Here is a 72,089-nt window from a genome sequence, read left to right on the forward strand (position 1 = left end):
GAGGCCGACGTCCTCTGGCCCACTGGACCACAGAGAGTGAGGGAACTGTGAGATATCAAGAAGAGTGTGAGGTTGTATGGTCATCATCATGAGAGGGAAGGCTTTAAGAACACAGCGGTCTTCAGTCCCTTGTTCGGAATGAGGGTCCCGCAAAAGAAGCTCCATACCATGGTTTCCGAAGGTAATTGTTGCCTTCATCCGCTCTAAGAGATCGGCTCCCAACAGATTGACAGGGCAAGTTTCAGAGACCAAGAATCTTGTGAGTACTCCGGTGAACGGTCCTGCAGACACAGGGACTGTGAGTGGAGAGGAAATATGTTGGCCTTCCACCCCAACACAGGTGAGGGTATCCGGTGATAGGGATACAGAAGGAGGGAGCTGTGCAGAGGAAATGACAGATGTGGCCGCCCCAGTGTCCACCAGGAACTCCAGTGGTTGATGGTCCACCTGTAAAGTGACAGTCCCACAGGCGGCCGTGAGATGCGTAGCCGGGAAAGTGGACACTGGTTGACCGAGCCGTCATTGGCGTGGATGAGATGGTTCACGGGAAGGTCCATGGTTGTGTGGACCGTCACGGAACGACTGGTCATGGTACTGTCTGCGGGTTGGACAGTCTGTGAGGATGTGGTCAAGGCTACCACACTCCCAACACAACATTCGTCCTTCAGAATCACGAGATTGTCTTCTGTTTCTAGATGGTCCCTTGTCATCTCTTCTGTCTTGTTTTCTATATGTGGGAGGAGTATCATCACCTGTGCCTTTAACCATTACCCACTTGATTCCATGTTGGTTGCCAGGGGGTGGGTAGCTTTCATGAGCTTGATATACCATGGCAGGAGCGGTTTTCTTCTTTGGCTTAGTATCCTTTTCCATTTTTAGCATTGATTTTTGGAAAGCTTTAACGATGTCCACCGCGTCGTTGAAAGAAGAAGAACGAATCTCGGGCCGTACTCTCAGGACTTCATCTCTGAGAGCGTCTTGTAGGCCATCTACTAGGGCCTGAACCAACAGGGCGGCCTGCGTCTTGACATGAGGACTGTATCCGAGATCCTCAAAATACATGCTGAGTCTTGCAGCATATCTTTCCACAGAGTCATCAGGGTCTTGTTGAACATCTTGTACAGACCCAGCTTGATCTGACAAGCGATCCCGAGCCCAGGCCTTTAACTGTTTCATGTATTCTAGGCCGGATTCATACGTACTAAGGGATCCTGCTTTTGTGGAATCCATGGCCTTTTGAAAGCTCTCCGTTTTCGGCTAAGTGAGCCTGGAATTCTGCAGCCAGAGTGGAACCAGCAGCAAGGGCAATTTTACGAGCCAATCCTCCAGCATGGCTCATACGGGTGTTTGCAGGGTTGATTATGGCCCCCACCAGATGTGTAAGGATGTCACCATAGCCTATTGACAGAGTGACAGGGCGTCCTGATGGGTCTACTAGATTCCGGGAGCGGCAGGGGTCCCAGACTTCTGAGGGGCTGGGGGGTGGTGCTCTTTCAGCAGTTGCTTGGAGCAAGGGCCGGAGTACGGGTAATGGATGTGGGGTGAAGGATGCCATAGGAGACGTATGGGGTAAAGGAGGGGGGGGCTGGAGTATCTTGAGCCCATCCCTCATCTGGCTCCGCATCGTCTTGAGTAACAGTATGTTGGTGGAGGGAGAGCAGTCTGGCCTGAAATTCTGGGGAGTTGAGGAGGATATCCCCAGGGTTGTGGGTGACTCCCATAGGAAACAGGGGAAGCGTTGTCACATTAGTTTCAGATGGGTGCTCTGGGACTGCGGGCTTTTCCACCTGTGCTGGTGGCTGGTAATATGCACCGGACGGATCTAGTAGTGGATATAGGCCGGATTGGGGCTTTTCACAACAAGTAAGAGGTGTAGCAAGATGGCCATGGGAGGGAGGAGTTAGAGTGGAAGTGGGATTGTTCTTGGAGGCAGGAAAAGGTGTAGTAAGATGGCCGTTGGAGGGAGGAGGTGGAGTGGAAGTGGGATTGTTCTTGGAGACAGGCTGGGCATCGTGCCATGGGCGGCCCGCCCCACAGACACAGCAGAACTCCGCCCAGGGTGGGTTTTGCTCTCCACACACCCGACACGTCCACCCCTCCGGTGATTTGTTGTTGGTACCATTATAGGGCGGTGGCTGAGGGCTCGGTGTAGTGACAGGCATCAAAGGTGCAACGGCCATTTTGGGGGCACATAACAAATCACAGTCTGCAGCTTTCATGTATCCGAACAAAGGCTCGGCATTCTCTGTCCCCCCCACACCATCTACTTCTTTCCAGCCTTCAGACTTCAAATCACTCGCTACTCTAAGATGTGCTTGAGCCTGGTGCAGAAGTCCTCACCCAGCTTTCCCAATTTCTGTGTAACACATTCTTTCTACACTGAAAACTAAAGCCTGCCTGTACTGGATAAGCTTATCATGTTATACAAATTCCTAACATTCTTCTTGCCTTCCCGTAACTCCACTAATTGGCTTAACTCCCACAGCACCATTCCGCAACTTACGAGATCTTTCAAATTTGAATATACGCAACATTTTCTTATAGAATGCAATGATCTGTCGCGACTCAGATCACTGGTGCAGTCCACAGGTCGCCACTCCTCAGTGTAGAGCACACCTCAATACACTGATGAGATAGAGAGACACCTCAATCTAACTCCTTTCCTAGCCTTGAATGGCGACTTTACAGTGCGACTCACCACGGCACCCTGACTACAGGTCACCACCCTTCAGTGTAGAGACACCTCAATACACTGATGAGATAGAGAGACACCTCAATCTATCTCCTTTCCTACCACGGCACCACCCGACAGTGTAGAGACACCTCAATACACTGATGAGATAGAGAGACACCTCAATCTATCTCCTTTCCTACCACGGCACCACCCGACAGTGTAGAGACACCTCAATACACTGTTTCCTAACCTTGGCTTTACAGCAGTCTCTGTGTTAGACGAAGAGCACTCCTCAATTCGTCACAGATTCTGACAGCACAACACCTCCTTATGAGGTTTCTCTGTATAAGACGAAGAGTACACCTCAATTCGTCACAGATTCTTTCTCCCTTACACTACTTATGCTTTGAAACCTCGACTATCAGTTACGGGAGGCAGCTATCTAAAGAGAGTTCAGTGACCGGAGGAGGAGGAGATGGTGTTCACACGAGCACGCGCAGGCATGCAACGTCACTCGTTTTAACACTTGCTGGTTCAGGACGTGGTGCGGGACGCCTGAGGTCTCACCACTCGACCGATCACCCACCCAGATCCAACCTGACAACCCAACAGGAACCGCTGCGGCTGACACACACAGGCAAGTGAGACATATAAAATACATCTCAACTTACCGTGTTCGATGGAGGTTGATCAGGCCTCAAATTCAGCCACCGCGGTCACCACCAGGGAAATCAGTGATATGGGTCCGGGAGGGCGGCATACCGCTAGCCACGCCCCACGTTGGGCGCCATTTGTGAGGGTCGTGATGACATTCCACTCGTCCTCCAGTCACTCCAAATTCAAACTATGAGCATGGGTCAACCATTCAAAGAATGAGTCAGACAACAACCTGGTTCAAACTCAGAGCACGCTCAAAAGACTACTACAGACAACGTTCTCAGCAATGTTCTGTGTTTATTCCTACATACACAAACCTAAATACACTACATAATGGGGAGGGGAAAGGGGTTGTCCGGGGCGGGGTAAGCCATGAAAGTCCAGTGTCTGGCCACTCCTGATTGGTCCACATCTCCTTATCTCAGTCTCTGGGCAGATATTGCAGCCGTCAGCTTATAATCTTGTTTCGTTTCTCTGAAATAAGTCTTGGCAACACTGGAACTGTCTTAGTTTAAATTTCGATTTGAGTAATACGTAGCAAGGAAAGCTTATTGTTATAAGACACAAATGGTGGTTAGTACATTAGCAAAAAAACGTATAAAAGTTACAAAAGTATAAAAGTTACAAAAATATATATTCTCTTTTACCCCGACACTCATACCCCAAACCCTCGAGAGAAAGAGGAAATTCCGTCCACAAGCCATGTGACTGTCAGCATTTCTAAATTACTGGCGTTTGAAAAGCTGCAATTCTGGCTGGCGGATACCGCCAGTTTAAAAAAACTGATATTGGTGGCTGTCCCGCAGTACATTGTTCCCAGCCACCACTACTTTGCCAGGCGGGCTAACCGAGCCCTGCACACACACGTTTCTGATCAGATAAGATGTGCACTGCACAATGCCATCACTGGCAAGGTCCATGTTACAACAGATACATGGACCAGTAAGCACGGGCAGGGACGTTACATCTGCCCATTGGGTCAATGTAGTGGCGGCTGGGACAGAGGAAGGCGTTCCAGCAAATGTCCTACCACCACCGAGGTTTGCTGGGCGTTTCTCGGGACATGTTGCCTTCTCATCTGGTCACAGTGAGCTCTGCACCACCAATTTCAGCACAGGCACATAGAAAAGCCAGCAAGGCTGTTCTGCAACTCATTTGTTTGGAGGACAGATCCCACACTGCGCAGGAGCTGTGGACGGTGATCAATCAGCAGACAGATGAGAAGCTGGTGCCTGTGAACCTCAAGCCCAGCCTGGTGGTTTGCGATACCGGGCAAAATCTAGTAGCATCTCTGGGCCTAGCTGGTTTGACTCACATCCTTTGCCTGGTGCATGTGCAGAACTTGGTGGTGCAGATCTTCCTGAAGAACTGCCCAAATATGTACGATTTGCTGCTGAAAGTGTGTGCAATGTGTACGAGCTTTTGGGGTTCTCACCCTGCTGCTGCTCGCCTGTCTGCGCTGCAGCGTCACTTCTGCCGCCAGCTCACTGCTTCATATGTGACGTACCAATAAGGTGGAACTCCAACTTGCATATGCTGGAGAGACTGTGCGAGCAGCAGCAGCAGGCAATAGTGGAGTTTCAGCTGCAGCATGCATGAGTCGCTCAGCTGAACACCACTTCACCATAAATGAGTGGGCCTCCATGTGGGACATGTGTCCCTTGTTTGAATATTCCACCAACATGGCCTGCGCTGATGACGCCATCATCAGTGTTGCTATCCCAATTCCATGTCTGCTTAAAAAAACCCTTATAGAGATGATGGATGAGGCGGTGGCACAGGAGGAAGAGAAGCAGGAGGACCAAGCAACATTCACACCTTTATCAGGCCAGTCATCCACACATGGTTCGGAGGGTGGGTTCCTGTACCCACAGCGGCCTAGTATGCAAGTGTCCAGCCAAGGAACAGTTTTGGAGAATGAGGTTGAAGAACCGTGTTTCCAGCAGGGTGGCACTCCAAGCTGCTCACGGGCATCACTCGAGCGTGGCTGGGGGGATGCAGGGAAACCAGACTATACACCTCCCACCGAGGACAGCTTGTTATAGATTTTGGGCAGCCTTACACACATGAGCCAATACATACTGCTGTGCCTACACAACGACTGCAGAGTTGCCCGTGTTATTACCAGTTCTGATTACTGGGTGGCCATCCTGCTGGATCCCCACTACAAGGACAACGCACCATCCTTGGACTGGGATTGCAAAATGTGTGAATAGTAGCACACGCTGGTAGAGAAACTACTAATGGCTTTCCCACCTGACAGCAGGGGCTCAATGGAAGAACAAGGCAGAGATGGAGGAGCACACCTACGCAGCTGGGGCACCGCCAGAACCTCAGGAGGCAGGGTTAGCATGGCCAAAATGTGGAAACATTTCCTCCGCACACCACAACATCCGGCACCACCATCTGATACGGTCCATATCAGCAAGAGGCATTGTTTCCACAACATGGTGGTAAAGTACCTGTCCACATGTCTCCACATTATAACTGATTGGTCTGCCCCATTTAACTTTTGGGTCTCCAAATTTGACACATGCCCTGAGCTTGCACTTTACGCCTTGGAGGCGCTGGTCTGCCCTCTGGCAAGCATACTGTGTTTAGCATGGCAGGGGGTGTCCTCACAGACTGGCTGTGGACAAGCGGAAGCGCCTATGTGGGCAAGCTCAAATTCATTAAAATGAAACACGGAAATAAGTGTTGGCTACCTCCTACTTGGACTTTTATACCTACATCACAACGTGTACCTCATCCTCGACTTGGACCTTGGCCTCCTGGTTCAAGATAATTGTTTGGTTTTGTATGTTATTCTATGTTATTTCCATTAGTTCCCCTTAAAAATTTAAAAAAAAATACCACAAAAAGATGAAAAAAAAAACCCCAAAAACCTGTGTTGGGCTACCTCTTACTCCACCACTTACACAAGCATCAACACATTCACCTCCACCTGGTCTTCGGCCTCCTGATTCAAGATTATTTTTTCTTTCTTTTATTTGAAGTCATTGCCCTATTCCCATTTGTAGAGAAGTGCAAGAACCTTCGCCCACCCCCTCACAACAGACACCCTTTAAGTAATTTTCCTACCCCCATTTGTTTGCAGGGCAATCGTTCTGCTCTTACCCCCATTTTGCAGCACCTTACTCTTTACTACCACCATTTTACAGCACTAAATTTCAGGCACCCATTGCCTCTTGGAGTGAAATTTGAATCAGTGTCTGTGAAGGTACTGTGCCCCATGGTCTGGGGGTGAAGTCTGTAAGCTGCTTCTGTGGGGATATTCTTCCCCCATGCTCTGTGGGTGAAATTTTTAACTGGCGGTAGCAAACCTCAGTCTGTAGGGGCACTATTGAAATGTTTATGCTATTCATTTACTTCCTATTTTACCATGATTGCTATGGTGACATAACCCCTTTGAGTCATTTTCCTAACCACATTTGTTTTCAGGGCAATTGTCCTGCTTTTAACCCCATTTTGCAGCCCCTAGCTCTTACTACAACTATTTTACAGCACTGAAGTTCGGGTCCCCTTTGACTTATATGGTATTCGGGGTCAAGTTCACGACCCGAACCAGAATTTAAAAAAAAGTCCACCCGAACATCCACGAATTCACTCATCTCTACCTCTCTAGCAATCCTAAAAGCAGAGCTCACTGAAATTTGCAATCTTCTTATAGCCTTCTCCTGCATTGTTGTCTTCCACCATTTTTATTTTCAGAGTGTTAGGCAGCTGCTTAGAAGAACCTATGGCTGCTGTTTTTTCGCACAAGGGTAGAGGAGGCTGGGTTTTAAGAAAGCTGGGAAATATTTGCATCACCTGGCCTTTCCGAACGATGATAGTGAACAAGTCATAACACTAACAGGCTAATTAAGGTCTGAAACCTTGGTCAAAGTTATCTGAGACACAAATCTCCAAGGATGCCCAAACTTTTGCATCAGCTCATTTTCCTTTTTGTAATTTTTAAAATGAAAAACATGACTATATATTTTTTTTTGCCTGAAATACAAAGGAAATGTGTCATCTTTACCTTTAGGCCTTTTAGAGATCATTTCATCTTCAACTTGCTTAACTGTTCACAAGAACAGTACTTTTGACGAGGGGTGCTCAAACTTTTACATGCCACTGTAGTTGTGCAAAGATATATTCATGCTGTTACTTGGCAAAAGTAGCTGAAAACTATAGGTAAAACATGCAGACATCTATTGGTAGCACAGGTCCAGTAGTGGAGAAGGTGTTCAGATGGTCCATGCTTTGGTTTTTGGTCCGGGAAATACCATACATTACACTTGATGTAATCTGCTATAGAAATTAGATTTTCTCCCACCCACACCCATCATTTCACATGACGATCTGTCACCAGAACTAACAATATTGTCGGTATCAATCATGGAACACCTTACCAAGCCCTGATGAAGATGGTGCAGTACCCTAAGCAAATTCATCAAATTAAGTTCACATGTTCAAAAAAAAATAAATAAAATTGTCCAATTTTCCTCCAGAAAAAAACTATTAATTTTCATCTCAATTGTAATCTGTATGCAATTCGTCTGGCATTTGTTATTATGCATCAGCAGTGAATAATATTTTCAAGACCAAAATACAGTTTCCCATGTTAAGAATTGTAACATATCTGTAAAAATCGGATGCTGTAGGGTTGATTCGTCCGGGATGTTTTTTTTTTGCACACCCATGCACTTGAGTAGGCAAGCATCAGTTAAAAATTGATTTGCAGTGATTTTTTGTGGCACGCGAAGATTTTGTTTGTGAAAAGAAACATCCGAACAGCCCAATTCAACAACATTGGTCACCGACATTCACGTAATTTGATTGACAAGCTCTTTTTACCATCCTCCTCCCTGCAATCAGGCACATAGTCCGTCGAAGTTGCAGTCTTCATAGGTAAAAGTATGAAAAAAGCCTGTATCAGTGTGTAATCACCATGTTCACGAGGAGTAACTGCATATGTGCACATTATAGCTATGGTAGAGTAGCCCAGACTCCAAGAAGGTTTTGACTGACAATCAGTGTCGGGAGGGAGGAGCGGTAAGTGAATACTGATCAAAAACACGCCACCTGAACTACTCCCTCAAAAGCTTACTTATTTGTCAGGATGACTCGAAGATAGGTTTTGTTTTTTTGTAAAAAGGACAGCAATAGTCTAGAAACATTCCAGCAAGCGAGTGCTGTGACGAGTGTTTAACTAACTTAATACTTTGGTGACATTAATTATATACAGTACAGACCAAAAGTTTGGACACACCTCATTTAAAGATTTTTCTGTATTTTCATGACTATGAAAATTGTACATTCACACTGAAGGCATCAAAACTATGAATTAACACATGTGGAATTATATACTTAACAAAAAAGTGTGAAACAACTGAAAATATGTTTTATATTCTAGGTTCTAAAAAGTAGCCACCTTTTGCTTTGATGACTGCTTTGCACACTCTTGGCATTCTCTTGATAAGCTTCAAGAGGTAGTCACCGGAAATGGTTTTCACTTCACAGGTGTGCCCTGTCAGGTTTAATAAGTGGGATTTCTTGCCTTATAAATGGGGTTGGGACCATCAGTTGTGTTGTGCAGAAGTCAGGTGGATACACAGTTGATAGTCCTACTGAATAGACTGTTAGAATTTGTATTATGGCAAGGAAAAAGCAGCTAAGTAAAGAAAAACGAGTGGCCATCATTACTTTAAGAAATGAAGGTCAGTCAGTCAGTCCGAAAAATTGGGAAAACTTTGAAAGTGTCCCCAAGTGCAGTTGCAAAAACCCATCAAGCGCTACAAAGAAACTGGCTCACATGAGGACCGCCCCAGGAAAGGAAGACCAAGAGTCACCTCTGCTTCTGAGGATAAGTTTATCAGAGTCACCAGCCTCAGAAATCGCAGGTTAACAGCAGCACAGATTAGAGACCAGGTCAATGCCACACAGAGTTCTAGCAGCAGACACATCTCTACAACAACTGTTAAGAGGAGACTTTGTGCAGCAGGCCTTCATGGTAAAATAGCTGCTAGGAAACCACTGCTAAGGACAGGCAACAAGCAGAAGAGACTTGTTTGGGCTAAAGAACACAAGGAATGGTTCATTTGTTCATGTGACAAATCCTCAAAGAAAAAAAAAAAAGGGTGTCAGCACAAAATGACTTTTCAAACCAAGCACATTTGTACCCATGGTGTGGCCAAGCCATTCAGTACACCTTCCTACCTTCTTCATCCATTTGTGCTCCCCTCTTCATTGCTTGACAGGAGCCAGAGATAGATGGAAAACAAGTAGATGAGAAGGTGCACTGAACTGTTTGGCTGCACCTGGGGTGCACTGAGCGCACATGATTGGTCTGACCAGTTATTTTGTGCAGACAGTGAAAGTCAGATGTGTGGAATCAGAAAAAGGAGTCTGGGTTCTTACCACAATGAAGCTGTTGAGTTTGGGTGCAAAAACCTGTGATCGGTCCGGACAACGCAATCTGTACACACATTGTGAAAGTTGGAAGTGTAAAACCAGCCCAAGCATGGATGGTCACAATGATCACATTGGAAAGAGCTGTAGCATAGTGTTTGTATCGGTGTGATTTTACTTTATCTACATATTTCACTATTTTTTATTGTACAAATAAGCCCATATACTCATCTGGAATAAATTGGCTCAGACATAAATAATGAATTAAACAATCTTTATTTCATTATATTCAGTTCCATTAAAATTCAAAAAGTAACAAAAAAATAAAGTTTAGATTGCAGTGAACCGCCATACATCGCATCATAATAAGAAAATAAGAAAAAAAATGCAGGAAAAGGAGAGTCACTGTTTTTAGATAAAGTACTTGTATAGAAAATTGCATTGCTAGTTGTTGTGTAAAGCTGCAGTCAGTTCCAGGCCATCAGCTGAACCTTAACCACAACCAAAGTGTTGGCAACCTTGGTCTGACCAACAGAAAACTACTATCAGGCCTGGTCAAGAGCCGCCTGGGCAGTCAGAGGTTCCCGGCTTCTGGACTAAACCATTTTAGGGCAGCATTTAAAGTTGTGAAATAAAACCACCATGAATGTATCACCAATATTTAGGAGCAAGCCAAACTAACTGAAGAATACAGTGAAATCTCTACAGTGTGCACACACCACTTCCCTGCGTATTAAGGCAGATGTGTTTGGAAACGAGGACGCAACACAAGCAGATTGGTAAAATCGACAGTCAAAAGGTTGTTTTTTTTTTTAAAAAAAAGGTTGATAAAAAGATTCCTCGATATTTTAGGTGCTGGATTAGAAAAAAGTTAGTGTACATTCCTCGAGCAGGTTAATATGTGATAAAAAAAGATCATTTATCGCCATGTTGACTTGTGTAGACCACAAAGTCAGCGCCTCAACAGAAACTATATTCTGTAGATATATGGCTTGCTCCGAAAGGCTTCTGTTCCTCTGTGTTCATTCTTGATTGTAAAATATTTTTTTTCCTGATCAGTTCTTCACAAAAAAACATTGTGCATGCAATATAAACATTAAAGGCATAAAAGTACAAGAAATGGCCGCCTACACACAGTGTATGTTGTGAAGCCATAGAACTACAAGTGGGTCCATCACATCAAGGGACCTTAAATGGTGTCATATGACTTAAATGCCAAGGTAATTGGTCAGAGCACTAAAACGGCTCAGCATTTTAGGAATGGTAACCGCGATAAATGCTGCCCTAATGAAAATTATTCTGATCTGAGTCAACCAGCAAACAAAGGAAAGCGTATTTTACAGCTAGAACTTCTCTAGGACTTTCTGTACCTAAATAGCCAGAATGGTGGAGGCAGCTATTTGTGGCCCAAATGGATATCTGAGAGATGGATCACTAGCAACCACGGACCACATTCTGCTATGGATATTACAGGTTTCCACTGACTTTCTTAAGCAGTGCTCCACATACAAAGGGGCTGCCTTTCCTGTGCAAGCACTGGATACAATGCAAGCACAGTACAACTGTGCTTTCACACACAATACATCAAGAGACAAAACTTAAAGCAAAGAATATTTCAGAGTTGAAGAACGTAGAACAGACACTTGTTGTGGTCACATTTCGATGCATCTGTTGGTGACACCGGAAACCGTGCCATGGTTGTCTATAGGATGTGCCTAGTAAAGTAGCCAAGTATCGAACTGCAATAACTAACAAAGCCCGTTAACAAGAATAACAGGTTGTTTTCTCCCATCTCAATTAATGAAGCAACCCATTTTGAGAAAAGAAAAAGGTCTGCAAACACTTTGAGATATAACATAAGATAAAAACAAGCATGATCTAATGTAATAAGTGGAACCCATTTTAAAAATCAATAAAAAAACAAAACACTCCTTTGTGTTACTTAGGCAGAGTTCACATCTGCATTGGAGGCTCCGTTTGCAGATTGCTTCATATTTAATGGAAGAATGGAGCAGTCTGCTGAGTCCTCCTTCACGCCAAAATAACATACACTGTTGTAAAACTATAGGGTCTCTAAGGTGTTGTTGAGATCAGTCATGTGATGGAGCCGGCATGCAATCATTTTCAGTTTTGTATCAGAAATGACAATGTAGATGTGAACTCTGGCTACTGCCGGTTTCACAAATCTGACATTAGGGACGGAACGCAAACTATAATAAGTGGTGGAGTTTGCATCAGGTGACTCGAGACTGGTCCAGACATTGTGTTCTCTATGTGGAGTGTGAAACCAGCTCTAGAGAGCAGAAAATTATTACTTAAAAAAGGGCCCGTCACCAAATTTTTAATGAACTGAACACACAATGTAATAGTGCGAAATAAAACTTTTTTCCCCTTAAATTATGCCTCTCGGTTGAGGAGATATTAACCAAAGTATTTGACACCTAATGAGTTAGTAAAAAAATAAAAAGTTTAAGTGGGTGTTAGACAGTTTTTACTGGGGGAATTCACTTTTCCCTGTGTGATGCTGACCAATCATAAGCAGGTAGCAACACAGTAGAAAAAGAGCACGCCCCCACCATAGCTTAGAGCAGGTTTCTCAGTGTGTGAGATGTAAAGACAGAAAACTCTGATCTCCTGGTATAACCTCCTGCATGATCAGAGCACAAATGACTAATATCTTTCAGATAAGGTCCCTGTGGGGAGAGGGTCAGAAGAGAGAGTTTAGCGGTGTCACATTACAATCCCATCTATCAGCTCTTCTCTCTGGACAAGTAGTACAGTTGAGCTGACAGTGTTCAGAGATGTTTCAGTAATATATATAGTATGTAAACCCTTTTACAAAACACTTTCATGGAATCAATGGTGCAATAATAATAATAATAATAATAATAATAATAATAATAATAATAATAATCTGTTGTGCCCAACTTGTACTCGCTCTGCAGTGACAGTAGAACAGGCTGTCTACATCGCAGTGGAGTAGCCCAGAACAGACTGCTTCTGTGTGAGACATAATGACAGTCCTGATCTCACTGCAAAGTGATCACAAGCAGCTTACACACAGCAGACATAAGTGTGATTACATTTCACACATTGAGAAACTTGCTCTAAGCTATGGTTGTGGAGTTTTCTTTCTGTTCAGTGTTGCTGCCTGCTTATGACTGGGCAACTCATACAGGGAGAAGAAGTACACGTCCCCAGTGAAAACTGTCTGATAACACCCATTTGGACTAAAAAAAATAAAAATAAAAAAAAATAAAAATCATTAGGTGCCAAATAGTTTGACTGCTAATATTTCTGCAACATAGGTGAAATCTTAAAAAAAATAAAATAATTGGATCCGCTCTGCAGCCATTACATCGGGTTTCAAGTTCAACATGAACAATTTGGTGAAAAGTGCACTTAATTGTAGAATGCTAGTAACACTAGATTTAACCTATTAGTCTAATACAATGAGAGCATAAAGCTAAAAATAAAAGTAAATCCTAGAGAAAGATGTTAATACGGAAAAAACAAAATAAAGGTTTAGACAATTTTGAAATTTGAGGAATAAAATACAAACAAACATTCTTCTAAGCCTGGTTATTTTTCACCTTTCAAAATGCATTGGAAGCAATTCAACAACTCTGACCCAACTTTTCCACTACTCTGCCCTTGCCCAATGCTCCTAAAAAACACATAACATCAAATTGACAAACGGTCCAGAAAGAAAATACAACAGTTCACAAATAGAAAACCGGATACAAATTCAGAAAAGTTCAGATCTTCGTTCAATAGACTACTCATCACCAACGTACAATGACGGCAGCCACTATGTGGAATCAACGAGTGATCAGCTAATGGATTCGCTAAACACCAATGACATCACTTTGGCATGAGAAACATGCAACAATGGTTTCGTCTGAGAAAAAAAAAAAAGTACCTCCACCCATGTATGTATGTGTAGACTAATGACCCATCCAGGGTATATATGTTATAACTACAAACTAAGTGACCTGGCCTTACATTGACTATATGCACACCTACATTAATAACTATTGCTGTCTACTATTTTATGAGCCACTATCAACCAAAAAAAAAGGCCTCCAATGAGGTAAAGGGGCACCCAAGAGCCTCCCATCAGAGCGGCTCACAGATCTAATTCTCTAGAAGGGGAACCCATTGTGAAGAGGCCCCTCAACAAGACCAGAACTGGGAGGAGAAGCAAGACAGGCATATTATGCAGATACTGTGGATTTTGCTGAAATTCTGTAAAAATCATACAAATGCTTTAAAATGCCCAATGAACAAGGCAATGCTGGTGTTTTTGTGGATGCAAAATTGGAGTGAAAACCAGCGTACATATGGAGAAGCTAGAATTCCCAGACCTTCGTAACCCTGCATGGTCAGAGTCGGCCAACGTGCTGAGTAGCATTTATACCGTCATCTCCTCTGATCGGCATGTCCCCAGCTGTAACATGAAACACTTTGGTGTCTGGCAGTAGTTATATCCCTGAGTGTTAAACCAAAGAACACAAGCATGCAAAATAATGAAGAAATTATACTGTACAATACTAAAGCAAAAAAAAAAAAGTAATGGACCGCTACAATTTAGGGTAACATACAACAAATGAGGACACACAGGACCAATAGTCAGAATCATTAACACTAACTCATCATAGACCCTACATGAAGAAAAGGCTTAGGGATATCAGACGGCCCATCACAAGATGTGCCACTCCTCTTCTGTGTGCAGTCACCGCTCCTCAGACTCTCCGGATCACACTGGGGTTTTGGCTTTTACAATGTAAGTCTATGGAGCGGCAGAATGAGGCCCCATAGAAATCCGGAGAGTGAAGAGCGGTAACATCACTGAGAAGTGGAGCTGGATCCTGCAGAAGGTGACGGTAGGCGAGTATATGACCGTGCACTACATACACAGATTTACAGAAAGAAGAAAAAGGTCATGGTGGAGAGGGGTTTAAGATGGGATCAGTAAGGTAACATCAGCAGGGCCCCGGCCGTTACAACAGGAGCTGCAAGGGCATTAGGGAATGTGTCAATTACATCTTTTTTATTTGTTTATTTAGTCTGAGCCCTTTTAAATTATTTTTTTTTATCAGCTAGACTTTCGTTTAAGGAAAAGGGTTACAAAATGTCTTTTCCCCTGCATGCACATTGTTGTGGTCATTGCAATATTACATATACAAAGTAAACGCACAGGTTTTTTTTTTCTCTTATATTGTCATGGTCTCCAAAGCAGACTTGTATGGTAAGAATGAATACAAAATGAGACTTAAGGCAAAATTAAAGAATAATAATAATAATAATAATAATAATAATAATGGCATGGCTGACACCATCCATGACTGCACACTACTGCAATGTCGTTCTTACTGCCGTCTACAGCAAGGTGCAGACACAACCTTTGTACTCATAAAAACAAGACAAGGATAATAAAGTGCTAATTCAAAGGGGGCGCAGTGCACAATGCCGGATGTGGGGGTCACCGGCTAATAGACAATTTGTCTTCCAATCCTGGCATTAATCTAAAAATTACTGTCTGTAACATGAAAGCAAAATCAAGCATGTTAAAAAAAAACACAAACCTGTAAAGTGCAAAATGTCGCCATATCCCTCTATAGTTTGGGGTGATCCCATTGTCATTTATCATACTGGAGCTTCCAGCTCACATTGCCCTATGGAGGGACCTAAGTGCTTTCTCTATTGCTCAGATTCAGAAATAATTGCTGATCTCAAAGTGCCACTAGTGTTACTTACCAAACAACACGCTCTTTAGATATATAACCATCTGTAGGAAACACAATCTGGCTGGACGTTCCCTCCAGAAAAGACACAAGAAACCTACGACATACAGAAAACAGCATCTTCTACATTCATCAGGGTAATATAGGAGCAGATCCATATACTGGACTGAACACTTACAGACCTGATGGGAGGTTCTTGGAACTTTTCAGACTAAAACATTAATAAAGATATACCACACACCGGTATGCACAGAAATAATCTACTATGCATTGATAAGGATCAAGTTATAGAAAACACATATGGAAAGATCTCAATGTTCCAAGTCCTGAACGTAAAGACCCTGTTTTCCTGTAAAGTGCTGATCAGAGAAGAAAGACTGTACAGAAGATCTCACATCACTTACTGCAACTACCAAATGACAGTCTTCAGAAAGAACTTTGAGGACTTTGGCAATGAACTGCAGAAGCATTGTAGAAATCCTGTATAGCTGCTGAAACCGATGACAACTGCTTTATGGTTTGCGTCTGTAGTGCAGTTCACACAGCCAAACCAGCGCAAAAATAAGAAATGGTCTCGTTAAATAACAAGCCAATAGTTGGTTCAAATCAAAAGTTTAAAACTTTGGTAAAACTAAACATAACCAAAGTGCAGTCTGGAAAACTGAAGTAGAGAAGCCGGACAAGTGGGAGTTTACTACGTTACGCCACCCTTATTAAATTGTCCTCTTGTTTCAATAATTAAAGCCTTCTAACAGCGAGAAAAATAAATTGCTAAGAGACGCTCAGGAGAACGCGCCCATCACCTGGACCTGGCTAAGGTGTAAAGCCATTCAATGTTTGGCAGGAAAATTGTGCCAATTCAGCATTTTCCAAAAACCTGCAGGTACATGGCCAAAAGTGTCATTCATCTGAATGACTTGTACCAAGTAAGACAACAACCAGGGTCACCCGAGAGTCAGAATAACACCAACATAGCTTAAAAGTGAACAGAGTTCAGTAACTCTCGTCACGAGGCTGACTTTTGCCTCCATGTATGCCCATGGGCAAATGTGAATGGTGCAAATGACGTACAACAATGAAGTGGATGATTTTCAGAGTTGTTAAAGGCCACAAATCAGTTTAGCAGGCTAGGTCCAAGAATCACCAACTACGCAGCCAGGCCGGAAGAACCAGAACGTGCCCATATTGGCATGATGGGAACACGAGGCATCATCCTAGAAAACATTCCAGGTGAAATTACAGAATCCATAATCCCTCCTTGACCTAATAAAAAAAATTAAGACATAGATTTTGCGTTATCTACACCCTGGAGTGGGATTTATCACTGCTTGTGCGCAGGTTTTCATTTTTACATTGGTCTTGTAACATTTTTAAAAATCTGAGTAGGTCTTGCAAAAGTGGCGTGGGTAACCATGGCCCTACAGGTCTACTGTCATTTGTGCTCAAAATTGGCATAATTTATTAACGGAAACTTATACCATTAGATAGTTGGTGTAAATTTCAGTTTACAAATTTGTCAGGTTGTGTGTGTTCTATTTTTTATTTAAGCACTTTTTACTTTAGTGGACTTTTAAGACTGTTTAAGTCTTGATAATTCCCCCTGTGTTTCTTCCCTATAGTGGACAATTACTTACAATATCTAATATATAGAAATAATCCAGAAGACAGCTGGACATCAGTGAGCCAGTTATGGTGCATTCACAGTGCATGTTTGCCGTATGTGCCAAGTGTATGAGTCATATATATCTATAGGTCCCCATTTACCAGAAAAAGGCCTAATTGAGCATTTATCTACCAGTATACAATAGTGTAGTAGAGTACACTATTCAATACAGAGGCATCCAGTACAGATGAGCGAATTAATTTGCAGGACCGTGGCCCAACGACCACATCAGTATTCTGTGCATTTCGGATGGCGTATTGCTTCCTACCTGCTCGAATCCCCGACGCTGCTCATTACCTGCAGGCTCGCTGCCATATCTTCAATGTGGCCTGACGCACGCATAACGTCACACCATGCCTACTAATCCCAAAAAAAAAAAGGGGCTGAGGAAGCCTGTAGGTAAGAGGTGGTTCGCAGGGCTCTCATCTGGGGGCCAACAGGATCCTGGCTAATGGATTTGCTCATCTCCAGCATCCAGTAAAAGAAACACATACTGTGAGGAATATTATTCTTCCACATCTGAAAGCCTATGGGTGACTGATGCCACCGTATGACTATATAGTAGCATTCATTGAAGGTATATGTCAAGAAATCCTCCAGATATACACCTTTGCATACACTACAAAGGCAGTGTGAATGCATCCTTAGAGTGTGTTCATCAATACAATAGAAAAATATGCGCCATTAAAAAACAAAAAAAAAACACAGACCCCATCAGTCCAGTAAAATTAGTTGGCCCCGTAATGTGTCCAGTCTCGCTTAATAGTGCACGTACAAGTGATAAAGAAACTAATGCAATGACTGACACAGATGTCAACTTGACTTCCAAAAATTGGAATGTACGTTCAGCCTTGAGAATCTCAATAACTCAGATGAGGTGTATCTGGGGTAGACAAATATCTACTTCAGCTACTATTTGACAATATATTGATAGAAATACAATGGCCTTGCTGTACCAAACAGCAACAAATATAATATAATATATATCTACTACATAAAGCGCTGCAGTAACTATCCAGAATGGGAGTGCAGGAAGCTCTGTAGGCTCACAGTGGAGTCACGGCCTCTTCCCTTGTAGTTTTACTGCAAAGATAATCTGGGTAGACCCATGTACTGACGGACAGTCGCAAAAAAAAGAAAAAAAAAATTACAGTAACTGTTAGTAAGGAATTATAAATGCATAAAAAAACTATGGATCTGTAGACTAGTCTTTGGGAAAATGACTGAAGTGCGCAGATTAACTAGGTTCAGACTGTGCTAGTTCCTTGTCCAAGCACTTGGATTTATTTCTCTCCCATTGACAGATGGCATTGGAGTACTGCACCAGAAGTTTATCCATCCAAGTCAGGGGCTCTGGGAAGAGTACTGCACCTTCAAAGAAGCCAAGATGTCCACCGTGAAGAGGCAAAACCACCATGACTGTCTCCTTGTTAGCTAAAAAGAAATCAAGCACAAAGAAAAAGAAAAACATAGGAGGTTAATGGAATTGATACAGATCAGATGGAAGAATTAGCCAAACCAAAAAATATACTTTTATCTATCCTCCATTAAAGGGTTCACTGCAGCACAAAACTTACTTGCCAGAGTCTTTGGAATGGACAGGAGGCTTTCATGGACTAGAGGGTCATCCGTGGAGTTAACCAACATAAGTGGCACTTGTATCTAGAGAGATAGACAAGGCTCAGACGTGAAAAGAAAAGACCTCCCTTTGCCCCAATGTTAGACAATCCCTACCATGTGCTGGCAAACAAAACTTACATTGTGCAAATACCGGACACAGCTTTCTTCTTCATAGTACTCCTTAAGAGACTTATAGCCATGGAACCTTCTAACAAAAGAAACACAAGAGACGATGAAATCCCATCAAAGACAGTACACCTTAATGGGAACCAAATTCAGCTCCACAACTCAGTACCACATACTCAGGAGAATGATCAGCCCAGGAATGATCTGTACCCCGAGCCGATGTAGAACATGTCTGTGTGTAAATATACCAATATTAGAAAGGAGTGAATTGACTGTCAGGACCCTGGTCCAAGTACCAAGTCGCTAGTCCGTGGCTGCTGGATGGGAGCCACCTAGCTGCAGGCATCCCTGGCTCTTCTCTTGGTCAGCTGGCCTGGCAAGACGCCCACATGATGTTGCATCAGGTCAGTTAACCAAAACAGGAGCTGCAGATGCGTCACATAGGAGTCAATTGGCCGGGCTCTTGTCCTACAGCAACTGAATACAGATCTGGCAGCTGGATCAGGGTCCTGCAAATCCTCGCTAACTACTATTACTGCTCACGTCACACCACAGCCTTTCCTCAGATTTAATATATAGATAAATCTATACTTTCCAGTATATACTGTACCATCGCTGACTAAGTGCACAGTGGCGTGTGTCGCTCATAGGGTGCCACCACACACACTAACTTTCTTTACTGAATGCCTTCATATGGAGCAGTATAGTCAGCTGCGATTCACAGAATGATATTCATACATAGCGGCACTATATTGGTGGCATCGGGTCAGTGGGATCCAGTGGACACGTTGGCTGTATAAACCTACAGCGTTCACAAGGCAACACAAACCCCATAAAAACTGGAACCCCCCCAGGAAGAAGCAAAACGCGTGCTGGGGTCTCTTACTATTGTCATTCAGGTCTAATCCATTTATTTTTTATCTTTTATATGTGCCCGTTAGCCCTGCTTTGTTATCGTTCTATTCCTTTGTGTGTCTTCTCTGGCATTTAATATGGCTTTTATTGGTATTACTATGTATGGCTCTAGGCTTTTTGTTCGTATTTCATTATTTATTCTGAACATAGCCTGTAGCCTTCCTTGGTATGTTTTATGTTCATCTGACCATCTGCTGTGTCCATTTTGACATATCATTAGATTAGGGCATTATATGCATATTATATCTTTTAGATCTGGTATATTATTATAGGTCTGCCTGAGTGACATAGGTACTCTGAATATATTCCTTTTAATAGGTTTGTATTCTGTTTCTTTTGTAATATAATAAAAAGGTATACATTTTTATATTGGGCATTAACTTTTTTTTCTTTTTTTTTTTTACAGTGTGAATAGAGTCTGATTTTTTTTTTCATTTATTTAGGAGTGTCAGAATGGTTTCCCTTTACTTCCTATTCTGGTTCCGATTTGCGGGTTGCCAGATAGAATGACATAATTAAGTAGGAAACACCTTCCAAATTATCAATATTTCTGGATTATCAGATGTGTAAGTTTAAAGCGGATCCGTCATGTTACTTCAGCTTTGACCTCTGGAGTCATCCAAACTCGTGCTTGGCCATTAGGGCTGCTGAAAGAACACTATGGACACAGTTATCAGTCCGGTGTATTCCAGCTATGAATATGTGCATACACCTAAGCCTGTCAATCACCACCAGGGGGGAGGCGGAGGAGACCGATTCAGTGGAGGGACGCTCGTCTCATGAATATATACAAGTATGGGGCTGATATACAGCACACTAACTCAGATTACTAATACAATGAAAATATAGCAAATAAAACTAAAAAAACTGCAGCTAGATCTTACCAATGGCCACAAATTAGAGAACTGGCTCCCGAGACTGTGACCAGCATCCTGTGCTTACCTCATTACAGTATCATCTATCTGCATGAGAGACGTGGCGGTGTACAGCCGACTGAGCACCGAGTCTTCAAATACTTTATTCATTCGGCTGTCCGTAAAAAGCGCATGTCTAAAAGAAGAAAACACAAGAAACATCAAAACCACAACTCCATATACAATCCTACGCTAGATCACATGTAAAAGTCAAAAGACAGGAGATTGAACAGCACAATGAAGCACCATCCCTTAAAGGGGAACCTGTCACTAGATGCCTACCGCCCAGACCATCAGCACCATGAATCAGAGCCTGGCCGCATGATTTCAGCAGGAAGGATTCTCTCTAATACACTTTTGCTTTTCAGAGAAAATATAGTTTGAATATCTGTCCGAGGACCAGCAGGAGATGAAACAAGTCTGGCACCGCTTCCGGATAGCTTCTCCCCACCCCCTTTAGTTGACTGACAGATGTCTCCCATAGCCAGTTAATGAGAGCATGCGTCCAGGGGAGGTGCTGGACTAGTCTGGTCTCCGGCTATGGTCCCAGACCAGATTTTCTAACTAGATCTTCTCTGAAATGCCTAAAAAAAAAAGGTATGTGCATGCCTTAAGTATTTGCTGCAGACATCGCTACATCAAAAACGTGTCACTTGGCAGGAAAAATGCTGCATCAAACAGAGCGTTTTTGACGTGTTTTTTTCCGTTTACTAGAATGGGAAAAAAAAAATGCTGAAACAATAATTGAAATGCTGCGGATTTGAAAGGTTTCCATTCTGCAAGGAAAAAAATAAGCAACATGTGCATGAGATTAGCTGGGACAGTAAAATTCTGAATTTGCGTGGCAAACACGCGAGGTGTAAACATACCCTGACGGTTTCTGAGTGACACATGCCTGGGTGCAGCCACGCTGATTCATACTGCCTGTCCGGACTGCATAAATCTAGTGATTGAGTCACTTTAAAGAAAGTGGCTTTAGAATGGTCCCTGGATGGTGGAAAATGAACAGAAAAGTGAAATGTTTGGAGAAAACCTGGAAAGCATTCAAATGCCATCCGAATCACATCCTAGTGCTGTCCATTTTTCACTAACTAATGCTTGGATGACACACGGATAGTAATATTGGACACACTGAGACCATAAAGACCAACATTGGATCCAGCATATGGATCACAATTTTTTCTTTTTTTACATTGTGGCATAAGAGATAAAAAAAAAAAAATGGACATTTATCTAAAAGTTACAGAAAGCTGTGAAGACCACTACTAGTGTGGTGGTGAAATTATGCATTATGTGCTCTCCACACCCTTGGTACTTGAGCCTGTCAAGTGTTAAATGTCAAAGTCAGCACAACCCAACTTCTTAGGATAGAAGAGTGAGAAAAGCCTTCATCCTTCACCAGGAACAGTGTGAAGGGCCCTTAGTCAATCTCCATCTAGTTTAATAAGTAAATTACTTTAGGGAAATAAAAGAAAGGACACTGCAAAAGGAATTCTCTGGTTAAAGTGAATCTGTCAGAGAATGCAGTGGGCACAGGTCCGCTCTTCTATCACCCAAGGGGCACAAAAAGCTCTCCAGCCCTTTTTCTTTCTTGGCATTCACCTCTAGACACATTGCTCTCCGCAGGGAGAGTACGAGTTTCTATTATGTGCTGGCTCCCTTCCTTCCTATATTGGATTTTGCTACAAATCCGGAAACGTTTATTTTTTTAGTGAAAGAAAGCAAAATAAATAGATCAAAAGGGTAAAAACCAAACACAGGTTCAAATAGCGAGCTGATGTGTAAGTGCAAATAGCTGACCAGCTTACTGTATGAGCGCGGACGTGGCAAGCTATTTACATAGGTCACGGGTCCCTGCTAGGTTTAGGGAGTGTAATACCTGTGAGACAGAATGATTTTCTTCATGTTGTCGGCCATGAGGAAGTTGTAAAACCGTCGACATTGATCCCATTGCAGAAAGGTCTCCTGAGCGCTGGAAGAAAAAGCTAACAATCAATGGACTGTTATGAGAAAGTGAAAGACCAAGGGGCACAGGGCACACGAGCCACATAAAATGGCAAAACATTGGTTTAACTTTAACTACAGGGTCCACAGCAATAACAAATGCATGAGACGGAGGAGGCAATGCTGCAGAAGCTATAGACTTTATAAACTTATGTTACTTCATTGCAGCTGTCATTCTGGAAAAAAAGCCATACTAAATTGTTATATGGTTCTTGCCCTGCCACGTAAAGACACCATGCTAATCAGTGAATGAGCCTCATTGCACACGATATCAGCAGATAGACAGTAGGACTGCACTTTGTAACTTGCTTTCTTTGCAAATTTATATCATCAAGAGAACATATAGAACGTGGGGACCATAGACTAAAATGTACAGATTACATAGCAGTACATGTAAGGTCAGTCATACCCTGCACAAACCACTAGGGGGAGCAGGCGAGGCACAAAGGTACAGGGAGATCAGTGCGATCCCAGCATCTAGGCCTCATCATACAAGCAGGCAAATACATGGGAATAAACACGAAAAAGGGATTTGGGTGGATGAGGAGCAAATGGTAATGATAGGTAAGGTTCACTAAAGGTAAAATAATGCAGCCCATTTACCACAATGTCCTCCTCTCACCCGGTTGCTTCAAATTATAACCCAAATAGTAGATTCCTATTACCTACAGACACAATTTTCTAACTTTCCCCAGAGAAATGAATGCTGAATGCTTACCACCGACATGTCCATTATTCATATTCATTTGTTAGACCATGAACAAATTACTGATTAATTCTGATACAATGTGCACAACTAGAAAAACAAGGCTACTTCTTACAGAAAGAGCCACCTCTCAGCTGAATTTCCTACAGAAGCTCGGCTCACTAAAGTGAATGGGGCTGAGCTACAAGAGCTATTTTTTGGAAGCCAGAGGCCATATTTTTCTTATCCTTTGCCTGCGTTAACCCTGGATTGGGTCTGGCTGGTCATGCCCAGATGGCTGCTTGCTGAATATCCCTTACAGCCTTCTGTTGCACGGCCTCCATTCACAGGAACCAGTCAGTAACACTATCCATGAGCAAGCAGAGGTAGTGCGGGATAGGGCATTATGTAAGATGCCTATTACAATGCCAGCCGCCAAAATTTGGATTTTTTTTATTAGTGTGTAAATTAGGCCAATGCATTGGTGGGCATATTAGTACACTCACAGCCTTGTGAACGGAATATAAAAAAGGCCGAACATCTCCGTGGATGGCGCTAGAATAGGCATTTTCTATAATATTTTACACTGCTCTATCCCGCACTACCTCCGCTTGTTCAGCGAAAGTAGTAAGGCCTCACCAAGTTGTTTTGCTTGGCCTACTGTAATCAAACAGCAATAGGGCATGTGGACAGTAGATTTAGTCAAAAAGCTAGGTTATACAGTAACATCTGCAGCTTTTACTGTAGAAAGAAGCCACTCACCGATAGTGTGCCATCCCTAAAACCAGCAACTTCCTAAACTTAGGCAATCATGGAGAAGCAAAGGGGCAGATCAGTTCCTCCGGAGACTAACAAGTGCTCTCATTTTATCCCAAATTCTGAATCTGTTCATTATTTCTAAATGCCAATTACTGATTTGAGCATAACACAAAAACAGCAGCAGAAAGGTGGAAAGATAAAACAGCTATGCATAGTAAAGAATAGTTTACTGTTGTGACCAGGCTGCATTTGTGGAACCTTTGTCTTATTTCAACCTTGTCAACCATGAAACACCAAATTCATCTTTTTAGAAGTAAATTCATCAACTTCTGTAAATAGTTAGCGTATTTTTCAGACTATAAGATGCACTTTTTTTCCTCCAAAATTTTGGAGGATAGTGGAGGGTGCGTCTTCTAGTTCGGATTTACGGTGTGGATGGTTGTCCGGATGGGGGGTGGGGGGGGTGGGAGTGGCAGCATTCGAGGGGTGGGGGGGGGTCACAGAGGCAGGAGCCACCTGCTGCAGCTCACAATATGCCCACTGCTAAAGAGAATGAATATTCACTGCTCCCCAAGTCCATAGTCCATCCCGCCTCTATGCACTAAAGCCGACGGTGGGAGGGACTATGGGCGTGTGGAGCAGTGAATATTCATTCTCTTTAATGGCGGGCACAGTGACAGCTGCGGCTCCTGTAGCTGCTCGGTTATCACGTGTGCCTGTTACTAAAGAGCATGAATATTCACTGCTCTCCACTCCCATGGGCGTGGGGAGCAGTGACTTTCGGCAGCTGATCTCAGCATGTGAGCGCACGTTTGTGACGTCATGCGCTGCTTACACGCTAATGTCAGCTGCTGGCATCAGAACAGAATGCCGCTGGAGCAGAGGGAAGGCGAGTAGAATCCTTTATTATTTTTATGTGTGCTGCATGAGGGGGCACATGTCTATCACGATGGGGATATGGGGATGGGGTACCCATGAATACCAGGATGGAGATATGGGGATAGAGGACCCATGAATAACAGGATGGGGGATATTAGTTCAGATTTGTGGGACATAACCCCTAATAACAGTCTCAGCAGCAGACCCCCTCCCCCATAACAATGCATCATGACCACATTTTTTGCTTCAATTTTTTTTCTATTTTCCTCCTCTAAAACCTAGGTGCCTCTTATGGTCCGGGGCGTCTTATAGTCCGAAAAATACGGTACGTGGCAAAGAGGGTACGATGCATTACCAGCACCGAGTGTACAACACTTACCGGGAGGCGCTGTACCCCTGGCACACACTCACACAGCACAAGACTCGCTCCTGATTAGTCACTGCTTCACCCAGGTATTTACAGACAATGTTTCCTCCAAGGCTAAATCCTACAACGATCAGTCGGGTCTGTGGAAAGGTCTTCCTGATATAGTTCACCATGGCGCCAAATTCCCAAGTGCAGCCTGGAGTAAAAGAAAAAAAGGGCAGGATGAACTTTACAAATGCAAAACTGATCTAACCATCCAGCCGTCACTCAAGAAAGAATACAGCGTCTATGGAATCACAACCTAAATGATGACATAGAATTATGATCTCTACCTGTAAGATACAGAGAATATTGAAAATGGCAGAAGTAATGGTGCAATGGCAATAGAGTGCTGGTAGGAATCCTATTCTATAGTCCATCTCATGTGAAATGGTAAATTACTTACGCCCCCTCCCTCCCCCATGTTGATAAAAAAATTATTGTATTACGAAAAACAAAACATTTTCTCATCACAGAAAATATTAAAAGGGGTTGTCCCCCAAGCAAAGTACATTTTAATCCATAGATCCTAGAATAAAAATAACTTCCACAATTGGATGTGTTTAAATAAAATGTTCCTGTGCTGAGATAATCTTATAAATGTGCCCCTGCTGTGTACTGTGTAATGGCTGTGTCTGACCGTGCAGGAACATGGTCTGATCATACCACAGCTCCTGGGAAGCATGGTGGCTCAGTGCTTAGCACTATGGCTCTGCAGTGCTGGGGGGAGGTCCTGGGTTCAAATCCCACCAAGGACAACACCAGCAAGGAGTTCGTATGCCTTTGTGGGAGGAAAGCAGAACATACAGATAAGGGAAATTACATTGTGAGCCTCAATAGGGACAGTGATGTTGTCAGTAAAGTACTGTAATCTCCAGGCCAAGGGGGGGAAGCAAAAGAGTATTCAGACAGAATCAGCTATGATCCCATGTGGTCTTTTCTGTGAGATAAAACATTTCCCTGCCTGCTTTCACACCTATTACACAGTACATAGCGGGGGCACATGTATACCTTCTCCAGACAGGAACATATTTATTTTTACACACATCCCATGTAGAAGTTATTTTTATTCCAAGTTCTATTAATAAAATGTACTTTGTTTGAAGGACAACCCCTTTAAGTATAGGCCAGCATGCGATTCATTTTACTGGTATTAAATAGTGTACAATGCCGGTCTGCAGCCCTAGCAGACCTTACACAGAGGAGGTGCTGGGACACTAGTTTACCAGGCTACTGAAATGCACCATTTATATTACAGAGGCTGTGCAAGAATATTCTTCCACTATATTTGTCTTTGGGAGTGGCATGATGGACCTGTACCCCTGGCTGAGACAACCATATGACAGCCAGAGATTAATATGCACAAGTCCTTTTCTAATCTATGGGACACACGCACAATATTCGCTTGGTGTAAGATGGACGGCACATACTGTGCAGTAAGCAGCTGCAGCTCGGGCAGGAGAGTATGGCTGCACACCCTTGTAGTCAATCATACACAATAGATCAATGTCACTGGCAATGGTAGACAATTTTAGTGTACACAATTGCACTTCAATTGGCAGGGAAAACAATATAGTGATACATAGCAGATAAGTTGTCCGGAATGGCCAATTTTGACAACGAATATTTCTTACAGTTCAACCACCAATCAGGCATGTTCGATTTTTTGGAAGCCTAGCACTCATTCCTTGATCGTCTGAAAAAAGCCAACATGCAGCCGGAAAATGTTTTTTTTCTGTCAAACGTGCATGGGGGCCTTAGGGTTGAGAAAATTTGGCTTCAACATCACAAATTTTTTTGATTAAAAGTATCTGGCAACACCTAGTCTCCCACATCCTGTAGAAATAAACATGCGGAGTATAGGTACTAACAGTATTACAGTAGCTATCTTATGTGCATGGCCTACTTCCACCAGCACAGAAGCCGATGTAATGACAGGCCCCATAATGCTTACTGAAGAATACCTACTAGCTTAATGGAGTGAGCGCGAACCTACATCCTACTGAATGGAAGCTCAGAGACATCTGAGCAGGATGAAAGTACTGTATATACCCATCAGAAGACAACATACTAACAAATGTTTGATTAAACTAAAGTATATCTTCTGATTTTGCTTTCTCCAGCAGAATAAGACCACTTGGCTCTTGGCCTTTAGTTAGCCTTGGTCTAATGCAGGAGGTTTCCCTAGACTCATGATATTCTGGTATTTCACTTCTGCCAGGAAGCCTCCATGAATTTACAATTTGTAGAGCAGATATTAATAACTGGAATTAAGGGTCAGCAACATTAACCCAAAGCAAAAGGCCAAACACATTTTCTTAGTCTTGGGTCAGAGATTTACCCATAGGAAAAAAAGCGTCTCTACAGGGCGGCACGGTGGCGCAGTGAGGTCCTGGGTTCAAATCACACCAAGGACAACATCTGCAAGGAGTTTGTATGTTCTCCCCGTGTTTGTGTGGGTTTTCTCCAGGTTCTCCGGTTTCCTCCCACACTCCAAAAACATACTGATAGGGAATCTAGATTGTGAGCCCCGATGGGGACAGCAACGATAATGTATGTAAAGCGCTGCGGAATATGTTAGCGTTATATAAAAATAAAGATTATTATTAAAGATTATTAAGTATGGTAGCCATAAATAAAGTGGAATTAGTCACCAACAATTCCTACAATCAGCGGCCCACAAAGTTGTAACACATTAATCTCTACAATGCGCTTCACGACCACACTAACAATTGGAGAAGTAAAAACTAGAAAAGGAAAACTTCCCATGTATTACTGTAAATGGTGACCAACCTTCATAACACAAATCATTTACATAGTGCTTCTCTGATGGAGTACAAATAAAGCACTAAATATCCAGTCCTATGAGAGAGAGATATAGAGCAGGAGGAGCACGGCAGACTGATATGTAGGGATGCAGGAAAAAAGTCAGTACAACTTGGATGCTTTTTAAGAACTCTCCTCTTTCTATGCTTGGGAGTCTGGAGGGCAGGCAGATTTAGTAATTGATCTGTATGCACTGTTCTACAATGACGGCTGTCAGTCGTTATAGGACCACCCACTGGACTCCTAAGGCCAGACAGAATCAGCACATCAGGTTTCCCCCTTTTGGTTAAAGGGAATCTGTCACACCTGGCACTTATCTGACCTCTAATATGGCCATACAAGGTGATATGTATAGATTTACATTTCTATCACCTGTATGGCCATATTAGAGGTCTTGTTGCTGTGAAATGTCTTTTTATTCATACAAGTTTCTGATGCTTGCATGTCCAGGGTCTGGAAGAAATCCCTGCCTCCTGTGTGAATTACAAAGTTTCCCCCCTCCCCTGCATGTCACGGTGACTGGATTTGGCTGCTGCAACTGCACATCACAGGGCACTGTGACATGCAGTGGAGAGGGGAAACATAGTAATTCACACAGGCAGGGATTTCTTCCAGACCCTGGGCCTGAAAGAATCAGAAACGTGCTTGAATAAAAAGACATTTCACAGCAACAAGACCTGTAATATGAGGCATACAAGTAGGTATAGATTTACATTTCTATCACTTGTATGCCCATATTAGAGGTCAGATAAGTGCCAGGGGGTGACAGATTCCCTTTAAAATAAATAATATAAATATACAGTACAGACCAAAAGTTTGGACACACCTTCTCATTTAAAGATTTTTCTGTATTTTCATGACTATGAAAATTGTACATTCACACTGAAGGCATCAAAACTATGAATTAACACATGTGGAATTATATACTTAACAAAAAAGTGTGAAACAACTGAAAATAGGTCTTATATTCTAGGTTCTAAAAAGTAGCCACCTTTTGCTTTGATGACTGCTTTGCATACTCTTGGCATTCTCTTGATGAGCTTCAAGAGGTAGTCACCGGAAATGGTTTTCACTTCACAGGTGTGCCCTGTCAGGTTTAATAAGTGGGATTTCTTGCCTTATAAATGGGGTTGGGACCATCAGTTGTGTTGTGCAGAAGTCAGGTGGATACACAGCTGATAGTCCTACTGAATAGACTGTTAGAATTTGTATTATGGCAAGAAAAAAGCAGCTAAGTAAACAAAAACGAGTGGCCATCATTACTTTAAGAAATGAAGGTCAGTCAGTGCGAAAAATTGGGAAAACTTTGAAAGTGTCCCCAAGTGCAGTTGCAAAAACCATCAAGCGCTACAAAGAAACTGGCTCACATGAGGACCGCTCCAGGAAAGGAAGACCAAGAGTCACCTCTGCTTCTGAGGATAAGTTTATCCGAGGCACCAGCCTCAGAAATCGCAGGTTAAAAGCAGCTCAGATTAGAGACCAGGTCAATGCCACACACAGTTCTAGCAGCAGACATCTCTTCAACAACTGTTAAGAGGAGACTTTGTGCAGCAGGCCTTCATGGTAAAATAGCTGCTAGGAAACCACTGCTAAGGACAGGCAACAAGCAGAAGAGACTTGTTTGGGCTAAAGAATACAAGGAATGGACATTAGACCAGTGGAAATCTGTGCTTTGGTCTGATGAGTCCAAATTTGAGATCTTTGGTTCCAACCACCGTGTCTTTGTGCGACGCAGAAAAGGTGAATGGATGGACTCTACAAGCCTGGTTCCCACCGTGAAGCATGGAGGAGGAGGTGTGATGGTGTGGGGGTGCTTTGCTGGTGACACTGTTGGGGATTTATTCAAAATTGAAGGCATACTGAGCCAGCATGGCTACCACAGCATCTCGCAGCGGCATGCTATTCCATCCGGTTTGCGTTTAGTTGGGCCATCATTTATTTGTCAACAGGACAATGACCCCAAACACACCTCCAGGCTGTGTAAGGGCTATTTGACCAAGAAGGAGAGTGATGGGGTGCTACGCCAGATGACCTGGCTTTTACAGTCACCAGCCTGAACCCAATCGAGATGGTTTGGGGTGAGCTGGACCGCAGAGTGAAGGCAAAAGGGCCAACAAGTGCTAAGCATCTCTGGGAATTCCTTCAAGATTGTTGGAAGACCATTTCTGGTGACTACCTCTTGAAGCTCATCAAGAGAATGCCAAGAGTGTGCAAAGCAGTCATCAAAGCAAAAGGTGGCTACTTTGAAGAACCTAGAATATAAGACATATTTTCAGTTGTTTCACACTTTTTTGTTAAGTATATAATTCCACATGTGTTAATTCATAGTTTTGATGCCTTCAGTGTGAATGTACAATTTTCATAGTCATGAAAATACAGAAAAATCTTTAAATGAGAAGGTGTGTCCAAACTTTTGGTCTGTACTGTATATCCATGTTAGCCAAGGAGCATTTTGGTCATACCATCAATTGTATTCAGATTTTCCAACTCTAATCTGTATGAACTTGAATGCAGCTCAGGTGATGTGTATTTGTGTAATGAGAGAGGTTGTGGCCCAAGGATAGAAACCCTTTATTAAGGTGTGCAGAATTATTAGGCAGCTTGATCTTCTCAGGCAAAATGGGCCAAAAAGATTTAAAATTATGAAAAGTGATAAATTGTTACAAGTCTAACAGAGGAAGCAACACTCCTGAAATTGCCAAGATATTGGGGCATGATCACAGAACCATCAAAAGTTTTGTTTCAAATCGCCAACAGGGTCACAAAAAATGTGCTGAGAAACAAAAGGCGGCATGTTAACTATCAAAGCTCTGAGAAGAATCAAAAATGAAGCGATCAGGAAGTCATTATCCTCCATTGTTGTCATATTCCAGAACTGCAACCTCCATGGAGAGTCCAGAAGTACAAGGTGCTCAGTGCCCGGAGCCATGGCCAAGGTAAGGAGGGCTGAAACCCGACCACCGCTGAAGAAAATGCAGAAGTTGAAAGGTCAAGAACAACAGCCAAGTGTTGTGTATACCGTATACCTGAGTTTGGACAATTATCCTATGTGTTTGGGGGACTTTAAAAGGGGTATTCTCAATACTGAAAGTGTATCTCATAACCGTGGGGTAGGGAATAACTTTCCGATCACTTAAGGGCCTGAAGAGCTCCAGGTCAATGAAGGGGTGGTAGATCATGTGCACTGCCCCTCCATTCATTCTCTATGGGACCACCAGAGATAGCCAATCTCTGGCGCTCCCATTAAGAGTGAAAGAGCGGCAGAGCGCATGATCGACCACCCCTGCATTGATTTAGAGCTCTTCATGCCCTGGTTCTCGAGATCGCTGTGGGCCCTAGTAGTAGGCGCTGGAGCGATCAGAGTTTTCCCCTACCCAATGGATAGGTGATAAAAGGGTATTCTCAAGATTGAATGTTAAGTCTAATGTTAGACTCCTAGTCCGTCTCATCATCCTTACAGGTAGGATAACAATGACAAATAACACCTCTATATACAGCAGATAATACAGGATCCAGCACTCACAATAGGTGATATCACAGCATCATAACCTTTGCCCAGATTAGAGTATGACCAGGAGTCAGTGAGTCAGATCCGGTCTATTGCTGCCTATGGTCAATGTGATTGCTGTAAAGCATATCTCTAAATGCTATTAACAGCTGCTCAGACAAGATGCCTGCTACAGGCGATATATTCCCTTTTGACGATGCAGGATGACATAAATCCATGTGACCCATTAGATAACTGCTTTAGACTTCGCCATTTTAGCCAAAGCCATGAGATCTTCTGAAGACAAGCGAGATCCTGAGTTCGTACCCTATATGCTGACGTGGGGGACGTCAGAAGGCAGGGTTTACAGACTAGGCCTGCCAACTTTTATTTTATGATAATTTTCTTTCAATGGGTATCTTGAAGGGGTATAGGACGCTCCCCTAAATGAGACTTTCCTTAATCACCCAGAGCTGCATGTGAGGCACGAAGTACAAGACTCACCAGATCTCAGATTGGCTGCGAAGATCTTTGGCGCGGAAAGTAAAAGCCCCTGGTTTTTGTCTTGATGCAATATTTTTAATGTACCTCAAAGCTTTTAAGCTGTACTAATAAATTGGTGAAGTTTTATATCCAGACGTCTGCACACCTTAGTTTGTTTTCTCTACAGTGAAGTCTCTTCATTTAGACAATATTTCAAAGGTTTGTCCATCAAAGCTCATTTCTGTACTAGGAGAGGAGACATGCTGGTGTTGTGTCAGCAGATACCCGTCAATGTGCGTGACCGATCAGCAGGTATCATGGACGTGTTGTGTTCTAATGATTGGGACATGAGCACGAGACTTGCTGGCTGGCATCAGCCGACAACATGATCAGTGCCACTTGCAGACGGCTGTGCCAGAAAAACACCGTTAATCAGCAGCTCCCTTCACATTAAATGCCACCACAATTCCATAACAAATACAGGACAAGTGAACCTGACCTCACTGCTGCTTGGCTTTCAGTATCACCAATAATAAATTTGTGAGGCATAGGGTAGTGCGTGATAAAAAGGTTTGTTTCTCCCCCTTGACAAAGCACCATTCTTGCGCATGGGCCAAGTCTGATATTGCAGTTTAAAGAAAACACCACTTGCCTACCATAGACATAACCATAGAGTATACATATACAGCGGCTGAAATAAGTATTGAACACGTCACCAATTTTCAAAGTAAATATATTTCTAAAGGTGCTATTGACATGAAATTCTCACCAAATGTAATAACCCATCCAATTCACACAGGCAAATAAAATCAAACCAAACATGTCCATAAATTAGATGTAATAATGAGAAATGACACAGGGAAAAAAGTATTGAACACGTGAAGAAAGAGGTGCAAAAAGTCATGGAAAGTCATGACACCAGAAATTAGAAAGTAATCCTGCCACTTAGTGAAAAATAATATCAGCTGGTTCAACCGATTGCCTGTAAAAAGATGTCACACAAGAAACATCTGATAATGTGTAAAACCAGGGAGCTGTCTCAATACCTTTGTAACCTTATTGTTACATGCCATCAGTATATTTTGCATCGGAGATGGCATGTCTAGAATTTCTAAACTACTGAAGGTGCCATTGTATAGAAAATTGGTGACCTATTTAATACTTATTCACCAACTGTATGTGCAGAAAGAACTGTCAATGAAAATGCCGTGGGCAGGTAACGCATCGGCTACTGGAAGAAATTTAATTTTCTCCCGGTAGCCATACTTTCAGTACAGCAGCCAGATAGCATTACAATGCTATGTACCTGCAGATTAACCCCACATCTGCTTGTAAGTAGCGCTTTTTCGTGACAGGTTCCATTTAATGTCAAGTAGGTCACTGATGTTGAGCTGTAAAACTATAAATAATCTTATGCGATACCTTGTGGGGCTTTTTTTGGGAGGGGATGGGTGGGTTGAGTCAATGTATCAGACACCATATAATAAACCAACCAATTTGAAGCTACAAATCCTCTGATATACAAAGCATAGCAAATAATGTCTGGTTAGAAATAAAGGCTGAAGCATTTTCTCAGTGTAGCAAAGGTTTATCTTAAGCTCCAATGCAGATACAATGGGTATATAGAAAACTGGTCCTAAGCCTTCAGGGGAAATATGCTGAAAGCAGATTACTGGCCCTCCAAACAACAGTATTGGCATCATACGGGGTGAGTGCAAATGCCAATCTTCACAAGCCTGGAAAGAACTTCTAAGAAGAACACAGAAGATTAGGAGAACAAACATTTCTTTTAATTGTCAAACTTGGGTCATGGCCTCAAGATTTATATGCCAGTAATGGGAGAAATAAACCTCATCTGATGTCAGGGCCTGTAGATTGTATACGTTGTGTGAAGGGACTTTCTTAGTAATAGACTAACTTAGTCTGATTATCAGAAAAAACCTGTACAGAAGTCAAAGTATGAAGCAACCTTGCTTGATGTACTAATAAGACTGAGATCTGTCTGATGTTTGCACGTTAGGTTGACATATCAAGAAATGTTGTCAAAGGGCCAAGATACACTGTCTTGGGACACCTCCTGGCTGCTTAATGTCATTAACAGGCTACGGATTGCAATTAATGTCTTTTGTTTGTCTTGCAAAACTACCTAAGCACATATGAGGCCGTCAGTCCACGGATAGCTGTCTGTACTTGGACCGAGATACACAGACGTCTGAATTCAGCCTAAGCTGCATTTACATGTGATTATTGCAACTCTTAAAGAGTAACCGTCGTTTCCATTTTTATTTCAGAAATAAATAATACACATGAAACTTTTTAATATAACTTATCCGAGAGATCGGCTTCTTTCTCTGCCAGAATTAATCATCCACAAAATTCTCAATTCACAGGTAAAATCTGTATTCAGTAAAGACAGATTGTTATATTACGGAGATAGAATTTCATCAGCAGCCATCTCCTAATTAGAGATAATGTGGGAGGAGCTAGATGTAGAGCTCCTCCCCCTCCCATTTACATAGGACATGACAGTCTGATAAGATTCTAGGTAAACAGGGGTGGAGGGAGAGCAGCATAATGTAGATACAGAGACCTTGACTCCAGCAATGTGTCACTTACTGGGCTGCTTGCTGTAGTTTAGATGATAATCTCCTGCTGATAAAACTAATTTTTACTAGAGGACTAGTAAACCTGCTGCCATGTAGTCCTCCATATTCATGAGTTCTGTATGATCACGTCCCCACCACTGATTGGCAGCTTTCTGTGTACACTGTGCATAGAAAGAAAGCTGCCAAACAGTGGTGCGTGGTTATACAGAGCTCAGCATTCAGCCAGCTGTTAGATCTGCAAGAAAATAAAAAACACTGACTATCAAAATGACAGCAAGCAGCATCGTTGGAATCAGGGTCTCAGCCCCCACATAATGCTGCGCTCAGATTACATAGCAAAAAATGATGACAGATTCCATTTAAGTCTTTTTCAGAAGCGGGCAGAGGTCATCTCCACTCACGCAGTAAGAGGCAGATGATGGCTGATAACCAGCATCTGCCAGGAATGATGCAGGTTCAGTTCCTGAGCTTTTAAAGATAGGGATTAGTGATGAGCGAGTATGTTTTGAGAACCCTTTCGCCGAGTACGCTCCGGCCGAGCACCGAGTAGTTACAGCTGCTCGGTGGTATGGTTGAATCGCTCCCGTGTGCATGATTTGCGACTGTTTGACAGCTTTAGTACATGTGAGAAATGTGTAAGAAATAGACATTCCTCACATGTATTAAAACTGTCAAACAGTTGCAAATTATGCACAAGGGAGTGATGCAAACATATCACCGAGCAGCTGTAACTACTTGGTGCTCGCCTGAGCATACTCGGCGAAAGGGTTAACAAAACATATTCGCTCATCACTAATAGGGATCTGATATAACAGGTAATAGTACGTCATGTCCAGAAGGGGGTTAATTGCCTGTTCTGGCCATGGTTCTGTGCGAAAAGGACATCATGTTCTCACGTCCCTAGAAGTCATTTCACTCAACAAACGAGCATTTTGTTTAGACAGGCTAATAATCATAAACGAGCAATACTGCCATCTCATACATGGCTGGAATAAGTCCTTACTGTATGATCAGTGGGGGCATGACTTCTGGGCTTCGCATGAATCCTAGGAATGAGTGGCACACATCACTGGTGTACCACCGCGCTCTTGCCACATGACTTGAATGGAGCAGTAGTGCTTTGCCCAGTGGGTGGATGGTGGCAGTGTACTCTTAATCTGAGATGGATGATCGTCTTACAGGTTGGATCTCCACAGATCGTAAAGTAAAGATATCATGAAAACACCCCATTTAAAAAAGGCACATTACATGGAATGCAAGACAAATTTATTTTTAGAAATCTCAGCAAAATTTTGACAATGAAAATCAAGAATAAACTGATTTCTAAACAAGGCCCGACTCAAGGCTGGCGATCATCACGCTGGTCTTGACGATGGGGCGTGCTGAGGCATATGTGCCCAGTTCATTGACAGGCACAAGCCTCTTAATAAATCAGGAGAGTCTGAAAGGTGGCATGCGCCTCGCAGCCGCAAATCTTACTCTAGTGCGTGATTGGAGTAAGATTTGTGCATTAGAGAACAGTGCCACTCATCACGAATGGAGGCTGCCATGTCCCCATCCCAGGAGCGCCCACTTTATCAGAGCTGGGTGAAAATGCCAAAATTGCAAAATTTTAGTGCAGCCTTGATTTGCGGTTTTTCAAAGCCTTTTACTCCAGAATTCTGGCATAAAAGCTTTAATGAATTGGGCCTGAAACATAAAACGAAAGTTCTAGAAATTATTTTTCCTATAACTTATCTTATCCCCCTAGAATGATTTTATGTACACCATAATCTTGTGAGTAATTTTTGTAACATTTTGCAAAACGTGTGCCTTTTGCTCTAAAAAGTGGCAACAAATTTTTAAAGACAGAAAAAAAAAAAGTTTTGGACTTTGGACAAAATGAATGAACCATATTTTTAAATGAATTTGGCCGGCCCAAAAAAAATGATCCAGTGAATATCACAAGACAAAAAAAAATAGTGACCTCAAATAAACCCCAAGTGATGAATTGCGCCCTTACAATTTAAACAGTACATACCATAAGTGAACATGCGTGGGGACGTTAACTCTATGTTTGGCAAGGCTCCAAGGTGATTCAGCACAGCACATCTGTAGCCATTTTTCTGGGCATAGTCCACAAAAGTCCGAATATACTGCTTTTCACTGTGATTGGCTATTCCCGGACATATAACCATGGTAACACTCTCTGTGTAGGAATAAAGACAATCAATGGTGGATTAAGAAGTGTGCCCAACTTTCAGCTAGCCACATTGACCATCAGCTGGTGGCTGCAGGTTCAGCTTCTGCTACATAAGACCATTAGCAATTATGATGAGAACAAATGTGGTGGCTACAGCCACGTGTATGAGCTACCTGCAGCAAGAGGTCTCAGATTTCTACATGCCTCCTCAAGAGTATCTGGTACAAGATTTTTCTGACTTAATTTAAGAGCAGCATAATGTAGAGACAGAGACCCTGATTCCAGAGATGTATCACTTACTTGGCTGCTTGCTGTAGTTTTGATAATCTCCTGCTGATTAAAACAGTGATTTTATCACTAGAAGACTAGTAAACCTCCTGCCAGGTAGTCCTCCATATTCATGAGCGCTGTATAACCCCGCCCCATCACTAATTGGCAGCTTTTTGCCTATGCACAGTGTACACAGAAAGCTGCCAATCAGTGGGGAGGAAGGGGTTATAAAGAAATCAGCATTCAGAGAACTGATTTTATCAAAACGACAGCAAGCAGCTCAGTAAGTGACACATAGCTGGAATCAGGGTCTCTGCCAATACATTACGCTACTCATCTGGGATGGCAAAAACCTGGTGACAGATTCCTTTTAAGGGTAATATGTAAAGCTCTATTACTAGCCAATTACAGATAATTGTCACCATACCATAGCCTTACAATCTGACTATGAGTTCAATAGACAGTCCTCATTTTCAGTAAGGGTTAACATGGATTATAGATTTTACCTCACCAATGGCAGAAATCCGTCTAATAAAAATTTTAATGCAAAAAATAAATAAATAAACACATTAAGGGGTTGGTCTCAGGACAAAAACTGGTGAGATACTACTAAGACATGCCACTAAGCTCCAATCGGCAGGGGTTTGAGGGTCACTCGTCCACACTTTGCTTTCTCCAAAGGTTGCAAACTCGGCCCATTATAGTCAATGGCCAACCATGAAGCTTTTGCCGATAGCCAAGCTGACAGTAGGCACAGCGCATACCCAGCAATCAGTGGGGTGATCGGACATGGATGCCCTGAGACAACTCCTGTAATAAAAGGCTTTTTCCAAGTTTCTAGAAATTGTCAAGATTTTATTTGTCCAATCTGTTTTATTGGGTTTTGCTCATACTAGGTAATGACAGTGCTGTAGAATAAGATAACATGCAGACACTGAAAGTGGTAGAAAGCAGAAATAATCAGAATACCACAACCAGGGTTAGAGAAGAACTTCATTAATAACGGGTTACATCGTGACAGGTTTATGGGCATTCTGACAAATCAGGTCACTGCTTTTACTTTCCAAGACTCCTCTAAAAATGACAGCTGGGATCTGATGATGAATCTCCCACCTCATTACAAGCCATTACCGCTTTACCTACCTCCAGTGCAATGTTCAGCGAGAGGCTCGAAGAGGTCAAATGTTGCAGTGGCTCCGTCAGGCATGGTTAGATACTTGCGCAATCCGTACGGATTCGGAGAGCTGACTCGCCCCATCTTTCCATAAAGTGCAGTTTGGATATGTCCACTTTTCCCCCAGATTAAAGGTGGAATGTATCTAAGGATATAAAAAATGGTGATGATAAATAAATGGCGTTAGTTGTCTTGTCATCAACAATGCAATAAAATCTTGGCAGGAACTGTACAAACAGCGATACAATGAGTGCCTGACTGATTACTCACTCTTTGGTCAGCAATGGACACGACTTTAATAGGAAGTGGTTTAATGTCGAATCTTGGAAAATGAGATCTGGTGGAGCAGTCGGACTTTTTAGGTTTAGGCAGCGTACAATAACATAGAGGGCAGCGGCAACAGCGGCCAGCTTCATCCCGTCAAAGACGGCGGGCATCTCCGGGGTTTCCAACATCATACTCATCTTGGCTACAAAGAAAAAAAAAACCAAACCGCTCAGTTTAAGAACTTTTCGTTATAGAGTAGAGCAGCATTTTTATCAGTCATGAGATATCTGGGGCGAAAAAAGTCTAAGTATTGCTTTAATTCAAGTAACCAACGCCTACAGTTCTCACAGACTGACAGGAAAGTGGTGAAATGTGTGACAGCGACATCTTCACTTTCAACACAGGAATAAACTGAGAAACTGCAGAAGGTTCCTCCACCACAGTCCACACCGGTGATAACGCCAAAATCCCTTTGCCTCTGTAGTTAGATCTGACACCCAGAGCACAAGTCACATAATATCCACATAACACACATCCCAATATTCCTGCCCCATCTCACTCCCAAAAGTAGGAGTTTAGCCTCAATATCCAAAGGGGGTTTCCAGGTCCAGAATACTGATGGCCTATCTTCCAAACTGCTTCCCCTTCAAACAGCCAATTGTAAACGGTTAAAAAGAGTCAGACCCCCACTCATCAGATATTAATGGTCTAGATTAGGGCAGGGTCATCAACATTCTGAACCTGAAAAACACTAAAGGGTTTATTTCAGAAAGACACATCCACAATACAGTAAGTCAGAAACCAGTATAAAAAGGGACCCGATCTCACCAGTTTTGGAAGATCTCCTGCAGTAAGAATTACGTTTCACACAGTGATGAGGTCAATATTATCTGGAAGAGGAGAAAAAAAGACACTATTTGTAAACCAGCCAAATGTCAGGTGTAGAAGTCCTCTCCATCACCTGTGTTCAATATCCAACAGCAGATCTATAGCTTTATACAGTTTTTAAAAAATAAAAAAAATTCTACGACTAGAACTAATTTTCCCTTAGCAACTCCACACCTTCGCTAATCAGCCTGACTTGCCCTGGTTAGTGCCCCATCCCCTTTATAGTTTAATAACCACAGCGCCGTACATTTTTTAAGTGGCTGTGCCTGGTACTGCAGCTAGGTTCAATTGGGACTGAGTGGTGATATTAAAAATAAAAAACTGTACCCAGAAAATAAAACGTCTGACGCAGCACTCTCTGGAGAGGAACACCCTTCAGCCTGCTGATCAGTGGCTTCAACCCCCACTAGGCATTGTGATCTACCCTAAGGGTGATATTGAAGTCCTGCAAAACCCCTTTAAAAGAAATCTGTCAGCAGGTTGTAGGGACTGAGACCCAGATACCAGCGATGTGCCACTTACTGGTTTGGGTGATGCAGTTTTAATTAAAAAACAAAGGCTAAGTCACCAAGACTTCAGCCCATTTCGGCAGAGCTGATTCAACGGCAAAAGTTGCAAAATTTGTTGCACAGCTCTTCACTGTGCAGAAAAATTGCAACTTTTCAAAGCTTTTACACAAATTTCATGACAAAAAAAGAAGCTTTGATGAATAGGTGTCAGTGTTTTTTCAGCAGGAGATTATCACTACACGACTAGGTGTCTTGTGCCTCCTGGTCAACTGCTCCGTGTAACCCTGCCCCCACCACTGGATTGTATATTGATAGAAAGCTGCCAATCAGTGGTGGGGACAGGGGGGTATACAGAGCTCAGCATTTCAAGCTCTGCTAGATCTGAGAAAAAAAAAAAAAAATCAGAAAAAAACGTGATGCTATCAACTGCTGCACCCAGTAAACTAATGAAACATCGCTAGCTATCAGGGTCTCTAATCATGCTGCTCTCCGTCGAGGAAGCAAAAATCTGACATATTCCCTTTAAATTTCTGTGTGTTCTAATGTGACCCAAGACCGTAAGTAAATGCACTACCGTTCAAAAGTTTGGGGTCATTTAGAAATTTCATTATTTTTGAAAGAAAAGCACATTTTTCTTCAATGAAGCTAACATTAAATGAATCAGAAATACACTCTATACATTTTTAATGTGGTAAATGACTATTCTAGCTGCAAACGTCTTGTTTTTATTGCAATATCTACATAGGTGTATAGAGGCCCATTTTCAACAACCAGCACTCCAGTGTTTTAATGGTACATTGTGTTTGCTAACTGTGTAAGAAAGCTAATGGATGTTTAGAAAACCCTTGCACAAGTATGTTAGCCCAGCTGAAAACGGTTTGGCTGATTTGAGAAGCTATCAAATTGACCTTCCTTTGAGCTAGTTGAGAATCTGGAGCATTACATTTGTTTGTTCTATGAAACTCTCAAAATGGCCAGAACACAAGAACTTTCATGTCAAACTTGACAGTCTATTCTTGTTCTTAGAAATGAAGGCTATTCCATTTGAGAAATTGCCAAGAAACTGAAGATTTCCTGCAACGGTGTGTACTACTCCCTTCAGAGGAGAGCACAAACAGGCTCTAACCAGAGTAGAAAGAGAAGTGGGAGGCCCCGCTGCACAACTGAGCAACAAGACAAGTACATTAGAGTCTCTAGTTTGAGAAATCGACGCCTCACAGCTCCTCAACAGGCAGCTTCATTAAATAGTACACGCAAAACGCCAGTGTCAACGTCTACAGTGAAGAGGCGACTCCGGGATGCTGGCCTTCAGGGCAAAGTGGCAAAGAAAAAGCCATATCTGAGACTGGCTAATAAAAGGAAAACATTAATATGGGCAAAAGAACACAGAAATTGGACAGAGGAAGATTGGAAAAAAGTTATGGACAGACGAGTTTGAGGTGTTTGGATCACACAGAAGAATATTTGTGAGACGCAGAACAACTGAAAAGATGCTGGAAGAGTGCCTGACGCCATCTATAAGACTGAAAATATGTCTTATATTCTAGGTTCTTCAAAGTAGCCACCTTTTGCTTTGATGACTGCTTTGCACACTCTTGGCATTCTCTTGATGAGCTTAAAGAGGTAGTCACCGGAAATGGTCTTCCAACAATCTTGACAGGAGTTCCCAGAGATGCTTAGCACTTGTTGGCCCCTTTGCCTTCACTCTACTGTCCAGCTCACCCCAAACCATCTCGATTGGGTTCAGGTCTGGTGACTGTGGAGGCCAGGTCATCTGGCGTAGCACCCCATCACTCTCCTTCTTGGTCAAATAGCCCTTACACAGCCTGGAGGTGTGTTTGGGGTCATTGTGCTGCTGACCCGTCTCTCTGGTACATGCTCTGCATAATTCCCCTGCTTCATCTGTCCCACTCCAATCAATATTCACATATGTTTGTTCTTTCCCCACTCTATACCTTATCTGATTTTTAGAGGTGCTAAACTGCAGAGACTTGCGTCCTGGCTCTGTCTTTGATCACCCAGCCATCTCCTGCTGAAATGACCAGCTGTTAATTTATCCACAAGCCGTTCCCACAATGCCCTACACCTGATATAGTTTAATGTGGCCTATATATTTAGACTCTCTGTAAGGGGTGCACGCGTGCTGGGGTGTGCACACGTCTTCTTGTGCAAAGTGGCTTCGGAGAGAAGTGGCAGTTATTTCAGAGGCAGTTAGTCAGGGCAGGAGTCAGGTAACAAACACTTTGACCACTTACTCTCCTTAAACTATGTTTCTGTTAGCTCTCACTTTTTCCTCTATAGTCCTCCACTTTCTAATAACCCCTCAAATCCCTACACCAAGTAAGAAACTCATAATCTCTCCCTCTATCCTCCCCATTCATCTCACCTCCTCCTCCAAATTATTCCTCAACATTCAATCCTGGATCTCCAAACACAGAAAGCCACCTCCTGCTCTCTCTTGCTCCCACCTGCTAACACTTTCTCTGCTCCTCCTCACTGCTGGAGATATCTCTCCAAATCCTGGTCCTCCTCGCCATATCCCCACAGTTACTTCTACCTCCTATCCACGACCTTCCTCAAACTGTCGCAACCCTTCTAACCTCATACCCATCCAACTAATACCCACCTCCTCAGCTATACTAACAGGAGCTCTATGGAACGCTCGCTCTGTCTGCAACAAACTTTCCTTCATCCACGATCTTTTCATTACAAACAAACTCTCCTTCCTCGCCATCACCGAAACCTGGCTCACCCCCTCTGACACAGCCTCCCCAGCTGCCCTTTCATATGGCGGATTCCACCTTTCCCACACCCCCCGCCCCAATGGCAAACATGGTGGAGGCGTAGGTTTCCTCCTATCAGAACTCTGCGCTTTCACCAAAATCCCACTGCCACCCTCCGTTACACTCCCCTCTTTTGAGGTGCACTGTGTGCGCATCTATTCCCCCTCCAACCTCCAACTGGCCGTCGTTTACCGACCCCCAGGGCAAGCCACCACCTTCTTAGACCATTTCACTACCTGGCTGCTTCACTTCCTTTCCACTGACATCCCCACTATCATAATGGGTGACTTCAACATCCCCATTGACACTCCCCACTCGTCTGTCTCTAAGCTCCTATCCCTCACTTCCTCCTTTGGACTCACTCAATGGTCTTCCACACCCACCCACAAAGATGGCCACACACTGGACCTCATCTTCACCCGCCTCTGTTCCCTATCTAACCTCTCTAACTCACCACTCCCTCTCTCTGACCACAACCTCCTCACATTCTCTACCCTCTCCTCTCCGGGTGCACAATCCCCACTCCACAAACTCACACACCCTCGCAGAAATCTCAAACACCTTGACCTACACTCTCTCTCTGAATCCCTCCTTCCTCTCACAGACATAAATTCCTTGCACGATGCAGACGTTGCTGCTGCTTCATATAACACCACAATAGCTGCAGCTCTAGACTCGATCGCCCCTCTCACACACACCACACCTCGCACATTCAACAGGCAACCCTGGCACACTAAACTTACCAAAGAACTGCGCCGGGCCTCCAGGGTTGCGGAGCGGAGATGGAAAAGGTCTCACTCCATCGAGCACTTCATCGCATTCAAGCAATCCCTCACTAATTTCAAGTCCGCACTCACTACAGCAAAACAAACCTACTTCTCATCTCTCATATCCTCCCTATCTCACAACCCTAAACAGCTATTTAACACTTTCAACTCTCTCCTTCGTCCCCCAGCACCTCCTCCCTCTTCTCTCATCTCAGCCGACGACTTTGCCTCATTCTTCAAACAGAAGACTGACACCATCAGACAAAACTTTGGCCTAAAGTCCACACAACCCCTCCTCATATCTACTCAACCCTCCTCCTCCAAACCCCACTTCTCCACCATTACAGAAGGTCAAGTCTCCTCTTTACTCTCCAAATCACACCTCACCACCTGCGAACTTGACCCAATCCCATCCCACCTCATCACTAACCTCACCTCAGTCTTCATCCCAACCCTAACCCACCTCTTCAATCTATCACTAACAACCGGAGTCTTCCCCTCATGTTTCAAACATGCCGCAATCACACCCATCCTCAAAAAGCCCTCCCTTGACCCTTCCTCTCTGACCAGCTACCGCCCCATATCACTCCTCCCCTTTGCCTCAAAACTTCTAGAACAACATGTCCACCTTGAACTGTCCTCCCACCTCTCCTCCTGCTCCCTCTTCGACCGTCTACAATCTGGCTTCCGACCGCATCACTCGACTGAAACTGCCCTGACCAAAGTCACCAACGACCTACTAAATGCCAAATCCAAGCGACACTACTCCATCCTCCTCCTTCTGGACCTGTCATCTGCCTTTGACACAGTGGACCATTCCCTCCTACTCCAGATTCTCTCATCTCTTGGCATCACGGACTTGGCTCTATCTTGGATCTCCTCATACTTAACAGACAGGACATTCAGCGTCTCCCACTCACGCACCACCTCCTCATCTCGCCCCCTATCTGTCGGTGTCCCCCAAGGTTCAGTTCTAGGACCTCTGCTCTTCTCCATCTACACCTTCGGCCTGGGACAGCTCATAGAGTCTCACGGCTTTCAGTATCACCTCTATGCTGACGACACACAGATCTACCTCTCTGGACCAGATATCTCCTCCCTACTAACCAGAATCCCACAATGTCTGTCCGCCATCTCATCCTTCTTCTCCAACAGGTTTCTAAAACTCAACATGGATAAAACAGAGTTCATCATCTTTCCACCCTCTCATTCACATCCCCCATCCGACCTATCCATCAACGTCAATGGCTGTTCACTCTCCCCAGTCCCACAAGCTCGCTGCCTTGGGGTAACCCTGGACTCTGATCTCTCCTTCAAGCCACATATTCAAGCCCTTTCCACCTCCTGCCGACTCCAACTCAAAAACATCTCCCGGATCCGTGCATTCCTCAGCAAAGACTCTGCAAAAACACTAGTGCATGCCCTCATCATATCCCGCCTCGACTACTGCAACCTCCTGCTCCGTGGCATCCCTTCCAACACTCTTGCACCTCTCCAATCTATCCTAAACTCTGCTGCTCGACTAATCCACCTGTCCCCCCGCTATTCCCCGGCCTCTCCTCTCTGTCAATCCCTTCACTGGCTCCCTATTGTCCAGAGAATTCAGTTCAAAACTCTAACCATGGCATACAAAGCCATCCACAACCTGTCTCCCCCATACATCTGTGACCTAGTCTCCCGGTACTTACCTGCACGCAACCTCCGATCCTCACAAGATCTCCTGCTCTACTCCCCTCTTATCTCCTCCTCCCACAATCGTATACAAGATTTCTCCCGTGCTTCCCCCCTACTCTGGAACTCTCTACCCCAACATATCAGACTCTCGCCGACCGTGGAAACCTTCAAAAGGAACCTGAAGACCCACCTCTTCCGACAAGCCTACAACCTGCAGTAAACACCACTGCACGACCAGCTCTACCCTCACCTACTGTATCCTCACCCATCCCTTGTAGACTGTGAGCCCTCGCGGGCAGGGTCCTCGCTCCTCCTGTACCAGTCGCTGACTCGTTTTGTTAAGATTATGTAAATGCTTTTGTTATGTATATCCCTATCACATGTAAAGCGCCATGGAATAAATGGCGCTATAATAATAAATAATAATAAAAAATAATAATAATTGTCCTGTTGAAAAATAAATGATGGTCCAACTAAACGCAAACCGAATGGAATAGCATGCCTCTGCAAGATGCTGTGGTAGCCATGCTGGTTCAGTATGCCTTCAATTCTGAATAAATCCCCAACAGTGTCACTAGCAAAGCACCCCCACACCATCACACCTCCTCCTCCATGCTTCACGGTGGGAACCAGGCATGTAGAGTCCATCCGTTCACCTTTTCTGCGTCGCACAAAGACACGGTGGTTAGAACCAAAGATCTCAAATTTGGACTCATCAGACCAAAGCACAGATTTTCACTGGTCTAATGTCCATTCCTTGTGTTCTTTAGCCCAAACAAGTCTCTTCTGCTTGTTGCCTGTCCTTAGCAGTGGTTTCCTAGCAGCTATTTTACCATGAAGGCCTGCTGCACAAAGTCTCCTCTTAACAGTTGTTGTAGAGATGTGTCAGCTGCTAGAACTCTGTGTGGCATTGACCTGGTCTCTAATCTGAGCTGCTGTTAACCTACGATTTCTGAGGCTGGTGACTTGGATAAACTTATCCTCAGAAGCAGAGGTGACTCTTGGTCTTCCTTTCCTATGGCGGTCCTCATGTGAGCCAGTTTCTTTGTAGCGCTTGATGGTTTTTGCAACTGCACTTGGAGACACATTCAAAGTTTGCCCAATTTTTTGGACTGACTGACCTTCATTTCTTAAAGTAATGATGGGCACTTGTTTTTCTTTACTTAGTTAGAATTTGTATTATGGCAAGAAAAAAAGCCGCTAACAGTCTATTCAGTAGGACTATCAGCTGCATATCCACCTGACTTCTGCACAATGCAACTGATGGTCTCAACCCCATTTATAAGGCAAGAAATCCCACTTATTAAACCTGACAGGGCACACCTGTGAAGTGAAAACCATTTCTGGTGACTACCTATTGAAGCTCATCAAGAGAATGCCAAGAGTGTGCAAAGCAGTCATCAAAGCAAAAGGTGGCTACTTTGAAGAACCAAGAATATAAGACATATTTTCAGTTGTTTCACAGTTTTTTGTTAAGTATATAATTCCACATGTGTTAATTCATAGTTTTGATGCCTTCAGTGAGAATGTACAATTTTCAAAGTCATGAAAATACAGAAAAATCTTTAAATGAGAAGGTGTGTCTAAACTTTTGGTCTGTACTGTATATCTGCAAAGTTCATGTTACACACAGATTAGTAACGTATTAGGCGGCAGATTTCAGCCTAGGCACCGGAAAGGTAGAAACAGATGTATAACGGCAGCAAAATGTGACACACCGTGGATCAAGGCTATGTTCACACATGGCAGAATTTTTTTGCTTTAGATTTTGCTGTGTATCCAGAAAACAAATCAACAACCAATATGTTATTTGAAGATTTCACCATAACCCATTATAAAGCATTGGATAAGGTAAAAACTCGACACAAGAATGAGCATGCTGCAAGTTTCAAAATTGGTAGTAAAGTTGTGGATTTTTGTTACGTGGGTGGGGAGTCAAAAACCATATTTACTTGTATTGTACTGTAATCTGCTATATATTTGGGGAGTTGCAAATCTGTAGCACATCCTAAATTGTGTAAATACGGCCTTAAAATCTACACTGCAGGTCGACTTCTGCTATGGTTATTTTAGCACGACCCGTGGACGAGATTTAGTTAAAACTCACTCACTTTACTACAACTGGACGGAAAACTGAAGTCACAAGTGGATTCAAGTTGTGTGAATTTTATCCCGACTACTCGTGACTTAGTGTGTATTATCCCCACCTGCCTGTATTCACTCTGGACAATGTCTGCTGACAAGTTGGCAGATGGGGTCCAGCGGATCTCCTCCCAGACCTGGACTAGGAACCGCAAGCTCCTGGAAAGTCTACAGCACTACTTGCCAGTGGCGGAGGATGCACTGATACACAATGTCCTAAAGGTTCTCAATTGGATTCAGGTCTGGGGAATGCGAGGGTCAATGGCACCAATGCCTTTTTAATACAGGAACAGTCCATGCACTCCGGCAATGAAAGGCTGGGCATTCTCTGTGTACCAGCAGGATTCCTGGGCCAACACCTACAGCATAAGGTCTGACGAAGGCTTTGAGGATTTCACCCTGGTACCCAACAGTCAGGGGACTTGTGGCTATAAGACTGAGGACAGTGTGACCCTCCATAGATATGCATCTCCAGACCATCACTGACCCCACTGCCAAACTGGTCATGATGGATGTTGTTACAGCCAGCAAAACACACCACAGCATCTCCAGATTCATACATAGGTCACGTGATCAGTGTGACCATGCTCTCTTCTGTCAGCAGAATGAGGTGTCATTGGTAGGTCTGCCAATTCTGGTGTCAAGCAGCATTGCGAACACAGGTCCCCCTGAAGGACATCAGGTTGTCATGCCATCCTCATGGAGTCTGTTTTTGACTGTGAAACACGCACACCAGTAGATCACTAGAGGTAATTTTGTAGATCTCTGGCAGAGCGCTCCAATTCCTCGGAGCACAAAGGAACAGATACCGATCTTGGCTGCTGGGTAGTTGCCCTTCTATGGCCCTATTCAGCTCCTCAGATTTGCTCTTAAGACTGAGAAACAGCAAACCGACTTGTGACGACACATACTGACGTGCCATGCTGGAGGAGCTGGACGGCCTGTGCCACCTGAATGGGCAAGCAAGCACTCATGGTACCAGTAGTGAGAAGGGCATTGCAAAACTTAACAGCAAGAAAAGAAGAGATTGTCTTTGGTCACCACCTGTAAAACCAGTCTACTTGTTAATTCCTCGCGGCGTGTGCGTGGAGAGCGAGCTGTCAACGTGCTGGGGAGTGATTACCACCGTCGCTCACTGTATATTAACTCCTCCATGTATGCCACCATGACTGTAGTCGCATGGCTCCCGGGAAGATAGAAGTTCATTTCCTCCTTATGGTCTGGCTTTTAGTGAGGCGGCCAGGCGGCACTTTAAAAGGAACTCTGTCACCACATATGATCTCTCTAAACTATTATTATGGGCATACAGGTTATAGACTGGGGAGGAGAGTGATCCTAGTATGCCTCATATCAGATGCCTTGTTGTGGATAAATCATATCACTTTAAATAAATGACCCCTTCCAGGCTATGGGGAGGAAACTGCCTGGAAGATAATCTCTGGGGGCAGAGTTATTTTACATGAAGGGGGAGTTGCCAGTGTGAGTCAAGTAACTAACACAGAACAGGAGAAAAGAGCACAGCGTGAGTCAGCGACGTTGAAGATTATTGTCGTCAGTACCTGGCACCTGTGAATAGCAGGAACTTAACTGCTATTCAGTCGCCGGAGCCAGATTTGGGAAACGTGGACTACGGCGGAGCTTCGTGGGAACATTTACATAAAGTTGTGGTCGGCATTCCACAGTCTGACTGCTCTGACTGTAAAGAACCCTTTCCTATTTAGGTGCCGGAATCGCCTTTCTTCCACCCATAATGAGTGTCCCCTGGTCCTTAGTATGGTCTTTGGACTGAATAAGTCATGTCCTTTGTACTGAACGCACATATATTTATACATGTAAATGAGATCTCCTCTGAGGCGTCTTTTTTCTAAGCTAAACAAGCTCAGCTTTTTCAACTTCATCATATGAGAGGTCTTCCATCCCTTGTAATGAGCACCACGGAAATCAATGGCGCTATATAAATAAATAATAATCTAGACCGCATTTGAACTGACTAACTTCTGAATATCCTTTTTAAAATGTGGAGCCCAAAACTGGATCCTATGTTCTAGATGTGGCCTCACCAGTGATTTATAAAGGGGTAACAGTATTAGTATTTCTGCTAATACATTGAACGAGGGACTGTCTCGTGTTTTTCAAGTTTCTAATATCCATGGACCTTCCCCGGCCTGATCATATCAGTTCTCAGCTGTCTGCTTTACCTTTGGTGGTTAGCAAAACTAATGGGGACCCCATGTTATATTTTTTAATTTATTAGCTAGCTAAACTACACACGCAGAGCACTAATTATATCTCACGGACATCTTTCTATCTAGCTCTATCTTTGCACATTAACACTTAAACATCTGTAATTTATATTCCGGTATGTGTCACACGGACGGCACAGGGATGTCACACTATGTCATCTGTGCTGACATGTGCGGGATATATTGACATCATGCTGCCGGAAAAAAACGAACATGTCTACGGGTTTGTCACACGGACCGTGTGAAATAACGTCCATGTGTGCAACCCCATAAATTATAATGGGTGTACGCCCATGTGAAGGGGGCCTTATACCAAGGCAGTTTATCCTTCCAGAGGAAAATGTGAAGGAGACGTGACACCTGAACATAAACATTATTAATGATACATCAATAGGTGCTCTGGGAGGCTCTATAGCAGACTTTCTACTTATTTATGTCTTAAGAGAAGCTTTATGGAAGTAATAGTCAATGTCTAGACAACTCAGCGCAGCAAGAACACACAACATAAATGATACAGTACACTCCATCTGTAACTGAGAAACCCATCTGTATCTGGAAGGCGAGACGTGGTGTGATCTCAGCTCCTAGCACCTTGTGATACTAAGAGATACCACGCTCCAGTTACACAGCAGGCAGAGCAGCACAGATAAGATAGTACTACCCCAGCTGGTAAGGTGTATATATGTATGGAAAATTATATGTACAAGTTGGAGTAGTAAAGTCTCATCTGTGCTAAACCACCTTTCATTTCTTTTTCTGCATTAATGTCAGTTTTTAACAATTCCTGACATTTACAGTGGTGGCCAAAAGTATTGGCACCCCTGCAATTCTGTCAGATAATACTCAGTTTCTTCCTGAAAATGATTGCAATCACAAATTCTTTGGTATTATTATCTTCATTTAATTTGTCTTCAATGAAAAAAACACAAAAGAGAATGAAGCAAAAATCAAATCATTGATCATTTCACACAAAACTCCAAAAATGGGCCAGACAAAAGTATTGGGACCCTCAGCCTAATACTTGGTTGCACAACCTTTAGCCAAAATAACTGCGAACAACCACTTCCGGTAACCATCAATGAGTTTCTTACAATGCTCTGCTGGAATTGTAGACCATTCTTCTTTGGCAAACTGCTCCAGGTCCCTGATATTTGAACGGTGCCTTCTCCAAACTGCCATTTTGAGATCTCTCCACAGGTGTTCTATGGGATTCAGGTCTGGACTCATTGCTGGCTACCTTAGAAGTCTCCAGTGCTTTCTCTCAAACCATTTTATAGTGCTTTTGGAAGTGTGTTTTGGGTTATTGTCCTGCTGGAAGACCCATGACCTCTGAGGGAGACCCAGCTTTCTCACACTGGGCCCTACATTATGGTGCAAAATTTGTTGGTAGTCTTCAGACTTCATAATGCCATGCACACGGTCAAGCAGTCCAGTGCCAGAGGCAGCAAAGCAACCCCAAAACATGAGGGAACCTCCGCCATGTTTGACTGTAGGGACAGTGTTCTTTTCTTTGAATGCCTCTTTTTTTTTCCTGTACACTCTATGTTGATGCTTTTTCCCAAAAAGCTCTACTTTTGTCTCATCTGACCAGAGAACATTCTTCCAAAACGTTTTAGGCTTTCTCAGGTAAGTTTTGGCAAACTCCAGCCTGGCTTTTTTATGTCTCGGGGTAAGAAGTGGGGTCTTCCTGGGTATCCTACCATACAGTCCCTTTTCATTCAGACGCCGACGGATAGTACGGGTTGACACTCATGTACCCTCGGACTGCAGGGCAGCTTGAACTTGTTTGGATGTTAGTCGAGGTTCTTTATCCACCATTTGCACAATCTTGCGTTGAAATGTCTCGTCAATTTTTCTTTTCCGTCCACATCTAGGGAGGTTAGCCACAGTGCCATGGGCTTTAAACTTCTTGATGACACTGTGCACGGAAGACACAGGAACATTCAGGTCTTTGGAGATGGACTTGTAGCCTTGAGATTGCTCATGCTTCCTCACAATTTGGTTTCTCAAGTCCTCAGACAGTTCTTTGGTCTTCTTTCTTTTCTCCATGCTCAATGTGGTACACACAAGGACACAGGACAGAGGTTGAGTCAACTTTAATCCATGTTAACTGGCTGCAAGTGTGATTTAGTTATTGCCAACACCTGTTAGGTGCCACAGGTAAGTTACAGGTGCTGTTAATTACACGAATTAGAGAAGCATCACATGATTTTTCAAAGGGTGCCAATACTTTTGTCCACCCCCTTTTTTTAGGTTTGGTGTGGAATTATATGCAATTTGGCTTTAGGACAATTCTTTTTGTGTTTTTTCAATGAAGACAAATTAAATGAAGATAACAATACCAAAGAATTTGTGATTGCAATCATTTTCAGGAAGAAACAGAGTATTATCTGACAGAATTGCAGGGATGCCAATACTTTTGGCCACCACTGTAGAGCTCATGCAGATGTCCATGGATTTCAGTCCAATCACGGACCGGCCGCGGATCTCCATACCAGAGCACAACAGCTTCATACATTTCTATAAGGCCGTCATGATCAGCTCAAGAGAGCCGCGGCCAGTCCGTGATCAGACCGAGATCACGCACAAATTTTCTCTTAGCTCAGTTAGGGTCACTACTGTTTTACCAGAGCCAATGATTTAGCTCAGCTTTTATTTCTTTGATTACATCCCCAGTGGCTGAGAAGTTTAAATACGTGTTATAAGTATTAGTTATCATTGCCTTTAAATTGTCCAACTGGGGGTCACACATTTTGGAGAGTCTCCCACAAGCGTCTCACCTTGGTGGCTCAGTGGTTAGCACTGTTTTTCAGTGCTGGGGTCCTGGGTACAAATCCAACCAAGGACCACATCTGCAAGGAGTTTGTATGTTCTCTCCGTGGTTTCCTCACACACTCCAAAGACATACTGATACGAAATCTAGATTGAACCCCAATGGGGACAGCGATGATAATGTCAGTAAAGAGCTATGGAATATGATGGTGCTATATAAGCAACTCCTAGTAAATAATGAACCATGACTTGCTAGAATTTTGAACCATTTTTCCTGACAGAACTGGAGTAACTTTTTCAGTCCTGCCTATAATATTTCTACAGGATTGAGGTCGGGGCTTTTTGATGGCCACTCCATTACCGTCACTTTGCTGTCCTTAAGCCATTCTGCCACAACTCTGGAAATATGCTTGGGTCATTGTCCATTTGGAAGATCCATATATGCCCTAAATTGTACTTTTTGCCTTTGTGTTGCAATGTTAAATACCTTTACATTATTTTCCTTCTCTTTAATGCCATTTTATCATGTGCTTTTATTCCTTCAAAAGAAAAGCCCCCTACAACTTCGTGAATGGGACAGTGTTATTTGGTTTGCAAGAATCCTCCTTATTTTCCAAAAAAGTGGTACATCTCCCCTCATGTGCTGTTATAAACTCTATCCTGGCTTTTCTATGGTGGGTTTGGAGCAGTGGCCTCTTACTTGCTGAGGACATGACAATAAGGCCCTTTTAATTGTTGATATCAATGCTTTTCTACCCATTTCCTGCAGCATTGTCACAAGATCTTTTGCTGTTTCTGGATTATTTTGTATATTTTATATACTAGGCGACAGAACGCGTCTCCTTCCTGCCCAGTATGACGGCTGATAGCTCCCATGGTGCTTTAACTTGCAGATTAGCGTTTCAGCAGATGAACAAGGGAGCAGCAAGCATTTTTACATTGTTCTCAGGGATGTACCAGACTTGTGGACGTTCATTATTATCCAACGTCTTAGCCGGTATGTTTTGATTTCCCCAGTGGCTGAGAGAATATCTGATCAGGAAAGAATTTACCGATCACTAACATTAAATGGGCTCCTGTGACACAAAGATGCTAGGATATGAAATCACTTTGAATAGGTGAGGGTCAGAGAGACCCTTACTGATCCCGAGAATGAATGGCCTGCACCTCTAACGTTTCCCCATCATAAGCGCTCCCAGACAGCAGACTCACCTTATACGCATTACACTAACGTCGGTCAAACCCGCTGATATCGGCAGGCTTAGGCAATAGTCTAATGCATGGGTCTCAAACACGCGGCCCGCATGCGGCCCCTCCGGCTGCTTCTTGCGGCCCGCAGTCACATAGACCCCGTAACTATCACAGCTCTCTCCAGCAGTCGCCATCAGAGTTGTAATGCAGTGTATTGCCGCGCAGAGACCGGCTCGCTGCACAGCAATACCAGTGTCTGCTGTCAGCCTATCAGAGGCCAGCAGCTGACATCTGCGTCCCAGCGCAGCGGCGTATGACGTCACTGCCATGAGCAGATGTCAGCTGCTGACCTCTGATAGGCCGGCGGCTGACACTGGTATTGCTGTGCAGAGAGCCGGTCTCTGCGCGGCAATACACTGCATTACAACTCTGATGTCGGCGGCTGCTGGAGAGAGCCGCTATCGTTACGGGATCTATGTGCCTGCGGGCCACAGGTGCAGAAAGGACGCCGAGGGAATGGAGGACAGGTGAGAATCTATTTTTTTTTTTTCTCTGTCATGTGAAATACAGCACAGTGGACCTATGCTCAGTATAAGGGGGGGGGGGGGACCCTGAGCGCATGGGGGAGGGGGGACATGTCTGCAATATAAGGACCAGGATGAGGGACCATGTCTGCAATATGGGGGACAAGGATGGGGGACCATGTCTGCAACATAAGGACCAGGATGGGGGACCATGTCTGCAATATGGGGGGCCTGGAAGGGAGACCATGTCTGCAATATGGGGGACCTGGAAGGGAGACCATATCTGCAAGATGAGGACCAGTTCAAAAGTTGTATAGAAAATAAAATGGTATCACTAAAAATGTCACTTTGTCATGCAAATAATGCGGCCCCCAAATTAAATGTTTTTCCGTGTGCGGCCCATATGCCCAGCTGAGTTTGAGACCCCTGGTCTAATGGGTATGGGAGCCTCATCCCGACAGGAGAAGACTTGACTTGGCTGTCCTAGCTTGTATGTGCCGGTCAGTTTTTTTTTTTTTGCTTGACAGGTGAAGACTGACATGTATAATTTCAGACTGCTGACACTTTGTTCTGAGGAGTCTGGCATTGGCTCTCTCAGGGAAAACAGGAACTCTCGGCTGAGCGAGCATGGAGGAGTCAGGAGGGATAAATGATCGGCTGACAATTATCTACTGGTTAGTGCCCTTTAGATTGCACGGTGCCACTTTCCCTGCACAGGGGGTGACCAAGCTGACACAGCTGCGCAGAGAAAGAGTGGAGTGTCCTGTTCATGGTCAGGATATTCCCAGAGATCGGCCCTCGATCCCTCATAAAGCGAGGCATATCCTAGCACTGTGACGACACTCACCAGCACCCTGTAGGCACATGTGTATATGGAGACATATTAGGCAGGGACGTCCTAAATGGCACACAAGGGAAGAGCATGAAGCAGAACACCAATGAAGCACCTCTATGTACAGAAACACTAAAATGCATGTATATATAAATGGATATGAAGTGTGTAGGAGTTCAATGGATTCGGTCATTGCTCCCATTAAACACTACAATTTTGGCTAACAACGGAGCTTTCTCCACCCTGTAACATGTGGCTCTTATATAACCCATCATAGTTAGATGTCAGGTCACTACCAGTATTATTAGGGCATCAGTGATGCCGCCCAGATGTAAAGAAAGACTCTACTAATCTATACATTGATAACATCTGATTAATTTGCCTTGGGCAACATTTCTGTGGGAATGACAATTAACAGACTATAGCCACCATTCTCCTCTATAGATTGTGACTGGTGCAACGTCCGGAGCATGGCAGAGGGACAATACAAGAAATGTATCCATACATTATATGGTAATTACACAAAAACACCTAAACAGTCTGCAGATCTGGAAACTATTTTACAAAAAATATTATCTATACATATAGTACAGAAGGAGATTTAAGCAGGGGTGGAAAAATGCTGCAAAGTAACAATGCTTTCAACAACAGAAGTGTTAATAATTTACTTTTCTCAATTAACAAAATGCAAAGTGAATGAACAAAAGAGAAGTTTAAACCACAACAATATTTGGTGATCGCCCTTTGCCTTCAAAAGCCGAGTGCACGTCGTACCTAGAAGAATTGATGCTGTTTTGAAGGCAAAGATGATCACAACAAATATTGATTTGATTTAGATTTCTCCTCTGTTCAACATCATCATCATAGACGTATAAGAAGCGGTTTAGTTTGGGTCAGGAGACCCGTGACTGGTCCGGGCATTATAGTCCATACATACAATACATTTGTATGAATGTCGGCTTAAGCTGGCAGGCAACCTACGAGGTGGTGCTTTTTACAGGCTCTAATAGGCAGATACCAATGACAGATATGGAGGCTATTCACAGGCCGCCCTGTTGCCACTTTAACCCATTGGCATCCCATGGTCACGGTGCTGAGTGGTGACTGCCCGACTACATCCACCACTGCCGCTATTGACCACAGCAACAAAGGGTTAAACTGCTGAGATTGGAGGTAACATTGATCCTGGCAATGTATGATATTGTATTATTGCAAAATCTTCATGAAACTAGCTCCCCACTCATGTCCGATGTGTAACGGGGCATAAGATTTCAGTGTAACGTGAGCTTGTTTTTATATCTGCATACAAATGTCAACATCATATACTGTATTTATTCTCATGTGCGTGTAGGATCCCTCTCTACTGTAAGGCAAATACATTTTACAGAACAGTGAGCTAAATGATCTGCTGCTACAGGCCATGCGAGCATAGGACAAAGGGGACGACATATGGTGGGACTCATCATAGCCTTTAGCTATATTCACAGAGAAAGACAAAAATCTGATTTTCAGTCCTCTTGGGTTATGTAGAGGCTCCTAGAAAAAAAAACAGTGACAGATAAGAAGGGTGGCTTCAGTGATGAGCTAGCCGAGCCGGGATACTATTCATCACCAGTCCACAAGGAAGGGACGCCAGTGTCTGACCTGTTTGTGGAAAAAAATGACAAGACAAGCAGCTCGATCCCTCAGGGAGACGTCACAAGACTGTGTTCCCAGTGACAAGGCAGTAAGCATATACTTATGTAACCCTGATTATACGCATCATGAGGACAGACCTTGTTTGACAGGTAAAGTGCTAAAAATACAGGAGCAAGCCTGAGGACACGCCAAGTCAGGGCAAAACTAAACTGCACTCTACAGAGCCTCAAGGTTTAGGATTAATAAACCAACAAAGATTTCTGACACCGCATACTGGAGAGAAAACCTCCGAAAATGAGGGGGGAGATGTTGGATTCGGACTTAAGCGGATTTTTCCAATGTCAAATTTCTGTGGAAATCTGCATGTGCATCCTTCCAGCAAGCAATGCATAGTGTTACTTTCTCACATAAATACCAGTTTACAGTGCACGATGTGATAGGCTGATCCATCACTGACGGTGTAAAATCAGTCCCGTGCCCAAAGTATACAGACTGCATTACACAACAGGGCAGATGAAATGCGGACACCATGAAAAAAACTACTAAAATGAGGTGCAGGTTATAATAAAGGTGTACAATCCTCCGGGGTGACAGCCCTCCACAGCCGGCACCTCCGGGGTGACAGCCGACAGCCGGCACCTCCGGGGTGACAGCCGACAGCCGGCACCTCCGGGGTGACAGCCGACAGCCGGCACCTCCGGGGTGACAGCCGACAGCCGGCACCTCCGGGGTGACAGCCAGCACCTACGGAGTGACAGCCCTCCACCTCCCTATAATCATAGATGTGCACCTTTTTCTTAATGTGTTATGTTCTGTCATTTTGAGGCTTGATGATGGGACAGGGTGCGCCCTAGGTGTGGCATGCATGACTCCATACATATAACATTGCTATGTGTACTGTGGGATGAGTTCCAGGAATTAACTGCTTATTCACCTTGCACTATTTTTATGGATAAGGAAGATAGGTGAGGGCTTGGATATTGGACAGGTAACTTTCCCCTTTTACGATATAATACTGGGAAGGAAAAAAGTGACTTAGAAGAACTCCAGTAAATAAAGATATAAAATATTATAGTGGAAAAGTCCTAGCTCTAGTGTCCTAATATACTACAACCCTGTGTGAGGATAGAAGACCCACTCCAGCTACATACAGATGTATCAAGCAGGGTATGTGAACCACTAAACCTAAAGTGGGGTCGATTAAATGGAATAGGTCTGCAGGATTTTACCCCCCAAACTATTTATATTCGCATATAGCCCTGTTTGAATCAATATGCAAAAGAGGCTGAAGATTATTTGTAGATCTGAAGCCTCTGTCACTCCAGCTCTCCCCGTTCAGCGCCACCTCCTTCTGCTTGACTGACAGCATCTATGCTGCGGGACTTCAGGCAAAGGAGCAGGAGACAGCACTGGGTGGGGAAGAGAGCTGGAGTGATCATTAGCTCTACCATAGTCCTTCAGCCTCATTTAACCATCAATTTAAACGCTGATTTCTCAGTAATGGAGGAACAGACTGGCCATGTATCGCAGGACATGTCTGTGAGGGTACGTGGCCACGGTCAGGAGCCGCCTGCGGCCCTGACGATGCGGAATAGGCGCACGGCTTCCGTCCTCATTTTATGCAAATGAGCGGCGCAATTTATTTATTTTTTACATGCGGACTTTCCTCACTGATGTTAATCTATGGAGAAAGCCCACTAGCGGACCCGCAAGAGAAATGGACATGCTGCGGGTCTGAAAGACACGTCGTATGTCAGTTTCCACGGGTGAGCCGCAGGAGCACGGAGACCCACAGTGAACATGGGATTTCTAGAAATCTCATCCATTATGCTGTAACATCTGGACGCTGTGGCTCCTGATTGTGGGCACATACCCTGAAAGAGCTACCGGCACATACAAATAGTTTGGGTTGGTGAAATCCTGCTTTGTCTTATTGGGGCAGATATGCTCCGTAACACACATGAAAAGGTGCTAAACAAAAGTAAAAAAGAATGATCACATGCACCGCAACGGAGAAATCAGCAACTTTCTGTTCATGTTCCAGACACTTCAACGTATTTAAATGGATTCAGGGCTTTGAAGACCCAAAGTGGTTTAAAGAAGTGACCAGTCGTTACTCGAGTTTGCCTAGGGTGCTCTATCGCGGGTGCGCAAGTGACATGTTCGAGACCCCGAGGCTGCATGTTTCACAGATGTTATTACAGACACAAAACATGCGGGGATTGTGTGACAGACAGACGACCACACTACTGTTGCCTAACAGCTGTGAATCTCACTCGAGCACCTGTGATACCTCAAATAACGAGCACTTACGCATATATAGTATTACACACGTTAGAAAAAAAAAAAAAATGAACGAAAAGACTCTTCAGGAAAAAAAAAACACCACCTCTGTCTTCCTGCAGCAAAAGTCAGCAGGAACGGAGGGTGTGTAAAAGACGTGCAGATACTGGTGATCATCCACTTCGCTGCTCCTATGAGGAGCCTGAGTGTTTCCTTCTCTGTGAAGGCCTCGTTCACACTTCTGTGAGTCATGTACGTGTTCTGTGTTCTTCACAGATAGATCACATATCCTTTCTTTATAAAACTGCGGATCTGTTCACATGTCCAAGTCTCTTTGCGGACCAGACAATCTCCAAAGAAATCAGAGAGTTGTCTAAATGGTGGGAATCACGGCTAAGATTACCCATAGAAGTGTATGGGACGGAGAAGCAGCCATCGTACGGAGGGCACAGAGTAATTGTGTGATGTCAGCGACAACCACTGTAATGGATAGGAGACGCTGACACTGATGACAGGTCACCGCAGTCTGAACGAGGCCTAAGCATGGCGGCAGATAACGATGGAGTCCGTTCCAATCAAAAAAAGCTGCAAAGAAAACTTCTGGAAAAAAAACTCTGCAAAACCTATTCAGGAAAAGAAAAACTCCATTAAAAGCAGCGTCTCCTGAAGTGGTTTCCACCTCACACCGCTCGGGGTGCACAGTCAGCCCTGAGGCGTCTGATGGGTCAATGTAACCCTGAAGTTGCTGTACTGCAGGAGGTCAGTAGCTGGTGACCCCTTATATCTCTGGTCGTCGCCCCCTTAGTCGATAACTACGATGATCAGCAGTGGGGTAGCCGGTCTGAGGCCATCGCCTTCTGGTAGATGGAAGACTATTACCAGGGGCGATGCCCTCTGATGCCTCACACTGGGCACATACAGATCAGAGGCACTACAACTCCCAGCCCTCACTGGGCCACCTGACACGTCCACGGCTGCTCCCCCTGTAGTCCCCACAGTCACACATGTCCTACAAGTGGCGGCTCACAACCATGTCAATACACAATGGGGACGCTGGGAATAACAGCCCGCATGCAGGCAGGCCGCCCATACACAGGAGCAGGCCGGACCCTGGCCGGAGCGCTGCCCCATCTCACCTCACGGGTCCGGTAATCCGGAGGGAGCTGCTCCTGCACCTCACATCAGCTGGAAATGACATCCACAGCCGGCTGCTGCTGCCACCACCGCCCTCCGCACCTTCCACCTCTCAGTCCCTTGACAACAGTTACTTCCCTGACAACACAGCTGCCGCTATCTCTTTCACGTGATTGGAGAACATCCCTGTCAATCACTTGAGGCCTTCTGCGGTTGGTCAACAGCTGCAAGAGCTTTCTATTGGCTGAGCGCGTCTCAGTGCTAGTTAGCCGGCGCATGAGAGTCACTTCAAGTAACAACCAGAGCCGGCCGCTGATTGGCTGGAGCAGCTGCCACTCATATGTTTACGTAAAGCTTGCGGGACAGGCACTTGAAGCGTGGACTGTGTGCGGGAAGCAGCGGTGAGAGAGGGAGGAAGGAGCCTGTGCTGTGCACGCTTCACGCTGCTGCAGTGTTACAGGGGACCTGACTGGCCAGAGGTCGCCATGGTATATGCTCAGCACTCGGCAGAGGCTCCTGTACCAACAGACCAGTAATCACTTGATCAGCGAAACATGCATTGGTGGGCAGAGGATTTATAAGCTTAATATTCACCATTCTCAGCAGCACCTCGTCCTGTGTAACGTGCTGCCGTTAACTTTACACTGTGCACACAGAGCAATCATAGTAACCGTCGTCCTGTGTAATGTGCTGCCGATAACCTTACACTGTGCACACAGAACAATCATAGTAACCATCGTCCTGTGTAACGTGCTGCCGATAACCTTATACTGTGCACACAGATCAATCATAGTGACCATCATCCTGTGTAACGTGCTGCCGATAACCTTACACTGTGCACACAGATCAATCATAGTGACCATCATCCTGTGTAACGTGCTGCTGATAACCTTACACTGTGCACACAGATCAATCATAGTAACCATCGTCCTGTGTAATGTGCTGCTGATAACCTTATACTGTGCACACAGAACAATCATAGTAACCATCGTCCTGTGTAACGTGCTGCCAATAACCTTACACTGTGCACACAGAACAATCATAGTAACCATCGTCCTGTGTAACGTGCTGCCGATAACCTTACACTGTGCACACAGAACAATCATAGTAACCATCCTGTGTAATGTGCTGCCGATAACCTTACACTGTGCACACAGAACAATCATAGTAACCATCGTCCTGTGTAACGTGCTGCCGATAACCTTATACTGTTCACACTGAACAATCATAGTAACCATTGTCCTGTGTAACGTGCTGCAGATAACCTTATACTGTGCACACAGAACAATCATACTAACCATCGTCCTGTGTAACGTGCTGCCGATAACCTTACACTGTTCACACAGAACAATCATAGTAACCATTGTCCTGTGTAATGTGCTGCCGACAACCTTACACTGTGCACACAGAACAATCATAGTAACCATCGTCCTGTGTAATGTGCTGCCGATAACCTTATACTGTGCACACAGAAAAATCATAGTATCCATCGTGCTGTGTGCTTAAGTGCAGTTATTATGCTATTACAGGGACTCTGTCAGCACAGAATGACTGGCTTAACCAAATATCACCGCTCGGTGCTTCACGGCACGGCCAGTCATTTCTCCTTCCCACCGGACTGTTTTCCTTCTATCTCCTTCTCTGGATCTATTAAGTCAGAGCTGTCAGCATTGGAGCCGTCTGTCAGCGAGTGCCGGGGCCACGGTTGCAGCTGCTGCTCACTATACAGCAGTGACTGAAGCCACGCCGGCCGCGTGTCTATGACTGAAAGCCGAGTCTGCCGAGGGGAATAAAGTTCATTTCTTTCTGATAGCCGGGTTTTCAGTGCAGGAGCCGCACAGCTTCAGAGCGCTATTAATCTGCAGATTAATCCAATATCTGCAGGTTAATAGCGTTTTTTTACATGATTGGTTCCCTATAAATGTTTGGTCGTGCCAAGAGGGCACCAAGCGCCCATTTTTGGTTTGAATAGTCATTCTGTGCTGAGAGTCCCTTTAAAGGGAATCTGTCACCACATGTGACCTCTCTAAACTATTAATATGGGCATACAGGTTATAGGCTGCTGAGTAGAGTGATACCTGTATGTCTCATATCAGATGCCTTGTTGTGGATAAATCATGTTTTATCACTTTATATAAATGATCTCTTCTAGGCTATGGGGGGAGACACTGTCTGGAAGATAACTTTGCCTCCAGAGCTGATTACAGTCATGGCCAAAAGTATTGAGAATGAGACAAATAGTAAATTTTCCAAAGTTTACTGCTTCATTTTTTGTAATGGCAATTTGCATATACTCCTGAATGTCAAAGAGTGATCAGCTTAACAGCAATTACTGTACTTGCAAAGTCAATATTTGCCCAGAAAATGAACTTTAACCCCCAAAACACATTTCAACATCATTGCAGTCCTGCCTTAAAAGGAGGAGCTAACATCGTTTTAGTGATTGATCCATTAACACAGGTGTGGGTGTTGATGAGGACAGGGCTGGCGATCAATCAGTCATGATTAAGTAAGAATGACATCACTGGACACTTTAAAAGGAGGCTGGTTCTTGGTATCATTGTTTCTCTTCAGTTAACCATGGTTATCTCTAAAGAAACACGTGCAGCCATCATTGCACTGCACAAAAATGGCCTAACAGGGAAGAGTATCGCAGCTACAAAGATTGCACCTCAGTCAACAATCTATCGCATCATCAAGAACTTCAAGGAGAGAGCTTCCCTTGTTGTCAAAAAGGCTTCAGGGTTCCCAAGAAAGACCAGCAAGCGCCAGGACCGTATCTTAAAACTGTTTCAGCTGCGGGATCGGACTACCAGCAGTGCCGAGCTTGCTCAGGAATGGCAGCAGGCTGGTGTGAGTGCTTCTGCACGCACTGTGAGGCGGAGACTCTTTGAGCAAGGGCTGGTTTCAAGGAGGGCAGCAAAGAAGCCACTTCTCTCCAGAAAAAACATCAGGGACCGACTGATATTCTGCAAAAGGTACAGGGAGTGGACTGCTGAGGACTGGGGAAAAGTCATTTTCTCTGATGAATCCCATTTTCGATTGTTTGGGACATCTGGAAAACAGCTTATTCGGAGAAGAAGAGGTGAGCGCTACCACCAGTCTTGTCTCATGCCAACTGTAAAGCATCCTGAAAGCATTCATGTGTGCGGTTGCTTCTCAGCCAAGGGAATCGGCTCACTCACAGTCTTGCCTAAAAACACAGCCATGAATAAAGAATGGTACCAGAATGTCCTCCAAGAGCAACTTCTCCCAACTGTCCAAGAGCAGTTTGGCACCCAGCAATGCCTTTTCCAGCATGATGGAGCACCTTGCCATAAAGCAAAGGTGATAACTAAATGGCTCATGGAACAAAACATAGAGATTTTGGGTCCATGGCCTGGAAACTCCCCAGATCTTAATCCCATTGAGAACTTGTGGTCAATCATCAAGAGACGGGTGGACAAACAAAAACCAACAAATTCTGGCAAAATGCAAGCATTGATTATGCAAGAATGGACTGCTATCAGTCAGGATTTGGTCCAAAAGTTGATTGAGAGCATGCCAGGGAGAATTACAGAGGTCTTGAAGAAGAAGGGGCAACACTGCAAATATTGACTTGCTGCATTTAGGCTGTGTTCACACGATGCGTATTTCATGCGTTTCCGCGGCGTTTTTGCAGTTGCGTAAACGCCGCGGAAACGCATGAAAAACGCATGGTAGAAGGGCAGCAATGTTCCCCAATGGAAATCCGCATGTGCTGTGCCCATGATGCGGATTTTTCCGCAGCGTTAACGCTGCGGTCAAAAATCCGCAGCATGTCAATTAATTTTGCGGAAACGCGGCGATTTCGCCGCCATTGACTTGCATTAGAACGCGCCAATTCCGCAAGACAGCATTTGTACTTGCGTAATTGGTGCGTTCTAATGTGCGGATGGTACCCGGGTGTGGAGGAGAGGAGAGTCTCATCCACACCCAGGTACCATTAAAAAAGCTGTAAAAAGAAGAATAAAATAAAAAATAAATGTATTCTTACCTTCTGTCGGCCCGCGCAGCGCTCCCGCTTGGTTCCCGGCACTTGCAGTGAGTTGTAGGACCTGCGGTGACGTCAGAGTCATGTGACGGGTCACGTGACGCTGACGTCGGCAGGTCTTTCAATTCAAAGTTGCCGGCAGCCGGGAGAACGGAGTGAGCAGGACAGCGCGGGCCATCGGAGGTAAGTATATACACTCTCTCGGGTCACACTATATAAATCCATGCTGTTTGCATGGATTTATATAGTGTGACCTAGTTATCAAGCACTTTCCAGGTGATGCTAAGATCGCCTGGAAAGCGCTTGTCAATCTGCATGCGGAAACGCATGTGAATCTGCATGTGGATCCGCATGTATTCTGCAGGAAAAACGCATGCACAATCTGCATGCGTTTTTTCTGCCAGGGAGATGCAGAAATGATGCAGAAATTTTCTGCTTCATTTCTGCATTGTGTGCACATACCCTAACTCATTCTAACTGTCAATATAACCTATTGGTACTCATAATATGATTGCAATTATATTTCTGTATGTGATATAAACATCAGACAAACACTAATAAAAACCAGAGGCCCGCAGATCATGTGAAAATATAATTTTGGTGTCATTCTCAAAACTTTTGGCCATGACTGTATATGTGAAGGGTGAGTTACTAGTGTGATGGCGGATTATACCCTGATGGACCTATTTAGGCTTGTACAAGATCGATCTTCCTACAAATTGTTCATCCATCACGTTACCATGGCTTGAGATTGAGCCGAAGGACGTTAAAATAAAAAAATACTGATCTCTGATTGAATAGGAAGTGTGGCTTCCAAATCTGAAGAATAGATTAACTGATTAAGGGTCTAGTCAGACGGCTGCATAAATCAGACCAAGATCGGAACGCAGTGCATGGACTGGCCAGTGTCTTTCCTGAATCTAGCTTGACAGGTGCATAGGAATACATGAAGCTGTCATGCTCGGGTTGGGATAGTCCATGCACTGTGTTTTGATCTCCATCCGATTTATACGGCTATCTGACTGCGCCCTAAAAGGAACTTGTCAGGTGATTCATGCTAGAGGTGATTTACAGATCTCTACCTATGTGTACATCAGAAAGAATCACCTGCCTCAGTGCTGAGAAGAGGCGGCAGGGGCGGTGCCAGACTAGTCTGGTCTTCGGTTATGGTCCCCACTTGGATCTTCAAAGTACAGTGGGTATGGAAAGTATTCAGACCCCTTTAAAATTTTCACTTTTTGTTTCATTGCAGCCATTTGGTAAATTCTAAAAAGTTCATTTTTTTTCTCATTAAAGTACACTCTTCCTCCCCTCTTGACTGAAAAAAAACAGAAATGTAGAAATATTTGCAAATTTATTAAAAAACAAAAACTGAAATATCACATGGTCATAAGTATTCAGACCCTTTGCTCAGACACTTATATTTAAGTCACATGCTGTCCATTTCCTTGTGATCCTTCTTGAGATTGTTCTACTCCTTCATTGGAGTCCAGCTGTGTTTAATTAAACTGACAGGACTTGATTTGGAAAGGCACACACCTGTCTATATAAGACCTCACAGCTCACAGTGCATGTCAGACCAAATGAGAATCATGAGCTCAATGGAACTGCCCAAGGAGCTCAGAGACAGAATTGTGGCAAGGCACAGATCTGGCTAAGGTTATAAAAGAATTTCTGCATTACTCAAGGTTACTAAGAGCACAGTGGCCTCCATAATCCTTAAATGGAAGAAGTTTGGGACCACCAGAAGTCTTCCTAGACCTGGCCGTCCAGCCAAACTGAGCAATCGTAGGAGAAGAGCCTTGGTGAGAGAGGTAAAGAAGAACCCCAAGATCACTGTGGCTGAGCTCCAGAGATGCAGTAGGGAGATGGGAGAAAGTTCCACAAAGTCAACTATCACTGCAGCCCTCCACCAGTTGGGCCTTTATGGCAGAGTGGCCCGACGGAAGCCTTTCCTCAGTGCAAGACATATGAAAGCCCGCATAGAGTTTGCTCAAAAACACATGAAGGACTCCCAGACTATGAGAAATAAGACCAAGAGATGGTCTGATGAGACGAAGATAGAACTTTTTGGTGATAATTCTAAGCGGTATGTGTGGAGAAAACCAGGCACTGCTCATCACCTGCCCCATACAATCCCAACAGTGAAACATGGTGGTGGCAGCATCATGCTATAGGGGTGTTTTTCAGCTGCAGGGACAGGACGACTGGTTGCAATTGAAGGAAACATGAATGCGGCCAAGTACAGAGATATCCTGGATGAAAACCTCTTCCAGAGTGCTCTGGACCTCAGACTTGGCCGAAGGTTCACCTCCCAATAAGACAATGACCCTAAGCACACAGCTAAAATAACAAAGGAGTGGCTTCAGAATAACTCTGTGACCATTCTTGACTGGCCCAGCCAGAGCCCTGACCTAAGCCCAATTGAGCATCTGTGGAGAGACCTGAAAATGGCTGTCCACCAACGTTCACCATCCAACCTGACGGAACTGGAGAGGATCTGCAAGGAAGAATGGCAGAGGATCCCCAAATCCAGGTGTGAAAAACTTGTTGCATCATTTCCAAGAAGACTCATGGCTGTACTAGCTCAAAAGGGTGCTTCTACTCAATACTGAGCAAAGGGTCTGAATACTTATGACCATGTGATATTTCACTTCTTGTTTTTTAATAAATTTCTACATTTCTGTTTTTTTTCAGTCAAGATGGGGGCAGAGTGTACTTTAATGAGAAAAAAATGAACTTTTTAGAATTTACCAAATGGCTGCAATGAAACAAAGAGTGAAAAATTGAAAGGGGTCTGAATACTTTCTGTACCCACTGTATATTTGTACATGGCTGCGATTCATGCTGTCCGTGGGTTGGGCAGCATGAATCAGGTGACAGGTTCCTTTTAAATGTGCAGGTTTAAAGATTTTTTTTGTTTCAGATTTATGGAAAATAAACCCACCCTTGTTAACCAAAGTGTAGTCAAATGATTGCAAAATGGTAATCACACATAAACTTATACAAAGCCGTAAAAGCACACACACTGTACTCACTGTTAGTACAAAGTCTGAATGCAAATACAAAGCAAACAGACAACTGAACTTGCTACATGATTTCCATGAAGAACAACCACAATCCATGCACTGTATCTGCCATTTCTCTTGCCCACACATTTTGTTCTGTAGATGTCATTATTCCCACTGTGATAACTAATTATAGATGTATGTGTTGTGGCAGACTGTAGAGGTTGTCCCCAGAGGCAAACTGATCCGCAGGGGCTTTGGTGTCTGGAGTCCATGACCAGCTGTTGGCAGAGACATTGTAGTGCATCTGCTTATTTTCCTTTTAGCTGTGCTACTCTTCTCGATGATTACTGAATGAGGGGCCGGCTGGAAATAATTCTCTTTTTATGTTTTATTCTTTTACAATTCTGATTAATTAAAATACATGTGCAGCAATTAAAGGGGTTCTCCAAGACGTTAATATTGATTACATATCCTTATGAAAATGAATCACATCATTGCAAGATTCCTGCAGTGTATACCATTTTAAAGGGGTTGTCTTATTTGGATATGTGTTACACACACGCTGCTAGGTTCAGATAGGGTGAGACGGGTTTCATGAATTCTTTGGAATCCTGGGGGAACCGTTACTCAAGGCAACCATAGGCTGCAGCTTCTATCAGGCACACAATAGATTCAATTGCTGACCAGACACATCTAACTAGAGTCTTTTTCAACAGTTTAACAGTGGAATTTAATCTGAAGCATGGCCAGTGCAATTCAGGGTTATTACAGCAACAATCTTCATTACAGTACAGTCTGAGTTTCTGGAGCAACCGGCTCCAGTAACAATATAGTAATTTCTTCACAAGGCACAGTATTACAGTCTCTTCAGTAGCATAATTCAGCATAGATTTTATCTCTTAGCCGCACACTTCTATGCATACACAACCACAGGCTTTTCCTTCACAAGGACACAATACTACACAGCATTCTTTATCCTGCATGGAGATGGAGGGGGGGGAGGGTTTGATGAGGGAGATGATCCCTGTGACACAATTCCTTTCAGTCCTTATCTTCCTGCCCGATATCGCTCTGCACTGTTAGTTCAGAGAGTTTATCTAACCTGTGTTTAGTTTCTCTCCTGATCTGAATCCTGTTCAGTTGCCTTCTGTCAGATACAGATAACACACAACAATCTCTTCTGCTTCAGCCAGACTACAATAACAAGTTCCCCACAATCCACCTGGAGCTCTGCTAAAACACTCCCTGTCTCCTGTGACTGTTAACCCCTCTAGTTGCTGGATGCGTCTGAAGCACAACACTTCCTGCCTCATGTGCTTGTGTTATTTCTAATAGTTGCTGGATGCTTTTGAAGCAGCAGCACTACTTCTGCATGTCACACTCTTCCCTCCTTTTTGAATGTCATCCTCAACATTCATCTTAATTGGTCAATCTGACCAATTCTGAGACAGTGGTGAAAGTTGAGCAACTTTATATACAAATTGGCATTGTTGAATTGGCACAACATTTATAAATATTTATAACAACCTATTCTTCAACCTTTTTCTTGTAGTACTCCTGTAAGAAATAAATTAACACAGCTGGGGCTTTATGTACGTCTTCAAACAGCCCTCTCTCTCTCTAGGCCTTAACAGTTCTTTGTTTCTACAAAGTCTTTTAAGGAAAATTAAAGCAAGAAAACAAGTCTTTCCACCAGGCAACATCTTCCATACTGTCTCTCGGTGGTGAATACTACTCCAGTGGGCTTACCTGGTCCGTAGGCAGAGATAGCTGTTTCCAGTCGACAGTCCTTGGTACTTGACTCGGTTCACCAAGTGTCTCATACGTCAGCATCACGGGCCTCCTCATTTCTCGAGTCGACATCCTCCTGGTGGGTTGTTCCTCAGATATCACGGGTTTTTCGGTCACAGGAGTTTCTTCCGCTGCACTCATTTCCCGTGCTTCCTCAGATGCTCCTGGAACTGCCTCTGTAAGGTCCTGTACTTCTCCGGAATCACCTGGTTCCACACGGTTTCGTAATTCCGCTTCTCCTGAGTGTCAATCGGTCTCTCCAGTGACCGATGTTCGATCATCAGATCTGAATTGGATTTCATCTGTACTCCTTGGTACAAACTCTGGAACCTCGGGACTTAGTTCACTCTCCTGAGGATGGTACATCCCTCTCCTTGCCGGTCTGAGAAATACAACGGTGTGCTTTTCTTCATCGGAACTTTCAAGGTCACTATCCACCACCGGAGCTTCAATCTGTGGTGGTCTCTTAGTCAGTCTCGGTGTGCTTCTGGGAGGTCTTTCTTTGGTGGGAGATAATCACAGGGTAGTAATAAATTCCGATTGACTATTTTGGTTTTCTTGTCCCCTCTTTCCAATCATATTTCATACACTGGACTGTGATCGACTTTCCTCTTTACGACCACATACACCTTGTCTTCCCAATACAAACAAAGTTTTCCTGGACCACCTTTCTCACATACGTTCTTGACTAGCACTCGGCTTCCCGGTGTCAATTCTGCTCCATAACATTTTCGATCATAGTACTCCTTACTCTTGCTCTGTCTTTGCGTAACCACTTTGGACGCTATGTTGTATGCTTCTGCCATCCGTTCAGAGGTTTTGGTCGATTCCTGCAGGGCTTTTGTTAGGGCTTTGAATTGTTCTTTCAATTTCTGTAGTTGTGTCTGCGGACGGAGATTCCCGCTTTTGGTATTTGGTGCCGCCCCTCCATCCTCCAACTTCAACCTGCTTCTTTCTCCCCCAGCTCATCCATTTTTGCATTAATGTCAGTTAACAGTTGCCTGCGGTTGTGTGCTTTAGAGATCTGTTCTTCTGACAACTTTATATGTTCTGCTACTGTTCTCAATTCTTCACAGGTTAACTCAAGAAGCAGCTCACTAATTCTGTCCATTTTTATTTCCACATCCATTGCTGCTAGTGAGATTTCTTTAGGGCGCTGGTCACCTTTAACTGGTGTACCAGAGTTGAATTGAGGTGCTGTGCTGCTGTGTTTTTCCAGACACTTTTCCTCTTCTCCCTCTACACGATAATTCTTGCTCAGGATTCCCCATACGGGCCACCAATATTATACGCACGCCGCTAGGTTCAGATAGGGCGAGACTTGTTTCATGAATTCTTTGGAATCCTGGGGGAACCGTTACTCAGGGCGACCATAGGCTGCAGCTTCTCTCAGGCACACGATAGATTTAATTGCTGACCAAACACATCTGACAAGAGTCTTTTTCAACCGTTTAGCAGAGGAATTGAATCTGAAGCACGGCCAGTGATATTACAGCAACAATCTTCATTACAGTACAGTCTGGGTTTCTTGAGCAACCGGCTCCAGTAACAATACAGTAGTTTATTCACAAGGCACAGTATTACAGTCTCTTCAGTAGCATAATTTAGCATAGATTAGATTTCTTACCAGCACACTTCTAAGCATACACAACCACATGCTTTTCCTTCACAAGGACAGAATAGTACACAGCATTCTTTATCCTGCATGGAGCTGGAGGGGGGGAGGGTTTGAAGAGGGAGATGATCCCTGTGACACAATTCCTTCCAGTCCTTATCTTCCTGCCTGATAATACTCTACACTGTTAGTTCAGGGAGTTTATCTGACCTGTGTTTAGTTTCTCTCCTGATCTGAATCATGTTCCGTTGCCTTCTGTCAGATACAGATAACACACCACCTCTCTCTTCGGCTTCAGCCAGACTACAATGACAAGTTCCCCACAATCTCCCTGGGGCTCTGCTAAAACACTCCCTGTCTCCTGTGACATGTTACCCCTTTCATAATTTTATACCAGTGTAAGCAGTTTCTAAGAAAATCGATATTGCTGAAGGTAGTTGTCAACAGATTTACATCGTAAAGCTGCAAATTCAACCATGTAATGCATGGATGGCATCAGGCACAATAAAGCTCCAGTGGCTCTTAAAGGGGTATTCTTGAGCAGCACACATCTCTGCAGTCTCCTTCCCTGTTCCTGAGTGTACATCCACTCCTGGAGTGACAGTTCTAGTTCAGAAGATTTGTCCTGCTGCTGAGCTTATGCTACTATGACATTAAGGCTATGTGCACACGATGCAGAAATGCTCAGTATTTTTTCCTGAGCGTTTCTGCATCTCCCTGGCAGAAAAAAACGCATGCAGATTGTACATGCGTTTTCCTGCCAGGGACATGCGGAAATGAAGTGGTTACCCACTGACATTTCCGCATGCGGATTGACCAGCACTTTCCAAGCGATTAGCATCACTTGGAAAGTGCTTGTGACAACTAGGTCACACTATATAAATCCATGCAAACAGCATGGATTTATATAGTGTGACCCGAGAGAGTGGTAAAAAGAAAAAAATAAATGTATACTTTACCCTCCGATGGCCCCCGGTGTCCCGCTCACTCCGTTCTCCCTTGCCGGCAACAATGAATTGAAAGACCTGCTGTCACGGGTGTGTCGCCACGAAGATCGTCACGATTACACAGCCTGACTTCTCGCAGCTGACTTTTTGGTGCTTTGTGTTTTTCGGCAGTGAGGGAGTTAATTCTCTCTCTCTCTGTGCTAGACGAGGTCCAGCCTCGCCCAGCTGCAATCAATGCTGCTGTAGTGAGACTCCTTCAAATGCCTGCTGGTCTGTTAGGGAAGTGTCGGTGAAAGCATTTCATGCAGACTAACAGAGCGGATCGTGGTATTTGGAGTTTCAGAGATAAGTGTATTCGGAGAGTTTTTTCCCTTCCTCGCTTTATCATTTATCTCCTTTCCCGTTGGTGTTCCCTCTGTTGTAGTTGTGTAGTTTTTGTATGCAAGGTGGTTTTGGTTTTTCCCTTGTACTGTCTCGTTCGTCTAAGTACTGTGTGTGGGCATATTATTACTTGTCCCCTTTTGTTGTGATCGGGGTCCTTCTCAGGACTAGATTACTTAGGTGCAGGGATCCTCAGGAGGTAGGGGTTACGCTGG

At 43.9% G+C, this 72,089-nt stretch overlaps 1 protein-coding gene across 1 annotated transcript; it reads right to left on the bottom strand.

Annotated features, from left to right (window-relative positions):
• Positions 1–9,981: 9,981 nt before the first annotated feature.
• Positions 9,982–60,281, bottom strand: ABHD2 (abhydrolase domain containing 2, acylglycerol lipase). The gene is made up of 11 exons (XM_073653264.1): positions 60,120–60,281; positions 39,566–39,627; positions 38,741–38,939; positions 38,440–38,615; positions 36,865–37,032; positions 25,416–25,599; positions 22,589–22,681; positions 20,738–20,845; positions 18,893–18,962; positions 18,712–18,796; positions 9,982–18,568 (listed from the first exon to the last, which is right to left on the bottom strand). Exons 3-11 carry the CDS (start codon positions 38,932–38,934, stop codon positions 18,372–18,374), a joined length of 1,275 nt encoding a protein of 424 aa, XP_073509365.1. The 5' UTR covers positions 38,935–38,939; positions 39,566–39,627; positions 60,120–60,281; the 3' UTR covers positions 9,982–18,371.
• Between the last annotated feature and the right edge of the window lie 11,808 nt (positions 60,282–72,089).

Source organism: Phyllobates terribilis, unplaced genomic scaffold, assembly GCF_046119375.1.
Source record: "Phyllobates terribilis strain yellow unplaced genomic scaffold, ASM4611937v1 Scaffold_11__3_contigs__length_659146591, whole genome shotgun sequence".
Lineage (NCBI taxonomy): Eukaryota > Metazoa > Chordata > Amphibia > Anura > Dendrobatidae > Phyllobates > Phyllobates terribilis.

Excerpts from the sequence above, each read along its gene's own strand:
- ABHD2 (XM_073653264.1), bottom strand. The coding sequence starts at position 38,934 with ATGAGTATGATGTTGGAAACCCCGGAGATGCCCGCCGTCTTTGACGGG. Across the intron at positions 25,600-36,864 it reads CCCACGCATGTTCACTTATG|GCTGCACTTGGGAATTTGGC; the intron begins GTATGTACTGTT and ends CTTTTACTCCAG. Across the intron at positions 22,682-25,415 it reads CAGGGGTACAGCGCCTCCCG|CGCTCAGGAGACCTTTCTGC; the intron begins GTAAGTGTTGTA and ends TTTTTCTTCCAG.